Below are 72089 nucleotides of genomic sequence, written 5' to 3' on the forward strand. Positions count from 1 at the left end.
TAACTTTCATTTCTTTTTATCCTAATAGTTGGTAATAATAACATTCAAGGATTAGCAAATTGTATTACATTGTTAAATGAACTGTGTAAGTACACTATCTTGAATAAGACTAGAAATATACGTACAGCATTTTCTAACAATCTCAATATATATAATTTGTATACAATATATAAAAATCCAATCCAATGTAAAGTATTTAAAACTAGTAATTGTCTTTTAAAAGTAGATTCAATAATCTTTTTATCTATATCTTCTCTTTTCAGAGTAGATTCAATAATCTACCCTCTATTCTATCATTTCTATATATCTTTTTTCAAAAAAGAAACTTAAATCTAATTTCCATCACTTAGCACTTTTCCTAACGATTAACAACAACAACCTGTAACCAACCCTCATAAACAATGAAAATTATCCCAGACCCAAAATCCGCTGAAAGACCAAAAACTACTCATCCCACACTACCTCTATGGAAATGTGGGCATCATATTCTTAAAATTGCTTCCTGCTGATTGTGGGTGAAGGCATCATTATTCTGAAAAGAAAAATTTTGGGTTAATTGTCAAGTTCTAGGAAAGGTAGCTATACCACTTATTGTCCAGTATCTGCATAATCCAAAAATTCAGGGCTTATCTCAAGTCCTTGTTCAAGTAGTTTGTGAAACTGGATCATCTCAGCTAGCCATCCCGAAATTGTTCTGAGCAGTTTGTAGTCCAAAGTTGATCTGTGGTTGATGTTTGTCACCTTAGTGATATTACTATTGTCCACGTGGAATAATTGTTGTGGGGCCCCATCATCTTTCTGGAGACTTCAAATTTGCTATTAGTCCTGGTTGTGATTCCCTGCAGAAAACTGATAGAGACTCAAACACGAAAATATGTATAGGTAGCTAATTGAAGCCTTTTTTCTTGAATTAGTTATTACTCTATATGACTATTAATATCATAACAAAAGTTTAATATATATATATATTAACATTAAGAAAAGATTAGAGAATCAAAATAGAATCAAAGAATTGATATTATTGGCAATAGAATAGTCCCTTAATATTTTTGTTTTCATCTGTCCCATACTAGAAGATGGCTCTTTCTTCTGGAATGATACAGAGATTTTGCATTTTCATTTTAACAACATGCTTGGGGTTAAAGAAGGAGAGAACCATTCTCCAACTCCAAAGCCAGCTTTAATTTTTAATTGAACTGGGACTACAAAAAGACAATTTGTGTTGTGCTTTAGAGAAGAGTAGAAACAAACACTTAGGAAGACTTATGAAATTTTATAGATAGGCCAATTTACTCCATTTCTTGGGACATATTTTCTAGATGACTTGTCCTTTTTCTTCAGATGTCTCATTTGAATAGTGTTCTTCAGATACTTTAGCCTTCATTCTCCTGAAAGACAAAAACAAAAACCTTTACCCAAGACTATCTCTGGGGAGGGTCCCTTTTGGCAAGTTATATCTGATGAAATGAAAATCATTTAATAGGGGTATAAGTTAATTTAAATTGGATGGTCATGCTGCTTGATTAACTATCACCTCTTCTAATTAAGAGGTCTCTCTTGTTCAAACCGAACCTTTATCAATTTTGATGGTTTTCAGAGCTTATTTTCTCCTGTAGAAACAAAGCAAAACCTCGTCCCCAATGTAACACATATCCTGGTTTCCATTCTGAGGTCAGCACATCTTTAAAGTATATAGGCTGGTTTAAATCTGTAGTTTTTTTCTTTTATCCAGTGTCTCTCCATTTTGTCTCTCCATTGGAAAATGTTGTTCCATTTTCATTAGCATAGAGAAAATTCAAAGTTAATAGAGCATTATGTAATCTATTGCTGGGGGTTTATGTTACCCCTTTCTGTTTATTAGCATATCCTTTAGAGTTCTGTTTGATCTTTCTATAACTGCTTGGCCTATAGGATTATGTGGTATACCTGTAATATGCTTTATATTGTAATAAGCAAAAAACTGTTTCATTTTACCAGAGACATATGCAGGAGCATTGTCAGTTTCAATTTTTGCAGGTATACACATGATGGCCCTAACTTCTAGCAAATGCGTGATTACAAAATCAGTTTTTTCAGAACTCAAAGCACTTGCCCATTGAAATTCTGAATACATATCAGTGGTATGGTGTTCGTATTTCATTTTTCCAAATTCTGCAAAGTGAAACATATCCATCTGCCAGATTTCATTCCTCTGAGTAACCTTTGGGTTAATTCCTGCTGATACCGGAGTCTAATTGTAAAAGGAACAAGTAGGACATTTCCTTGGCTTGTTGCCAGTTATGGGAAAATCCTGTTTTAAAACTCTATTCTTGACATGACTTTTTATGAAATTCTGAGGCTTCCAGCACAATTCCCAGAAATAATTTACCAATCTCATCATTACCTTTTGCTAGGGGGCCTGGCAGATCCATATGGGATCAGATGCTATATATAAGGGATGATTTCTATTCCTGATTATAACTTGGAACTGAATAAATAGTGAAGTTAATTCTGACTCATCAGGGGTAAATTCTTCAGGCTTAATATGTAATACCTCTCTTTCAGCAGACTGAGAGTCAGTAACTATGTTGAGAGGTTCTGAAAAATCCATTAATACCAACAGAACAGCATACAATTCTGACTTTTTAACTGAATTATAAGGACTTTGAACCACTTTACTTAAATTTTCTGATTTGTAACCTGCCTTTCCTTGTTTGTTTGCATCTGTATAAAATGTACAAGCTCCAGATATTGGTGTTTCCCATACAATGCGAGGCAGAGTATAATCAGCTCTCTTTATAAGTTGAATTCTATTGCTTTTGGGATATTTGCTGTTATTCTCTCCCAAAAAATTATAGCAAGCTCTTTATCAAGGTTCACTTTCTGCTCATAGTTTTTCAATGTCATTGTTCTTTAAAGGTTCTACATATTCTGCTGCGTCTATTCCTGCTATTTGACAAAGTCTCAATTTTCCTTTTAAAATCAAATCAGAGACCATTTCCACATAAGTTTTTAATTTTTTACTCTGTTTATTTGGGAAAAATATCCATTCCAATATAATATCTTCCATTTGCATTAAAATTCTTGTAGGTGAATGCCTTGAGAGTCAAGTAACCAAAGGGCAATCAAGCTTTGGATCAACATGACACATATGTCCTTCCTGTACTTTCTTTTCTACTAAGGCCAATTCTTTCTCAGCTTCAGGTGATAATTTTCTTGTACTTGTCCTTGTCACCTTCTAACATTTTGAACAAATTACTCAGTATAATACTAAATAATTATTAGAATATCCTCTTTGTATCTTTTTAGGAGCAATTTGTAATCCCCAGCAAGGCAAAATTTTCTTTTCTTCTTCAAACATTCTTTCTAAAGAATCTGCATTGAGTCAGCTAGTAAAATATTATCCATATACTGATAAATTATAGATTTAGGAAATTTTTTTTTACTTATCACTTCCAATGGCTATTGTACAAAATATTGGCATACGGTTGAGCTATTCAACATTCCCTGTGGGAAAACCCTCATTGATATCTATTAACTGGTTGAGAATTATTTTAGGTAGGCATCATGAAGGCAAATCATTCTCTGTCTTTTTCTTTAAGGGTATTGAAAAGAAACAGTCTTTTAAATTGATAACTATAAGAAGCCATCCTTTTAGTAACAGAGTAGGCAAAGGAATTCCAGATTGTAGAGAGCCCATTGGCTGAACTACTTTGTTAATTGCTTTTAGTTCTGTTACCATTCTCTATTTACCATATTTCTTATTAATACCAAATATAGAAGAATTCCAAAGACTGGTTGATTCTTCAATATGCTGAGCAACTACCTGCTCATGTACCAACTCTTCTGAAGCCTGGAGTTTCTCTGTTGTTAAAGGCCATTGCAGAACCCATACAGGCTTGTCTGGTAACAATTTCAAAGATAGAGCTGTTGGTGTCTTTGAAAGATCATCAGTTGTTGTGCCCTGTTCTTCTACAATCTGGATGGCTGGTGACCACTCATTAGAATGATAACTTCTAATAATTCTCTGAGAAACGTGTTAATTTATTATTTGTTTCTGAGGTCAGAGGAATGTTAATCTGAGTATTCCACTGTTGTAATAGATCATGGCCCCATTAGTTCATAGCTATGTTAGCCACATATGGCTTTAATTTTCTTCTCTGTCCTTCTGCACCTATACATTCAAGCCATCTTGACTCTGTTTCACTTGAGATAATGTTCCAATCCCTAACAGCTGAACATTTACCTCCTGAAGAGGCCAATTTGGATGTCAAAATTCTGGTGCAATTATTGTCAATCTGCACCGGTGTCTAATAAACCTTCCAAGAGAAAGTTATTTATTCCTATTTTTAATTTTGATCTTTGCTCATTTATAGAAGTTTGCCAAAAAATTTCTTTATGGCTTCTCCTGAATTTTCTATTCTCTCTACCTCAGCTGTTCTGTCACCCCAAGCAGCCTGGTTTATTCCAATAGGCATTTAGTTATTTAATTGCTCTGAGTAGGGGTTTCTTCTATGATGGCAGGAAAGGTCCAAACTGGATTTGTTGTGGGAGCCTGCATCAGGCCCCTCTGGGAGTTTCCTGAGGACAGAGACAAAGGATTACCTTCTCTGTCCCTTGTTGATCTACATTCCTTGGTCTTTGTTTATTTTACTCCACTTTCTGCATAGTCCAGAAGGCAGGGGCATTCTGTTGCTGTTGTTCCTGGAATAAACATTCTTTCTAGGAATGCCCTGTTTGCATTCCCTTTTCAAATGACCTTGCTTTCCACACTCAAAACATCTGACATTCCTCAAACCTTTTGAAATAGTGTCTCCTATCCATATATCCTCATGGCCATGAGACTCAACATTAATAGTGTCCCTGATTCTGTTCTCAAAGTGTGCAGATCTTGCCTTTAATGGCCTGATTATTCTTTGGCATGCTGCATTCACGTTCTCAAAAGCCAAAGATTCAAACATTATCTGTCTAGCTTCTGAATCCAGTACCATTCTATTTACTGCTAAAGACAGTCTTTGTAAGAAATCTGTGAAGATTTCTAATAGGTCCTGTATAACTTTTGTGAATGACTCAATTGTCTTTCTTGCTTTTTTAATTCTGTCCTATGCATTCATGGCTGCCTTGTGACATAGAATTAAGATTTGGTTATCACAAAAACCTTTACTTTGTATTCCAGCATATTGACCTTCTCCAAGAAGCTGATACTGGGAAATTTCCAAACCTCTAGTTCTATTGATTTTCTATTGTCTTAGCCTTTTCTCTAAACCACATTTGCCACTGCAATTGTGCTCCAGGTTCCAGGACAGCCATTACTAATTCTTTCTAGTCTTGAGGAATAATTCTATTACAAGTTGACCCGAAGTTTAACATTTGCTTTACAAATGGAGAATGTGTGCCATAGGATACTAGAGCTTCCTTAAATCTCCTCAAATCTAACATTTCACCTGGAGTCCAATTAGTTTGTACATGCCCTTAATCAGGTAGTTGCTGTATGGTTACCAGATACATTGTTTGAAAACAGGCTATCTCTCTGTGACCTCATAATCCAATCCTGAAATAATTTAACCCTTAAATTCTTCCATTTGAGTCTGAATTTCTCTATAATTCAGTTTAACAGGTTTTTCTAAAGCATTTAAAATCTTGGTACTTAAATTGACCATCTTTTTAATAGTAAAACAAGGATAATTAAACAAATAATATACATAATTGATGTTAAATACATCCCAACAACACTAATACTCTCATGTAATTGTTCCATTTTCACACTGTCTAATGTTTTTTCAAACAAAGACCATTTTAAAGATATTTCCCATTTTGTTAATGTGGAAAAATTTTTCTCTTTTAAGGAGTTTCTCCCTTAAGATATCTGATATCTTAATTGACTTACAGTAGAAGTTCAAGGGAATTTCAAAAAAACCTGCCTAGCATAGTTGCAGTCTGAGATGGGAATTCAGAGAGAGAGAGAGAGAGAAAGAGTTAGAGAGAGGGATGGAGAGAGAGAAAGAGAAAGAGAAAGAGAGAGAGAGAGAGAGAGAGAGAGAGAGAGAGAGAGAGAGAGAGAGAGAAGCTCCTACTACCTACCAGGAAAACAGAAAAAAGCTAAAAGCTAAAATCCAGCCACATGCTCCATCTTGAGCTGTTTTGGGCCTTTTAAGCTCCAGCCCCTTTAAGCTCCAGCCATATGAGTTGGAAATCTGCAAGTTGATCCAGCTATGCGCAGCTGTGGATATCGCTCTGTATGCTGTGAATGTGTTGCTCTGATTGGTTAATAAATAAGGTGCTGATTGGCCAGTAGCCAGGCAAGAAGTATAGGCGGGACAAAGAGAGAGGAGAATGCTGGGAACAGGAAGGCTGAGGCAGGAGTCACCAGTGAAACACAGAGGAAGCAAGATGTGAAAGCAGAACTGAGAAAAGGTACCAAGCCACGTGGCTAGACATAAATAAGAATTTTGGGTTAATTTAAGTGTAGATTTAGCTAGCAAGAAGCCGGAGCCATTAGGCCAACAGTTTTAATTAATATAAGTGTCTGTGTGTTTATTTGGGTCTGAGTGGCTGCAGGCCCAGGCAGGACTGGAGAAAACTCCACTACAGTCAAGTGCAGCTCTGGCTGCATGGAGTTTGACTGCTTGTAACTTCAGCTGGGCCTCTGGGGCCTGTAAACTCTGGCCGGGCTGGGTGCTGTAACCCCTGGCCTGAAAGGCCACAAATGTTTTTTTTTTTAAATGAATTCTTGCCACCTAGGCACCAAATGTAGATGAATCTCTAAATAGTCTTACTAAATAAGAAACACAGAGCCAAATACAGGGGTGAGAGCCAAAGAGATCAGAGAAATAACAAATAGCCATTTCTAGCCTTAGGTTACCACTATGCAGTAACTTCCACAGAAAGAGACTTTTCCTGTCTAACCTTGCTTTTATTGCCTTCCTGTTCTGCCTTCTCATTGGCTCTAAGCCCAGCCACATCACTTTCTCATCACTGCCTGTCTATACAGACCTCCAGGTCTCTAGGTTGGTACTAGAAATAAAAGCATGTTTCATCATGATTGGCTATGTCCTTGAACACCTATAGACTCTGTCTGCCATGTGATTGGATTAAGGGCATGTGCTACCACTGCCTGACTTCTGTTTATGGCAGACTATTTGACCTCTGATCTCCAGGCAAACTTTATTTATTAACATACAAATAATATCACATTTCAGCACAAACAAAATATCACCACACTGCCCCAACTCTAACAATGGGGAGTTTCCCTTTTGGCAAGTTATATCTGATCAAATGAAAAACATTTGTTAGTCATACAAGTTAGTTTAGATTGAATGTCACACTATTTGAGGAAATATCACCTCTTCTAATCAAGGGGTCTCTCATGTTCAAGTATAGTCTTTATCAATTTTGATGGTATCTATAGCTCTATTTCTCCTGTACAAAGTCATATTTTAAACTTTGGTCATTGATCATTTATAGAAGTTTGTGAAAATATTTGCGTTATGGTTTCTCCTGAATTTTTTGTTTTATCTTCTAAAGTTGTTCTATCATTCAGTGCAGTATGATTTTCTACAATAGGCATTAGGCCCATTAATTGCTGTGGGGAAGAGGTTTCCCCATGGTGACAGGGAATAATGAATCAAACTTGACATGGGGGCCTGCAAGAGACTCTCCCAAGGGGTTTCCTGATGGTAAAGGGTTACCTTGTCTGTCCCTTGTTGATCTTCATTGCAATGTCAGCCTTTGCAGCACCTTCTGCATAGTCCAGAAGACAAGAACCTTCTTTTTGGATTAAAAGAAATATTTTTCTAGGAAGGCCCTGTCTACATTCCATTTCTATATGACCTTGTTTGGCACAATTAAAATATCAGTCATCTTTATTTTTCTTCAATCCTTTGGAAACCAGCTGTCCTGTTCAAGCATCATCACGATTGTAAGATTCAAGATTGACTGTAATTTGGATCCAATCCTCTATGGGTGCTGATCTTGCCTTTCAAAGCCTAATTAACCTTGTGCATTTTGAAATAGCATTGTCAAAAGCCAAAGAAAGAATTATTTTTTATCTAGCTTCTGAATTTTGTATCATTCTATTTACAGCTGACATCAATCTTTGTAAAAGATCAGTCAAGCTTTCTTTTGGGCCTTGTGTAAATGAGTCAGTTCTCTTTCTGACTTCTTCAATTCTGTCCCAAGCATTCAAAACTGCTATAGGGCAAAGAGTCAGGATATGGTCATCATATAGAGACTGTCTTTATACATTAGCATAATCTTCCTCTGCAAGAAGGTGACTTTGGGAGATTTCTACACCTCTAACTTCATTATTCAATGATCCTAGCCTCATCTTTCTACCAGGTCATTCACTGTAATAGAGGACCACATTCCAATACTGTTGTAATCAAGTCTCTCCAGTGTTGTGGAACAATTCCATTAATAGTCGACCACGAATTTAACAGCTGCTTTACAAAGGTGAATACATACCATATGAGCCTATCACTTCCTTAAATCTCCTCAAATCTAACATTTCCACAGGAATCCAGTCAGCTCTTATATAGCCTTGGGAATACCTGTCATTTGGGAGTTGTTCCTGTAAGATGATGGGATAAATTAAGGTTGGTTGTTTTATAACCTTAGATTGTTCCTCTCTAATTTTATAATGTGATGGTGAGGTGCGTCCACTGCCTAACTTCTATGTTAAATATAGTGGCTGACTTTTTCCTCTGATCCCTAGGGCAAGCTTTATTTGTTAGAGCACAAATAAAATATCACCACATATGCAGGTGGTACTATAAGTAGCTAGTGTTACTGTGATAGTTGTAGTAATTACTTTTGTAGCTATTCAGTTTGATGATACTTAGGAGAGTTGAAAATATTCATAGATAGATTTAGAAGCTATCATATAAACACAAACGAGGCTGAGAACTAGAAGACTGCCACCATCTTGCAGGAGCAAGAGCCTGCCCACATTGGATGGGATAATGCTGTAAAGTTTACTGGTGTCTTCACCAGTAGAGAAGCCTGGAGCCCACTTGAAAGGTGGGGCCCAAAGGGTCATCACCTCTGCCTCTTCTGCTGATGCCTTCATGTTTGTGATGGATGTGGGTTATGGGAAGTATGACAATTCACTCAAGATTGTCAGCAATGATTCCTGCAGCACCACCTGCTTAGTCCCTCTAACCAACATCATCCATGACAATTTTGGCATTGGGGAAGGACTCATGATGACAGTCCCTGACATCACTGCTAGCCACAAAACTCTGGATGATCCTTCTGGGAAGCTGTGGTGTAATGGCCCAGAACATTATCCTGCATCACTGGTACTGCCAAGGCTGTGGACAAGGTCATCCCAGAGCTCAATCAGAAGCTCACTTGCATGCCACTTTGTCTTCCTATCCACAATGTGTCTGACATGGCTCTGACATGTCACCTGAAGAGAGCTGCCAAGTATATGATGACATCGAGAAGATGGTGATGCAGGCATCCAAGGACCCACTAAGGACATCCCAGGCTGCACAGGGAACCAGGGTGTCTCCTGCAACTTTAACAGTGATACTGACTCTTCTGTCTATGGTGCTGGGACTGGCAGTGCTCTCAATGTCAACTTTGTGAAGTTCATTTCTTGGTATGATAATGAATACAGCTACAGCAGCAGGGCAGTGGACCTCATGGCCTGCATGCTCTCCAAGGAGCAAGAAGCTATGGACCACCCACCCCAGCAAGATCTCAAAAGAGCAAGAGAGGTCCTGGACTAGGAAGGAGTCCCTGATCCAACACAGTCCCCAACACTGAGCATCTCCCTTGTTTTCCATCCCAGAACTACAGAAGAAAGAGGGGGGCTTAGGGATCCCTACTTTCTTGAATACCATCAATAAAGTTCACTACACCCACAAAAAGTTTAGTGTTTGCTATTATATTGTAAAAATTATGGTCAGTTGAATAAGCCTAATTATCTAGGAATAAGAAAATGAATACATAAATTTGATATTCATTCACTAAAACACATAGAGTAATTAAACAATGAACTATACCTACATATATCATTAGGAATAAAAATATAAATATATAAATAAAAATATAAATATAAATATAGCATCAGACAATATCACAGATCATTACAGATAATGAAATATAAACTTGTCACTTCCTTCTTAATACATTTTATTTAAAATAATTTTTAATTGAAATATATTTGATTACTTACTATTACTAAATTAAACATATTTCATATTTCCCCCCAAGTCCTTCCAGATCCTCTCTTGCTCCCTGTCCACCCTCATGTTCTTTCTCCAAAAACAAACAAAAACAGAAACAAGAACAAAAACCTCCGAAACCAAGAAAACAGAAGTTTAAATTCAGTGTGGCCGTGAAGGGTATTGATTAGATCAATGATTAATTTGTTACTTAATAATAAATCCTCTGAATGCAAATTCATAATGCTTGGTATTCCTACTTATGATGGGAGTTCAATCAGGGAAAAGCACTTACTTAGAGGGATGATGACTGTAGATGAATTTCTAAATGGTCTTATTAAATAAAAAACACAGAGAAACATATAGGGGTGAAAGCCTTAGAGAGCTAAGGAAAGCCACCAGCCAACCTCACCTCACCAACTCTACAGCTTCCAAATGCAAGTCACTTCCTGTCTACCCACACCTATATACCCTGATGTTCTGACATTTGATTTGCTCTCTCTGTCCAGCTACATCACTTCTTCTTCATTCCCAGCTCTGTCACTTCTTGTCTGTCTGTACAGAACTCCAGACATCCATAGTTAACAAGTGTTGGAATTTAGGTGTGTGCCACCACACCTTGATATGTTTCCAGTGTGACTTTGAACTCACAGAGATCCAGACAGATTCCTGCCTGCCAAGTGAAAAGTTAAAGGCATGTACTACCATTGCCTGACTTCTTTGTTTACTTAATGGCTGTTCCTATTCCTCTGATCTCCAGGCAAATTTATTTTTTAAAGCACAATAAAACATCTCCATATTTCCCCTTTTTCTAATAAAAACAGCCGGGCGGTGGTGGCGCACGCCTTTAATCCCAGCACTCGGGAGGCAGAGCCAGGCGGATCTCTGTGAGTTCGAGGCCAGCCTGGGCTACCAAGTGAGTCCCAGGAAAGGCGCAAAGCTACACAGAGAAACCCTGTCTCAAAAAACAAAAAAAAAAAAACAAAAAAAAAAAAACAAAAAAAAACAAACAAAAAAACAAACAAAAAAAAACCAGTTATAACTAATATAATAAAAAGTAGCCGGGCGGTGGTGGTGCACGCCTTTAATCCCAGCACTCGGGAGGGAGAGCCAGGCGGATCTCTGTGAGTTCGAGGCCAGCCTGGGCTACCAAGTGAGTTCCAGGAAAGGCGCAAAGCTACACAGAGAAACCCTGTCTCGAAAAACCAAAAAAAATAAAAAATAAAAAAAATAAAAACTATATACAATAAGTAGAATAACTGTATACAATATATACAAGATAAACACATCAATAATGTCTAGTCTATTTGCATTTGACAAATTCAGAGAAAATATTCCATTTTATCCTATTTTGCTGAGTCCAAAAATGTACCTAATTCACTTTCTATCCTATCTTGTATTACCAACAGAAAACTAACTTATGATGTCTTTCAAACTTATACACTTAACACCTTTTAATGAGTTTTGTTTCTGAAATTTCTGAACAAGGAAAATTATTAGTACAACTATTTAATCTTCAACTCCCTCAGACACCCTAGAAGGAAATAATATTACCTAGTAAAACAGGATGTTCAAACAAGTGTCTTCAAAAAACAAATGTGAGTTTTGACAAAAACAGCTAGATTCCTTGACAGTCACCCGAGGTTTCTCTGCATGTTGAGGCATCATCTTCGGCCTACAGGCTTAGTGTATCTCACAGACTCATTTGTGAAGTAGGATGTATGCAAGGCCTACAACTCATCCTCACATTTGGTGCAAGTATTCCATGTGTCTGATAACTTGAATTCTGCCAGTGTCCTGTCATGATTCAGGATTTTAAACTCTGGAAATTGCTGATGTTTTTGGAATTTGGCTTCCTCCTCTGATCTCCAGGCAAGCTTTATTTATTAAAGCACAAATCAAATATCACCACAGATGACCTCCTTCCTTTGCTGAGCAATCATCTCAGATGACCCTCCTATTGTCATGCTGTGTACCTAAGTACTTACTGCTGCTCAACAAAGCTGTCTTTCATCTTTATTTTTTGTCTTACTAACAAACATCAATTATGGTAAATGAAGAAACAATTCTGAATATACTCAGGACTGTCCACCAAAGAGATTTAGGAATATCAAGAATTTCTCCATCATTTGGTCTGTGCCTGTTCTAATGTCTTCTGTTGCATTTGCATTTTTATTTTCTACATCACCCAAATCATCCAACACTATACCTGCATGTATACATTCAGTCCTAAAAAAAGAGAATACCAAGGCTTAACACAAACTAAACATGAAGCTGTGAAATTGTTCCCATCTTGAATTTATGATACTCTGAGCATCAGATGTTTCTGTGTTCTTAAGTATGTAATCTATTATATTAAAAGGAAAAACTGTGAATGGTTCTTTTTATTTCTCTTCATTTATTACTTTTACTAAGCTTTCAAGCACAATGATGAAGAAAAGGGGGATGGGGGAGGTGCTTGTTTTATTCATAAATTCAAGCGGTGATGTCATTCAGTAACCTGCTGGCTGTAATATATCACCTTTACTGTCTTAAGGTATCATGTTCCTGTTCCAAATTTCTTCAGAGTTTTCATCTTGAGAAGACATTCGATATTACCAATTTTTTTTTCCTTTTTTATGACTATGAGACATGTCTGCCCCTGGAAGCACCAAACTACATCAGAGAAGATATGGGCATTGAATTATTGAATTTCAACCTCCACATGGAATTAAATTTCACTGTGGCAAAGGTTAACCACTGGGCAAGAAAGTACCCTCCCATCGACTGCTGAGAGTATGCTGTCCAAAATGGACAAGCAGGACACAAAACAAAGTACTGCAGATCCTTGCCAAGACAACTGTGGTTGCACTTTGCTTTTTCAACAGGCATCCTCTGAGGCCAGGGAAATATGGCATCATTGCTGAAGTGGCCTTTGCAATCCAGAAACAGTGCCCCTTGCTTTGAAGGCAGCTGAACAGACAGTGGGCCGATGGCTCTTGGTGTGCAGTGAACAGTAGCTGAGACAGTTATTCTTGGAGGAGTAAATAAACTGATTCAGTCTGGCCTCTCTATGGTAGATTGGCATTTAATAAAGGAGATGAAGCCACTCACAAACAGAGAAGAATGGGAAGCTGAATTCCAAAAGCACCAGCAATTTCCAGAATTTAAAATCCTGAATCATGACATGATACTGGTGGAATTCAAGTTTATCTGGTACATGGAATATTCACGCTAAATGTGGAGTCGAGCTGTAGGCCTTGCATACATCCTGCTTGAAAATTGACTCTGTTAGATTTGCTAAGCCTCTCCCCAATGTTGTAGAGGCTGTTTCTGTCATAACTGACATTTTTGGAAGTCACTTTTTGCATTTCCTGTTTCACTAGATAATATTTTTTCCTTGTTGGGACTCTGAGGGAGTTGAAGATTAGATAGTTATATTTTTCCTTGTTAAAATATTCCAGAAAAGAAACTCACTAAGAGGTGTAAAGTGTATAAATCTGAAAGACATCATAAGAAACATTTCTGTTGGTAATACAAGATAGGATAGAAAGTGAATTAGGTACAGTTTGGATTCACCAAAATAGGATAGAATGGAATATTTTCACTGAATTTGTCAAATGTAAATTTACTAGTCATTGTGGTATAGATGTATTCATTGTCCATATATATTGTATATAGTTGTTATACTTATTGTATTTAGTTTTTTTATATTAGTTATAACTTTTTTATTTTAGACAAAAAAGGGGAATTTGGTGATGGATTGTGTCCCCCAAAATACTATGTCCCCCAACAAAATTTACCTGAGGATCAGAGGAAAAAGCCAGCCACAATAGTAAACATAGAAATCAGGCAATGGTAGCACATGCCTTTCATCTTATCATTCAGGAGGCAGGGATCTGTCTGGATCTCTGTGAGTTCAAAGCCACACTGGGAACAGAGCCAAGCATGGTGACACACCTTTAATCTCAGCACTAGCCATAGAGGTCTGGAGGTCTGTACAGACAGACAGGAAGTGACTGAGCTGGGCAGGGAGAGAGCAAATGATATAACAGAACAGAAAGGCATATAGGTATGAGTATACAGGAGTAGGTCTCTTTGGAGACTGAGGTATCAGTGAGGTTAAGTTAGCTTGTGGCTTTTCCTAATCCTCTGATCTCTCAGGTTTTCACACCTACATCTGTCTCCAGGTTTTTATTAAATAAGACCTTTTAAGATTTGTCTACAATCAGGACAGAAATTTAAGCAGGAACTAAAAGACAAATATCATGCTTCTCAAACACAAGAGAAGACTGAGGTCTCTGGAAGAAAACTGAAACCTTACTTCAGTCGTACAATTTCCTGGGACCTGGGGAACTAAAGATTGGAAGGGGACTGATGTCAACTGCACCTCCATGTTCCAGGCTGGAGTGAGAGGGGATAATTTTAGAGTTGTTGTGATGGACTGTGGCAGTTTCAATGTGAAGTGTCCCAGAGGATCTGCATTTGAACACTTGGTCCCAGCCAGAGGGGCAGATGGGAATCCTCTATCACTTTCAGCAGGTGGAGCCTTGCTCACAGAAGTGGGTCACTGCTGGGGAGGCCTCTCTTCTTACTCACTCTCTGCTTCCAAACTATCAATTCAGTGGACCAGCTAGCCTCAGACTGCTGCTACCCTGTCTCCCCTGTCATGGTGGGATAGAGCCCTTCAAAATCTAAGCCAAAATAAACCAACTTGATTTTTCCCTGCTCTGCCATGGAGTATCTTTCTGTACATTGTGAATATATGTTGCACTGATTGGGTGCTAAATAAAGCTGCATTGGCCTATGGCAGAGCAGGATGGAGGCAGATAAAGCCATGGAACATATGGCGATACATAGATTGATGGTTATGGGTTGAGTTAAGTTAAGTTAGCATAAGAGACATCTAGCAAAAGCCTGATTCATAGTCCAAGTAATTTGCAATTAATATTAAGCCTCTCAGTGATTATTTTATAAGTGGTTCGAGGAGCTCAGGGCCGAGTAGGACACAAGAAAACTTTCAGCTACATTTTGGCGCCAAACATAATAGCAAGAATTTCCACCTGAAAACCTGAGAAAACTTATAAAAAGGATTCTAAAATGGAGCCAAGAACAGCTTCCTAATTCATGTCACTCTGGGTAGGCTGCAGTACAGAGACATGTCCCATGACCATAGCGGGCTTCAGCAGCAACATTGAGGATTCCTGGTATCTCTGATGGGCTGAGACATGATACAAAGAGGCTTCTCCCATCCACTGCCTGCTGGCTTAGGAGCACAACTGCAGGCTTAAAATCACAGGTATACTACTTAATACTGCTTCCCAGAATTGGGGAGATAAGCATGACTCTTTGGAACCTGGGCCATGTTAAAAAACCTGATGGGGTGGGGCTAGTAGTCAGTGGTGCTACAGCTTTAGTCCTAGCCAAACTGCAGTTTAAATCGATGGTCAAAAAATGGATACAGATTCACAATAAGACAGATCCAGATGGAATAAAGCTCTGAACAGTGTACATTGTGTATAGTAAGGTACATAGGCTTAAGAGAGAGAAGAGAAAGGATATTTTCACAAAAAATAAGTCTTAAAAATAATACATAAAAGTATAATAAGCCATGCAAAGTTGGAAATTAAACAGAGAGTCTGGATTATGGTGTCTTTGTAATTTTTAACTGGAGAGAGATATTAGATTGTATTTAACTCAGGCTGCTGAGTTAAACCAATATATATATATATATTAAGGTATCTTTACTTCAAAATTTATGTCTAAGGATATGTTGCTTTGGAAAAGAGTTTTTTCTGCTCTTTCCACAGAAGAATATAAGCTGTAGATTCCTTCGAGGTTAATATGGTTCCATCAAGAAAAACTCCCTGAGAGGTCTCCAGATAATCCAACATCCAGAACAGCCTCAAGGCAAATGTCTCAGAGAATACAGCCTCACAGACTACTCTAGTCAGGACTTGACCATAATCCTAAAATTTTCTTTGTGTCCCAATAAGTCTACCAGCACCCCCAAACAGCAAGAAGTAGCCTAGAAAACTATACTCACAATACCAAAAATGGATTATGGATATTTATCTTTGTTTGAGAGTTTGGTTACAAATTGTTATTGGTCATAGTCAATCTCTTTATGAAACAAGAAAGGGGTTTATGATATAAAAATGATGGGGTAAAGGGGTAGATTATTAAATCTGCTTTAATCCAAATAAACAACTGTTAATCTTACATATTTTACATCAGTATGGATTTTAGTTTATTGATACAAATTTAAAGGTAACTTTGTTATACTGCATGTATATTTCTACTCGTTTAGGGTATTATGTTTATGCAGCTCATTTAATAATGAAATATATAATTAAGAAATAAGAATTAACAGTCATCTATAATTGCAAACTTATGGTCATGTTAGGTATGTTTTCAAGGACATACAGAGATATATTTCAGATAGGCAATCTTTAAACACTTCAACGACTTTCAGAATGTGGCATTTAAAATGTTTTAAGGACTTAGACTTTTCTCGACAATGAGACAAGTCTGTTCTTAGCATCACCAATTACTTCAAAGAGGATGATGGGCATCGAAGAAACTCCATATGGAGTTTGTTTTCTTTATGGCGAAAGCTAGCCATGTAGACAAAGAAAGTGCCCTTGCCTCAACTGCTGACACTATGCTGTACAAAGTGGATAAGCAGGACACAAAAGAAAGTGACTGTAGAACATTGCTAAGACAGGGTGGGATAGTCCTTCAAAATCCCACTTCACAGGTAAGTCTGGCAGATAAACTAGGCCTTTAGGCTGAAGATGGATGCCCAAACATTGCAGAGGAACTCTGGGTCACTGTTCAGGCTTCCTTATATCCCTGTTATTATGTAACATTACATACTTCTGGAGTCTGTGATGGAGATGAAGACTAGATAGTTATAGTTTAATTCTCCTTGGTTATAATACAAGATAAATTAGATATAAAAATTTAGACTTACAAAAATAGGATAGATGGTAGAATATTTTCTAATTTTGCCAAATATAAATAGACTAAACATTGTAACTGTAATTCTTGCTTGATACCATTTTTGTTATATGTAACTTTACTATGTTAAAGCTAAAACGTTCCTTTTTGATTAGATAGTAAAGAGATGTCTTTCTGTACTTTGTGAATATGTTTTGCTCTGATTGGTTGATAAATAAAGTTGCATTGTCGATGGCAGGGCAGGATGGAGCCAGGCAGGAAAATCCAAGAGAGATAGTGAAAGGAGACAGGAGAGTAAAGAGAGATGCTAAACTGCCACTCAAAGAGCAATGGGACACATGTAAAGGCACGGAACATGTGGCAATATACAGAATAAGAGAAATAGGTTAATTTAAGATGAAAGAGCTAGCTAGCAAGAAGCCTGCCATAGGCCATATATAATATGAGCCTCAGGGTGATTATTTTATAAGCAGCTGTGAGACCTTATGGCCGGCAGGACACAGAAAAATTTGTAGCTACGACGGTCTGTGACTCAAGTGTGTGATATCTTCATCAATAGAGTTTTAGCATCAAGTTCTAGAGAGCAATCAAGGGCATTGGCAATAACCTGTAGTGTTTGGGGGTTGGGAGCCTATAGAACCCCACTGATCAAAAACTTAAAAAATTGTAACCTGTAAGAAGAACTGGGCATCATATTTGACAGCCTATATTGTCTAGGGAAATACTGTGTCCTCCATTGCAGAGCAACTCCATTTATAAATGTGTATGTGTGTGTGCATTTATTTATTTATTATAAATATATATTTATTTTTATAAATATTTATATATTTTATATTTACATACACAACAGGAAATGGGACATTGACAGTTTTTGATGGTGTTTTCTCCTTCAGAAGGGACATTTTTAACTCCATTCATTTACCTGAATTTTTCATATCTTTATGGATGAATAATATACCATGTGTATATGAACAACTTTTTCATCCTTCTTTCATCAAGTGATTTATATCTAGGCTTCTACTATTTCCTAGCAATTGTGAAGAGACCAGCAATAGACATCAATGAGCAACTCTCTCTGAAGTAGGATACAGAGTTTTGAGTAGGCCTAAGACTGGTATATCTCTATTTCTGTGTCTGCATTTATGTATACTGCAAAATTTAAAACATGGATGAGATTCTGCTTCATGAGTTACAAAACTTATTCTTCAGATAAAAATTAACTACAAATTTTTATGTTTGTGATATAGAGGGTGGATTAAGTTAACATGTTATAAGACAGCTCAGATTTTAATTCTGTGTATCACTTGCACCTGGTTTTATTTTGTATTAATACATCATTGTGATAGTTTATAGTGCATGTTTTCACATTCTAACCAAGTTTCATACCAGTAGAAGAAATATGCTTTACAATAACTCAAGGTTCATAGTGAATTTTTCTTTTAGCATCCTGTTGCATGTGTAAGAGTATAATTCCTACCATGTTTAGAAATTATAGAGTTGGCCATGGAAGAAGAAATGCAAGTGAGAACCTGTAACACTTTCTATATTTTATTTATCTTTATCAAAGGACTACTAGAAGAAAACATGACAAATTTTTAAATAATGCTTAATTGTAATAGAATAAATGAATGCTTGTATTTTCTTTTTGGGGTTCTAGCAAACCACTTCCTCTACCACTCAAATAATATATTCATAGTGATGGTGACATACATGTAGGTACTCAATCCCACACACTGACTTTTCAGTTGCTCTGTAACATTTTAATATAAATTAATTGTATCATGAATCTTAAAACGTCTTGTTAATTAAAACAAACCTAGAGCCAGGTATTGAGGTGAACACTGAATGATCAGAGAAACAGAACATGCTACAGCTTCCTCACTTTGTCAATTCCTCAGCTGATCCTGTCCTCAGACTGGAAGCCTCTGAGTCCTCATCCAGAATGAATCTCAGATGAACTGCTGCTGAAAGCCTAGAAGCTTACCCAGCTCTAGTTCCTGGTTTTCACACCTTATTTAACTTTCTGCTTTCTGCCATTACTTCCTGGAATTAAACGCATGAGTCACCATGCCTGGCTGTTTCCAGTGTGGCTTTGAAGTCACAGAGATCCACGAGGATCTCTGCCTCCACAAGGCCAGGATTAAAGATGTGAGTGCAACCATTTTCTGGCCTCTATGCCTGTCTAGTGGCTGTTCTGTTCTCTGACTCCAGATAAATTTATTAGAGCACATGATATATTGGGGACCACAATGTCACCACAATTAATTATAGAGTAAAACAAAGTTGTAAAGTAATGGATAATGTATTGGTATACCCTCTACATACCCTGTAGTCATGTGAACCCCCACATTGATATAATACATTAACAGAAAGGGTAGTTGATGCTGGTGAAACTGAGACTGCATTATTTTGAACATCACATGTGTTACTGGGTTCTGGACAGGGCCAAGGCTAGATGTTAGAGCATATGCAGAGGAAAGATCCTGTCTCCATACAGGAAGCAATGAGACCAAGTAAGGCCAGCCATGCTCCTTTTATGAAAACTCTCAAATATCACTATAGGTCACATGTGAACCCAGGACCAAGTCCCCTAAGGAACAGCCTTTAGAATTCACCCCTAAAAAGCCACACAGACCCTTCTAAAGCTATCATCCTTGCTGAACAAGTGTCCACTACATGGTCGACATAGTTAAGCCACATCCAAAGCACAACATTCTTCCCATGGCCTCCAATGTACTTGTCCCTCTTGTCTTCCAAATGAAATAGCATTTAAAAAAACTGGAAATGAACCAAAGGTGCCTGTGATTAGAATAATATAAAGTTAATTCATAGAAAAAATACTTAAAAATTCAGAGCATTTATACTCTAAGAACATAAAGATTAACAAATTTATGAAGTAGGTAATATGAACTGGTACACATGCTGAAATATACGTTTCATGAGACAGGTGGGCCAACACATTTCTTTTTACTGATGAAATAAAATAAAAATAACATTTCTGGTCAGAGGTGCCAGTGTTAATCCCAAAGATGGGAGAAGAAAGACCACTGACCCAAATCATTATGGCCAAAATAATTAAAGAAAGCCATTCATTAAAGCAAGAATTTGATTCATGTACATGAGCTGCTGCCCCCTAAGATGGGGCTTAAGAATTCAGCATTGGATGTGTGGAAGGCAGGCTTTTATACACCTCATGGGTAGGGGGTTTCCAAATAGGGGGAATAGGCAGGATTACAGGATCAGAACATAGCATGTGATCAAAACAATGTAATCAGAATAGGTAGTCATAACAAGATAAACATAGGTTGTCATGTGACTTTTTGAAACAAAGTTTCAAGATGGTTATTAACTACTTTTTGAAACAAAGACATGATTGTCACTCCTGGAACAGGCAGTACAGAACCATTTCTACTTATGGTTTCAGATGAGACATAATCCAGTTTGAAAAGCAGAGGTTTAATCATAAACACGACTGAACCTAGTTTGTCTTTACTATCAGTTGACCTTGAAGATTAAGACAGAGGCAGGCTGGTTCACTAGTAATAAAAGTGTGAAGATGGATGAGAATTGGAACTTAGGATACCTGTAGAGGATTCAGAAGGACTGTCAGCTTGAATGTGGCTGAAAAAAAAAACACACTGAGTGCATCACTGCTGTGGAAAAAGTACCAAGAGTAACACAGCATCACCATGAAGAACACTGCAAGTCTGCATGGTCTGCTTATGCTTCAGTTATACAGTCACAAACCTCATCATACACTTTTGATGTTGCTAGCTGTGATGGGGATTGTCCCTTAATGGAGAGAACAAAAATATTTACAGGTAGGTAGATCAGTTAGGATAGGATGGTAAAGGCTGATATTTAAGGCATGATATGATTATTATTCAGTTACACACTCACACAATTCAAGGTGATACTACTTGATGTTGCAACATATTATGGGAGTTGGTCCATAAAAGAGCGAAGAGTAATTAATTATTTGGACACAGGTGGACCTAAAAGGATTGGATGGGAGAGGCTGATAAGAGAGAGGCAACGGGGCAGATGCCAAGAAACATCTTAGTGGGAATATGGACTCAAATGTTTTCAGTGTGTAACTTGTCCCCCATATACATACTGGAAGTCACAAGGTCTGCTCAACATTTTTATAAGCCTCACCCATGTCTAAAACATTTACTCAGCTCCTAACAGCGAATCCCAACTTCAGAACAAGTAAGCAGAATCTAGAACCAGTCTGTGAAAGGGCCTTCTTCAGCCTTGGTCAGCTCTCCACCTCTAGACCTGAAAAATGGAAGAAAGGTAAGGATATATTCCAAGAATGTTCAGAGAGTTACTATCTTGGGGTTTTCTCTATATCCGTATGGTTTTGTGGCTACCACAAAACGCAGCAGGTAGAGTCCAGGGCTTCCTCCTGGGAAGGAATGAGAGAGAGGCTTCCTTTTGAGGCAGAGAGATGAACTGCCTTAAACAGACTTTTCTTACTTTCTCCAAAATAATTCATATTCATGTCTGTTACTTCTTTAAGGAGAAAGGTAATATAAATATCTTGTTTCCCAGGGCAAAACCCTGTACAACAGGCTCATTGTTTGTTTCTTCTCAAAGTTGATCTGTAAAGTTTGTATGTTGCATTTAATAAGAAACATGGCTAGGCCCCGGGTGGATCTCTGGGAGTCCAATTAGCGAGAATTCGGAGGGTTTATATGATCGAGAATTGTTGAGACCAAGATTGGATAAAGCACAGGGACAAATAGCCAAACGAATGGAAACACATGAACTATGAACCAATGGCTGAGGGGTCACCAACTGGATCAGGCCCTCTTAATGGGTGAGACAGTTGATTGGCTTGATCTGTTTGGGAGGCATCCAGGCAGTGGGACGAGGTCCTGTGCTCATTGCATGAGTTGGCTGTTTGAAACCTGGGGCCTATGCAGGATCTCTTGGCTCGGCCTACGAGGAGGGATCTGGACCTACCTGGACTGAGTCTACCTGGTTGATCTCGGTCCGCGGGCAAGGCTTTGCCCTGGAGGAGATGGGAATGGGTGGCGCGCTGGGGGTAAGGTGAGGGGGGCGGAAGGGGGGAGATCAAGGGAATTCGTGGCTGATATGTAGAACTGAATTGTATTGCAAAATAAATAAAAAAAAGAAACAGATGGTTAGAATTTGAATAACTGAAGAATACCACAGGAAATGTGGTATTCTTTATTTAAAAAGACCACAGGTCTTTTTGACAGAGGAGATAAACGGAGAATAATGATAAAGCAAGAGGGTGAAGGAAGATGTCCACTCCTTAGATCCAATAATCAGCAGAAGGAATTGGTACTGTAGTATGAGAGAGGGCATGAGGGAGGTGGGAAGAGAGGTCATAGTTATAGGTCTGTAGTAAGAGGGGATAACTAAATTCAGAGAGAAGCACTGTGATCAATACACAGCTGACCAGGAGAAGGATAGAAAATACAATTCTCAAGTGTTTTGCATTTTGCTCTCTTGTACCCTTGAAATGTCACCAATTGCTTCAAATAAAAAGAAATTTAGAGAAAAAGACAGATCTTAGGGGTGAGATAAGGCACTTCTGTGACACGTCAAGGAGCAGAGAGAAAGATGGAAGGAAAAACTTCCTCCCTTGAAAATCTTCGACCATGAGGTTTCTAGATTTAACTGTCATCAGATCATTTCTCTCATAGGCTTCAAAGAGGTGGGGGACTCACCCATTTTGACTAAAAATAACAAGATTAGGCTGAAATTTATGCAGGGAAATATACTTCTTATTTGCTATAGCATGAAAGTGGCTACTCAAATACAGATTTATAGAAAAATACCTTTCTAAGAAAGTTGTGGCAGCATGACCCTCAGATAACAACATGGCCCCAGGTGTTGGCTCAGATGCCAGGAATCTGCATGCCCTCATGGTGAAAGGATCCATGGACATCTACAGAGACTCAGAATGCAGTAGTACCACAGAACCAGACATGATTCCCAGTAGCAGCCCTGGCCCAGACATCAGCATGGCACCAGATAACAGAATGTGCCTCTTTGGTCTGTATGGCCCCAGATGTAACATGTCCCTTGAGCACCAATATGGTCCCATGTGGCTGATCAGACCTCGGCAACCATACAGTACAGTCCTCAGTTGCAACAGGAGCCACAGACATTGAATGCTGTAGGTCCAGGGACCCAGGCATGTCTGCTACCTGCTGGCCCAGACATCACCATGGCAACAGATAACAGAATATGCCACTTTGGTCTGTATGGCCCCAGATGTGGCATGGACCTTGGGAAACAACATAGTCACAGGTTGGTTGGTCAGAACACAGAAACCACACAGTCCTTGATTGCAATAGTAGCCACAGACATTGGCCCAGATCCTGATTGTTATAGGGCCTTGGACCCAGACATGGCCCTCTGCAGCATCTCAGGCCTGGATGACACTATGGCCCAGGATGGCTGCACAGGCCACATAGATCAGTGTGGCTCTGGTGGTGGCACAACTCCTGGACACTCAGATGGCCACTGATGGCAGCCCAGACATTGGACAACTCCATGGCTCCTTTTAGCAATGGGTCCATGGATGACTACACAGCCTCTGGTTGTGGTAGAACCGTGGACCCAGACATGGCCCCTGGCAGTATTCTAGCCCAGATTCTACCATGCCTCTTATTGGCAAGAAGGACTCCCATATCAGCCTACTCTTTACCACATTAACCTGTTCCATGCCACCTCATTCCATAGCATATAGACCATTCCTCTCCCCTTCTCTCCCATTTCTCGACAACACTCTTGCTTGTCATAATGGGACCCACCAGGCTGGCCTATGGGTGGCTTGCATACACCTGAGCTAGAAAGCATCAGATGGGTCATGGAAATCTTCCTGCCAGTCCACGTCTTGTGGACCAAGTATGGCATGTGGGTGGCTTCCACAAACCTGAGCCAAACATCATCAATTGGGCTGTGGAGTATTGACCACTTATAATTCTGTTCTATTGTGAACTAATATTATACAATACAATGCAATTCCCTTTATGCTCATTAAGACTGCTTTATGACTTAAAAATTAAAAATTCTGGAGGTTGCTAAAAAGGATATGCATTCCATAGCTCTTTGGTGAACTGTTTTAGATTATGTTTTAGTTAAGATTTTATTGCTGTGTAGAGACTCCATGACCATGGCAATTCTTATATAGGAAAATATTGAATTGGGCTGGCCAAAGAACTGAACGACCTATTCCACAGATATTTGTTCACCAGTGTTCATTGACACCTTCTTCAAAAAAACTGGGAAATGGAAATAACCCAAATGATTTACACTGGACGAATGGATAATGAAAATGTGCTACATATACACAATGGAATACTAAGCAGCATTTTATGTAAATAAAAGTCTAAACTTAGAAAATATTACATGGAATGAGGTAACATTTTTCTATGAAATAATATTTCATTCTTAAATGCCACTGCATTTGGTAATTTAAAGTATAATTAAGAAAAGGTGATATGCACAGATTAAACAAATGCGTAATTCAATAAATTTGCTTGGATAAATATAACTACTTGACTCAAAACCCAATCAAGACACAAAATACTTCCTTGCCTCTCTGAGTTCCCTCTGTTCCTGTAGCCATAACTCTGACTTGGAGAAAAGTACTTTCCATATTTGCAATTTAATGTAAAATTGAGAGTGTGAACTAAGAGTATATCATCATGTTCAGTGATACTTGATGAAAATGGTTGTTAAGTTTCCTTTTCCTCCATATAGCAAAAACTGCTTTAGGAAAAACTCCTGAATGTAATGCTTTATTACCACATAGTGATCTTGGGTTGGAAATTATTTCTATTTCATCTTATGATTTTGTTACTTCATATTTTTTACACATTTATTCAATGGCTATTACCACAAAGGTTTAGTAACCACCATTATATCATGCAGTCTGCCTGTACATATTGACACTTTAATATACATTCCATATGTAAATGAGGTTATTCAATAGTTTTCTCCTTATGTTGATCTTACTTCCAGTTGAGTTAAATGGTGACTCCATTTAAATTAAAAGTCCACTAATATATGTATCTATTTGAGGAAGTAGTGGGTTTCCTTATAACTTTTCATAAGTCTTATATTGTTATACTTAACCTTCTCCAATTGCATCCTCTATACTGCCCTCTTAATGAGCTTGGGCTTCTGACATACTGTTAGAAATGTAAGCATCTTGTGACTCTTGAAAATGAACTACATAAGTTTTACATTACGAAATGTGCATGACACTTTGGAATAGAGGGCAGAAAGCTAAGGTCTGAGTACCAAAAAATCTTCATATGCTTATGCTTTAAATGTTTATTTTCCAACTAGTAGTACTATTTTGAAATTATACAAAGATTAGTTCCTAACTATTGGTCATAACTCCACCCATATTGTAGCCAAGGATAAGAACTCCTCACTTTTGACAGTTGAGGTGAGGAATGACATGCTGTATGTGATTGTCACAATTTCATAATCCATTTATCTGTTGTTGGATGCCTAAGTCTCCCATGTACTGAATCCTGTAACTAATGTTCCAATAAACATACAACACTTTCTTTTTATTGGTGGTAGAGAGGCCTTTGTCAATTATTTTATTTTAATCTGATACATCTATATTTCATAGTCAACATCTGGAAACAATCTGACTTTAGGGTGTTTTGTTCTCTTTTTCTGAAATTCAGTACTAAAGTCACTCTGTTTCAGTTAGTATGTGACATGAAGAGAAGACAGATTATTGTGGCTCATGGTTTGAGTGTGTGATACATGATTTAATGGCTCTGTGAATCTATGTAAAATGTAATGGAGGTGGAAATATGTAAAAGGGAAGAAAGCTTACATGATGGAAGACAGAAAACAAATGTGACAGGAAAAGGCCAAAAATATATATTAAAGGAAACTTTTCAGACTTTATCACTGAGAGAATTCATGCAGGTACTAAAAAAAACTAGGGAGGGATACAGCTTGCTGGCTTCCCCACTTGGCATTCCAGAAGTGGATGCTTAGATAACATTTTTCTTGAAATTTTTGAGATAGGGTTTCTCTGTGTAGTTTTGGTGCCTGTCTTGGATCTCACTCTGTAGACCAGTCTGGCTTTGAACTCAGAGATCTGTCTGGCTCTGTCACCCAAGTGCTAGATAACTTTCTTATAGTGCTCCAGACTACTAGCCAAGGGAATGGCAATGCCCTAAGTAGGCTGAATCCTCCTACCTTAATTAACAATTAAGACAATCCCTCAGAAATATCTCTATAAGATAAACTGATGAACTATTCAATTGGGAATTCTCTCAGGATCCTATTCTGTGTCAATATGTGAATTTGATAACTAGGACATTCCATTTGTCAACTTGCCACACAATCATTTCACTTAAAGCCATAATTTTTCTATTCCTTTTCCCTGAGCTCTCATTTTAACATTACCAGATAAAATACAGTCAAAATTTCAAAGTCCCATACTTTTGAAATTTTTAAGCAATTAAATATGCAATAACTCTTTAATAGTCAAAAGTCTCTTAACTCTAAGTCTTGAAAATAAAAACCAGACAATATATGTCTTGTTCGAAAATGATAGAAGTGAAGAATAGAAAATAAATGAAAAATCTAGCAGTGTAAATGGAAATCATGCAGATCATATTCAGCATCTAGGACTCACTCATTCTTTAGTTGTCTAGGTCCAAAAATTTATGCTGGCCATTTGACAGCTCTGCTATATATAGTAAACACACTTTGTTTTGTAGGTTCTGCCATTTAGCAAACACAGTTTGTCACATAGGCTCAGGCTGTTGCCTTTGTCCTTGAAAACCACCCCAAAGTACTGTCATTTCTGATAATCAAGGAAGCATAATAGAAGAGGTTTGTCTTAGGTAGGATTTCTATTTTTGTAAATATATGACACAACTACGGCAACTCTTATAAAGAAAACATTTAATAGGGGCTGTCTTACACTTTAGAGGTTTAGTCTATTATTATCATGTAAGGTGACATGCAGGGAGACATGGTGCTGGGGAGGGAGCTGAGAGCTCTACATATTGATCTGCAGGCAACAGAAAGTTAAATGTGTGTCCAAATCTGGGCATAGCTTGAACATGTAAGACCTCAAAGCCCACTTCCACAATTACACACATCATGCACCAAGGTAATACCTACTCCAACAAGGCCACACCTCCTAATATTGCCACTCTCTATAGACCAAGCATTCAAACACAGGAGTCTATGAGGGCCATCCTTTCAAAACACTAAATATGGGGCAGAAAGAACATAATATTAGAAAGTCTGCTGTGAAACAATCTTTCCTAGAAATGGTTGCAAAAACAAGACCAAAACAATGGCAACATCAGTGCACATGCTAATGCAGAGGGAGAAATATCAGAGTTTCACCCCCAGACAAAGAACCATAGGCAGCTAATGACTTCTGGGAGGAGGGGAGTTACATTCCCCAGGGTTAAGCAAAGAGTGGTCAGTGCTTGTTTAGTTGTGGATTCTGTTGCTTTGAAGAGCCAGCATGACCACAGCAACTTTTACAAAGAAAAACTTTTAACTGGGAATTACTTACCGTTCGAAGGTATAGTCCATTGTCATCATGGGAGGAAGCTTGGCCACATGCAGGCAGACATGGTGCTAGAGAAAGAGTTGAGAGATCTACATCTGGATTGTCAGGCATCAGGAAGAGAGAAAACACTGGGCCGGGCTTCAGCTTATGAAACCTCAAAAACCTCAAATTCTTAACCCAGTAACACACTTTTTTCAACAAAACCACATTTATTCCAACAAGGCCACACCTCCTAATAGTGCCACTCCCTGTGAGTCTATAGAGACCATTTTCTTTCAAACCACCACATTATACTCCCTGGCCCCTGTAGACTTGTAGCCATATCATAATGCAGAAATGCATTCATTCAGTCTAACTTCAAAGGTCTCATAGTCTATCAGTTTGAAACAGGTTTAAAAGTCTAAAGTTCATCTCTTCTGAAACTCATTCAATCTATTAAATGCCAGGAGCAGACATTCTCATTACCATAAAAAGAAACTTATGTAGTCAAAACATCTTAAATACTATAATTTTTAGATATCTAAAGTATTTAAAGACTACCTGTCTATCTAAACTGTATCTCTGACCTTAAAAACATACCTAACATGAGAACAAGTTTGATTGATAGGTGACTCACTAGTAAGCTGCATTTCTTTATTATCCTAAATACTTTTTAATAATAACTTTCAATGACTAGGAATTTACATTACATTGTTAAAGGAGCTGTATAGATATAATACCTAGAACAAGAGTAGAAACATTTGTACAGTATGTGATAACTACAATAACTTTAAATTCATATCAATATACAAAAATATCTTAAACAAGAGTAGAAACATATATACAGTTTTAAAAAGTAATCTTAAATTTGTATCAATATACAAAAATCCTTACCAATGTAAAGAATTTAAGATTTGTAGCTGATGACTCCCCATGGGAGACCTCGATTTGGGGGATGTGGGGTTTTGGGTGACTTGGGAAAGAGGGCTGGGGGGTGAGAGGTGTGGGGGGTTGTGGATAGTATGTGGAGTGAGTAGAAAATTTCTTAATAAAGAAAAATGAAAAAAAGACTAGTAGCTACTTTTTAGTTTAAAAGTATAAATCTCTAAATCCACTTTTTCTTTTTAGAGTGAGATCCCTGAATCTAATCTCCTTTGTTCAGCTTCTTTCCTGACCACTACCAACAACAATAGGTAACAACCCCACCCAAACAATGACAAATATTCATAACCCACTGAATGACCAAAAACTGTCCACCCCACCTCTTGGGAATGTGGGTATGATGCTCTCTAACTTACTTCATGCTGTCTGGGGATGATACCATCTTTAGGGGATCCTGAAAAAATGAGATAGTAACAAGTCCTGGGAGAGGAAGCTGTGTCACTTGCTGTCCAGTCTCTGTAAAGGGAAAGTGAAGAGATTATCTCAGTTCCTGGATAGAGTAGTCTGTGAGGCTGGACTATCTCAGCTAGCCACTTTGAAATTGTGCTGAGCAATTTGTAGTCCAAAGCATATGTTTTGGTGGTGTTTGTCAGCTTAGTGGTGTTACCACAGTCCAGGTGGAATCGTCGTTCTGGGGCCCCATCCTCCTCTTGGACACTTCCAAGGTCACTGTTAGGCATGGTTATGGGTCACTGTAGAAAACTTGAACATTTCAAAAGTCATATGCAGCAGATCTCAAAGAGAGTAAAGGACAATAATTTGTTATGTACATCTAGAGTACAAAAACTTAGTTCCTAGATACCTGATAGAGACTCAAACCTAAAATCTTGTACAGGAAGCTATATGAAGACTTTTTCTAGAATTAGGACATTATATGCCTATTAACATCATAACAAAAAGTTTAAAATAGATACATATAAATTTTATAAATATTAAGGTACTATTTATACCTTAAGAAACGCTTTAAAGAGAGTTTTAAAATAAAAGCAGAGGATCATGAGATTAATAGCAATAGGACAGTCCTTAATTTTGGTTTTCCTTCTGTCACATATCAGGTAGCTCTTCTGACATAAGACACAAATTTGGATTTTTATTTTAACAAGCATGCTTTGGTTTAGAGAGGGAGAGAGCCATGCTCCAACTCCAAAGCCAGTTTTAATTTTTAACTTAACTGGGATTATAAAAGACCATTTGATTCATGTGTTTGTAGAGAACAGTAGAAACAAATATTTGGGATGATTTATGAAATTTTATCCTATTGTAAATGGAATAAACCAATAGGCCAATTTACTCTTTTTCTTGGGACATTTTCTCTAGATGATTCAACATTTTGCTTCAGATGTCTGATTTGTCCAGTGGTCTTCATATTGCTTAGATGGATGCCTTTATTTTCCTGGAAACACAAAAACAAAACCCTGCCCTGTAGACAAATTTCTAAATAGTCTTATTAAATAAGAAACACACAACCAAATACGGGGGTAATAGCCAAAGAGATCAGAGAAATAGCAAAGAGCCACAACTAGCCTTAGCTTACCACCATGCAGTAACTTCCACAGAGAAAGAATTTCATGTCTAACCTATGCTTTTATTGCCTTCCTGTTCTGCCTTCTCATTGGCTCTAAGCTCAGCCATATCACTTTCTCATCACTACCTATCTATACAGACCTCCAGGTCTCTATGGTTGGTACTGGAAATAAAGACGTGTGTCACCATGATTGGCTGTGTCCTTGACCACCCAGAGACTCTGCCTGCCATTTGATCAGATTAAGGACATGTGCTATCACCACCTGATTTCTATTTATGGCTGATTATTTGACCTCTGATCTCCAGGCAAACTTTATTAACAAACAAATAAAATCACATTTCACCACATTTCCACTTTTTATTCTAATAAAAAGAAAATAGTCATAACTAATATAAGAAAAATTATATACAAAAAGTACAATAACTATGTATAATATATACTACTAATAAATAACTCAACAATATCTAGTACATTTGCATTTGACAAATTCAGAGAAAATATTCCATGATCTATCCTATTTTGGTAAGTAATGTACCTGAATCATTTTCTATCCTAACTTATATTACTAACAGGTTACTATCTTATAATGTATTTCAAATTTATACACTTACACCTCTTTAGTGAGTTTCTTTTTTGAAATTCTTATATTTTTGGTTGTGAGCCTAGCCTTTAACGGCTGAGCCATCTCTCCAGCCCTCTTTTTTGAAATTCTTAACAAGGAAAACTATAACTATAACTATCTAATTTTCAACTCCCTGAGAGACCCAGGAAGGAAATAATATTACCTAATAAAACAGGAAGTGCAAACAAGCAACTTCCAAAAAAGTGTGAGTTACAAAAACAGTCAGCTGCCTGGACAGCTACCTGAGGTTTCTCCACATTGTTGGGGCATCATCTTTAGCCTATAGACTTAGCGTATCTGACAGACTGGTTTGTGAAGTAGGATGTACACAAGGCCTACAGTTCAATCTCACATTAGAGGCCAGTAGTCCATGTACCAGATAAACCTGAAATCCACCAATGTCCTGTCATGATTCAGGATTTTAAATTCTGGAAATCGTTGGTGTTTTTTAATTCAGCTGTCCATTCTTCTTGGCTTGTGGGTGGCTTCATCTTGGCATCCCATTCTTCTCAGCTTGTGGGTAGCTTCACCTCTTTTATTAAATGCCAGTCTACCATTGAGAAGTTAGACTCCATCATCCTAGTTACTCTTTCAAGAATAACTGTTTCAGCTGCTGTTCCACTGCACATCAGAAGCCATCAGCCCACTGCCTGTTCAGCTGCCTTCATAGAAAGGGGCATTGTACCTTTTCCAGATGGAAAAGACCACTTCAGAGATGGTGCCATGTTATCCTGGCCTCAGAGGCCTCCTGTTGCTAAATCCACAACCACATTTCTCTTGGCAAGAATGAGCAGTCTGATCCCCCATGGGAAACCTCGATTTGGGGGATGTGAGGATGCGGGGTAGCTTGAGAAAGAGGGCTAGGTTGGAAGGAGGGAGAAGGGGGGGTCTGTGGATAGCATGTGGTAAGTAGAAAATTTCTTAATAAAGAAAAATGAAAAAAACAAGACAAAAGAAAAAAGAGAAAAAAAGAATCAGCAGCCCTCTGTTTCATGTCCTGTCTGTCCATTTTGTCTTGTTTGTCAACAGCCAATGTGAGGGCATTTTGTTGACCAGTGGCTAACTTTTGCCATAATGAAAGTTAACACCATATGCAGTTTCTTCAATGACCATATCTTCTCTAAAATAGACTGGTGCTGCCAGGAGCCGACATGTGTCATAGTCATAAAAAAGAAAAAAAATCCAAGTTATTAAAACATTTTAAATACCATATTCTGTAGATCTCTGAAGGGTTTGAAGATGACCTGTCTATCTAATATTTCTCTGCTCGACCTTGAAAACATACCTAATATGACTAAAATTTCGATTGTAATGTCTAACTACTAACTTTCATTTCTTTATATCCTAATAGTTGGTAATAATAACATTCAAGGAGACGGGCCAGTTGCGCAATGGATAACGCGTCTGACTACGGATCAGAATAACATTCAAGGACTAGCAAATTGCATTACATTGTTAAATGAACTGTGTAAGTACACTATCTTGTATAAGATTAGAAATATACAAACAGCATTTTCTAACCATCGCAATCTGAATATATATAATTTGTATACAATATATAAAAATCCAATCCAATAGAAAGTATTTAAAACTAGTAATGGTCTTTTACAAGTAGATTCAATAATCTGTCTTTGTATCTATATCATATCTTTATCTTCTCTTTACTTTCAGAGTAGATTCAATAATCTACCATCTATTTTATAATTTCTTTTTTTTTATTTTGCAATACAATTCAGTTCTACATATCAGCCATGGATTCCCTTGTTCTCCCCCCTCCCGTCACCCTCACCTTCCCCCCAGTACGCCCCCCCCCCATTCCCATCTCCTCCAGGGCAAAGCCTTCCCCACAGACTGAGTTCAACCTGGTAGACTCAGTCCAGGTAGGTCCAGTCCCCTCCTCCCAGGCCGAGCCAAGCAATCCTGCATAGGCCCCAGGTTTCAAACAGCCAACTCATGCAATGAGCACAGGACCTGGTCCCACTGCCGGGATGCCTCCCAAACAGATCAAGCCAATCAACTGTCTCACCCATTCAGAGGGCCTGATCCAGTGGGGACCCCTCAGCCATTGGTTCATAGTTCATGTGTTTCCATTCATTTGGCTCTTTGTCCCTGTGCTTTATCCAACCTTGGTCTCAACAATTCTCGCTCATATAAACCCTCCTCATTCTCGCTAATTGGACTCGCATAGATCCACCCAGGGCCTAGTCATGGATCTCTGCATCCAGATCCCTCAGTAGTTGGATGAGGTTTCTAGCACGACAATTAGGGTGTTTGGCCATCCCATCACCAGAGTAGGTCAGTTCGGGCTGTCTCTCGACCATTGCCAGCAGTCTGTTGTGTGGGTATCTTTGTGGATTTCTGTGGGCCTCTCTAGCACTTTGCTTCTTCCTATTCTCATGTGGTCTTCATTTACCATGGTCTTCTATTCCTTGTTCTCCCTCTCTGTTGTTGATCCAGCTGGGATCTCCCGATCCCCCAAGCTCTCTTTCCCTCGACCCTTGCCTTTCACTACCCCCACTCATGTTCAGGCTGTTCATGTAGATTCCATTCCATTTCTCTGTCATTGGACGATCCCCGTGTCTTTCTGGGGTCCTGTTTTCCAGGTAGCCTCCCTGGTGATGTGAGTAGCAGACAAGTCATCCTTGTTCCACATCTAGTATCCTGCTATGAGTGAGTACATATCATGTTTGTCTTTCTGAGTCTGGGTTACCTCACTCAGGATGATTTTTTCTAGATCCATCCATTTGTCTGCAAACCTCATGATGTTATTGTTTTTCTCTGCTGAGTATAATTTCTATATATCTTTTTTAAAACAAGAACCTTAAATCTAATTTTCTTTGCTTAGCCCTTTTCCTAATGATTAATAACAACAAATTGTAACCAACCCTCCTAAACAATAAAAATTATCCCAGACTCGATATCCACTGAAATACCAAAAACTACTCACCCCAAACCATCTTTTTGGGAATGTGGGCATCGAGTTCTTAAAATTTCTTCCTGCTGGTTGTGGGTGAAGACATCTTTATTCTGAAAAGAAAAAATTTGGGTTAATTGTTGAGTTCTAGGAAAGGTAGCTATATCACTTGTTGTCCAGTATCTGTATAATCCCAAAGTTCAGGGCTTATCTCAAGTCCTTGTTAAAGTAGTCTGTGAAACTGGATCATCTCTGCTAGCCATCTCGAAATTGTTCTGAGCAGTTTGTAGTCCAAAGCTGATCTGTAGGTGACATTTGTCAGCTTATTGATATTACTATTGTCCACATGGAATCATTGTTGTGGGGCCCCATCATCTTTCTGGAGACTTCAATTTCACTGTTAGACCTGGTAATGATTCCCTGCAGAAAACTGATAGAGACTCAAACACAAAAACATGTATAGGCAGCTAATTGAAGCCTTTTTTCTAGAATAAGTTATTACTCTATATGACCATTAATATCATAACAAAAGTTTAAAATATATATATATATGTATATATATATATTGATGTTAAGAAAAATTAAAGAATCAAAATAGAATTAAAGAATTGAGATTGTTAGCAATAGAATAATATTTTTGTTTCCTCCTGTCTCATACCAGCTTTGATCCAGCATGGGGCTCTATTAGACTAACTTCATTCAGATTTCATTTAGGCTTCTTCCATGTATTCACATAGTTGGCCATTTATTGTTAATAATGATTATTTATTCATTTTGTATGGATTTTCCACTCTTTCCTCATTCACTTACCTACAAAGAACATTTTGTATACTTCTAGATGTGGCAAAGAGTCAGTATTGCAAGCTTTTGTTTATATTGCTTGAGAGGTGCTACTGATTGATTCTGTGGCCTTAAATGTGCTAGGTAAGTGCTCTGTCATGAGCTTCAGCTCAGATGCTTTTGTAAAAATATATATGATGTGTAAGTTTATATTAATTTTATGAATTGTAAATAACATTGCTATTGTGTTTTCTGATAAGCCTCTTTTTGTACTTTTAGGAAATTTTGCCTGGCTTTATAAGTTCCTGAGTAGTATATTTTTTATATCATCCACAGTATATGGGCATTCCTGCTTCTCCTCCTTTGCAGAAGTTGGTGCCATTAGTGTTTTTGTATTCTAGTGGATGGGTGTTTGTGTATTTTATATTATAGTCTAATATATATTCTATATTCTAGCATCTCATTGTGTTCCTGTTTAATTTTAACTTTTAATGGATATCATTAATAATTTCCCATACATGTTTTACATCTGTATAACTTCTTTTTAAAAAGATTAATTGAAATTTTGGAGGGTTGTGTAAGTGAGTGAATGCACCTGCAACGCAGAGAAGAGGGCATTAGATTACCCTCAAGATTGAGTTACAGGTTGTTTGTGCATTGCTTTACACACTTAGAAATGAACCAAGGTCTTTGCAAGAGCAATAGACACTTTGAACACTGAGCTATCTCTCCAACACGACATTTGAGACCATACCCCAATATACTGAGGACCATCCTCTAAGCTTTACCTGTTAAAACTCAAACAAAGTTTTTTAAAGCCCACCACCCTGAAGAGAAAACATCTATCATATGAGCCCTGAAGGAGAGAGTTCATTGACATTCAAATCGTGGTATTCTACCTACAACCCCCTAAATATGATGCCCTTGTTCTTTTTTAACTGAAATCACATTTTAAAAATATTATAAGAAGCATAAAATAATTGTAGCTTAAGTACAAAGAGGGAAATTATAGAAAATCAGATTGAATACATGATGTGAGAATTTACAATATAAAAACATAAAGAGCCGAATTCATGAAAGAGAGTGATGAACAAGAATGTGTTCCATGTGTGTCATTTTTCCTTTCCTCAGTAAAATCTTAAGATCCATTTCATATTGACAGGATAACAAAAAAATAAGTTTGCATTCAAAGATATTAATGATAAAAATAATTAGATGGTGAGGTTACAATGTGGTGGTATCTGGAGAATATAATTTTGAGATTCTATTTCTTTTAGTTTTAATGTTTAAATGAAAAGTGTGTATTGCAGATACTATTTCACTCTCATCAGCTTAACAAAAATTAAATGGAAAATATTCATCAACACAGACATAAGAAGATAATGGGATCTCAAAATATAAGTGTAACAGGAATCGTAAAATGTCTTATAATAAAAATCCTGGAGCCAGATATTGGGATGAAAGCTGAGAGTTCAAAAAAATAGAATAAGCCACAGCCACAAGTTCCTACTGCTAGGCTATCTTCAGCCCAAGAGAGAGTTTCTTCCTGTCTACTCATGCCTATATACCATTCTGAGTCCTGCCACCTTACTTCTTCTCTTCACCCAGCAACATTACTAGCTCTTTCTGATCAGCTCTGTCACTACCTGACTGTATAGACCCTGCAGATCTCTATGGTTAATTATTTCTGGAACTAAAGGTATGTGCCACCACAGCTGGCTCTGTTCTCAGTGTGGCTTTGAACTCACAGAGATTCATCAGAATCTCTGCCTCCCGAATGCTAGGATTAAAGGCATGTGCTACCACTGCCTAACTTCCATGTTAAATATAGTGGCTGACTTTTTCCTCTGATCTGTAGAACAAGCTTTATTTGTTAGAGAACAAATAAAATATCACCACATATGCAGGTGGTACTATAAGTAGCTAGTGTTACTGTGATAGTTGTAGTAATTACTTTTGTAGCTATTCAGTTTGATGATACTTAGGAGAGTTGAAAATATTCATATATAGCTTTAGAAACTATCATATATACACAGTTGAGACTGAGAACTGGAAGCTTGTCACCAATGGGAAGGCTGTCACCATCTTCCAGGAGCAAGAGCCTGCCCCCATTGGATGGGATGATGCTGATAGAGAGTATGCTGTAAAGTTTACTGGTGTCTTCACCAGTCGAGAGGCCTGGAGTCCACTTGAAAGGTGGGGACCAAAGAGTCATCATCTCTGCCCCTTCTGTTGATGCCTTCATGTTTGTGATGGATGTGGGTTATGGGAAGTATGACAATTCACTCAAGATTGTCAGCAATGATTCCTGCAGCACCAACTGCTTAGTACCTCTGACCACATCATCCATGAAAATTTTGGCATTGGGGAAGGACTCATCATGACAGTCCATGACATCACTGCCACCCAGAAAACTCTGATTAGTCCTTCTGGGAAGCTGTGGTGTGATGGCCCAGAACATCATCCCTACATCCACTGGTGCTGACAAAGATGTGAGAAAGGTCATCCCAGAGCTCAATCAGAAGCTGACCTGCATGCCATTTTGTTTTCCTATCCACAATCTGTCTGACATGGCTCTGACATGTGACCTGAAGAATGCTGCCAAGTATATGATGACATGGAGAAGATGGTGATGCAGGCATTCAAGGCCTCATTAAGGACATACCAGGTTACACTGATAAACAGGTTGTCTCCTACAACTTTAACAGTGATACCTACTCTTCAATATATGTTACTGGGGCTGATAGTGCTCTCAGTGTCAACTTTGTAAAGGTCATTTCTTGGTATGATAATGAATACAGCTATAGCAGCAGGGCAGTGGACCTCATGGCCTACATTGTCTCCAAGGAGGAAGAAGACCTAGACCACCTACCCCAGCAAGAACACAAGAGCCGGAGAGGTCCTGGACTAGGAAGGAGTCCCTGTACCAACTCAACCCACAACACTGATCATCTGCCTCACAGTTTCTATCCCAGAACCCCAGAAAAAAAGGGAGGGTCTTAGGGATTCCTACTCTCTTGAATATCATCAATAAAGTTCACTAAACCCACAAAAAGTTTAGTGTTTGTTATTATATTGTAAATAATTATGGACAGTTGAATAAGCCTAATTATCTAGGAGTAAGAAAATGGATACCTAAATTTGATGTTCATTCAATAAAACACAAAGAGCAATTCAACAATGAACTATACCTACATATATCATTAGGAATAAAAATATAAATATATTGTTGAGCATCAAAGAATATTACAGAACATTACAGATAATGAAAAATAAACTTGTCACTTCCTTAATACTTTTTATTTAAAACAATTTTTAATTTAAATATATTTGATTATTTATTATTATTAAATTAAATATATTTCATATCTTCCCCCAAGTCCTTCCAGATAATCTCTTGCTCCCTATCCATTCTTACATTCTTTCTACAAAAACAAACAAAACCAAAATCAATAACAAAACCCTCTGAAACCAAGAAAACAGAAGTTTAACTTCAGTGTGGCCATGAAGAGTAGTGATTAGATCAATGATTAATTTGTCGCTTAATAATAAAGCCTCAGAATGCAAATTCATAATGCTTGGTGTTCCTACCTATGATGGGAATGCAATCAGGGAAAAGCACTTACTTAGAGGGATGATGACTGTAGATGAATTTCTAAATGATCTTACTAAATAATAAACATAGAGCCAGATATATGGGTGAAAGCCTTAGAGAGATCATGGAAATAGGGAGAGACACCAGCCAACCTCATCTCAACACCTCTAGAGCTTCCAAATGCAAGTTACTTCCTGTCTACACATGCCTCTATATATGCTGATACTCTGACATCTGATTTGCTCTCTCTGTCCAGCTACATCACTTCCTCTTCCTGCCCAGCTCTGTCACTGCCTGTCTGTCTGTACAGACCACCAGACATTCATGCTTAACTAGTGTTGGAATTTATGCATGTGTCACCACACCTCGATCTGTTTCCAGTGTGGCCTTGAACTCACAGAGATCCAGACAGATTCCTGCCTGCCAAGTGATAGGTTAAAGGTGTGTACTACCATTGCCTGACTTCTTTGTTTACTTATAATGGCTGTTCTTATTTCCTCTGATCTCCAGGCAAATTTATTTTTTAAAGCACAAAAAAACCCACCAGATTTCCCCTTTTTCTAATGAAAAAAATAAAAAACAGTTATAACTAATATAAGAAAAACTATATACAATAAGTACAATAATGGTACACAATATATACGAGATATATACATCAATAATGTCTGGTCTATTTGCATTTGACAAATTCAGAAAAAACATTCCATTATCTGTCCTATTTTGGTGAGTCCAAAGATGTACCTAATTCACTTTCTATCCTATCTTGTATTACTAACAGGAAACTATCTTATGATGTCTTTCAAACTTATACACTTAACACCTCTTAATGAGTTTCTTTTCTGAAATTTTTTAACAAGGAAAACTATAATTACAACTATTTAATCAACTCCCTCAGCCACCCGAGAAGGAAATAATATTACCTAGTAAAACGGGATGTGCAAACAAGTGACTTCAAAAAACAAATGTGAGTTTTGACAAAAACAGCTAGATTCCTTGACAGTCACCCGAGGTTTCTCTGCATGCTGGGGCATCATCTTCAACCTATAAGCTTAGCATATCTCACAGACTCATTTGTGAAGTTGGATATATGCAAGGCCTACAACTCATCCTCACACTTGCTGCAAGTATTCCATGTGTCCGATAACTTGAATTCTGCCAGTGTCCTGTCATGATTCAGGAACTTAAATTCTGGAAATTGCTGGTGTTTTTGGAATTTGGCTTCCTCCTCTGATCTCCAGGCAAGCTTTATTTATTAAAGCACAAATAAAATATCACCACATTTCAACACAAATAAAATATCACCACAGATGACCTCCTTCCTCTGCTGAGCAATCATCTCAAATGAACCAGCAATCATCTCAAATGAACCTCCTATTGTCATGCTGTGTACCTAAGTGCTTCCTGCTGCTCAACAAAGCTGTCTTTGGTCTTTATTTCAATGTCCTGCCAACAAACATCAATTATTGTGCATGAACAAATAATTCTGAATATACTCAAAACTGTCTACCAAAGAGATTTATGAATACTAAAAATTTCTCCATCGTTTGGTCTGTGCCTGTTCTAATTTCTCCTGTTGCATTTGAATTTTTATTTTCTACATCACCCAAATATCCAACACTATAGCTGCATGTATATACTCACTCCTAAAAAGAGAATACCAAGGCCTAACACAAACTGTGTTTGAAGCTGTAAAATTGTTCCCATCTTGAATTTCTGATGCTCTGTGAGATGTTTCTGCTTTTTAAGTACATAATTCTATTATATTAAATAGAGAAACTGTAAATGGTTCATTTTCTTTCTCCTGATTTATTACTTTTACTAATGTTTCAAGCACAATGATGAAGAAAAGAGGGATGGAGGATGTGCTTGTCTTATTCATAAATTCAAGAGGTGATGTCATTTAGTAAACCGCTGGCTGTAATGTATCACCTTTACTAACTTAGGGTATCATGTTCCTGTTCCAAATTTCTTCAGAGTTTTTATCCTGAGAAGACATTCAATTTTGCCTTTTTTTTCTTTTTTTATTACTATAAGACATGTCTGCCCCTGGCAGCACCAAACTATATCAGAGAAGATATGGGCACTGAAGAACCTCCACATGGAGTTAACTTTCACTGCAGCAAAAGTTAACCACTGGGCAAGAAAGTGCCCTCCCATTGACTGCAAGTGGACAAGCAGGACACAAAACAAAGGATGCCAAGACAAGTGTGGTTGCAATTTCTTTTGGCAACAGCTGTCATCTGAGGCCAGGGAAATATGGCAGCATCGCTGAAGTGGCCTTTGCAATCCAGAAAAGGTACAGCGCCCCTTCTTTTGGAGGCAGCTGAACACACAGTGGGTCGATGGCTCCTGGTGTGCAGTGGAACAGTAGCTGGAACAGTTATTCTTGGAGGAGTAAATAAACTGATGGAGTCTGGCCTCTACATAGTAGACTGGCATTTAATAAAGGAGATGAAGCCACCCACAAACCCAGAAGAATGGGAAGCCTAATTCCAAAAGCATCAGCAGTTTCCAGAATTTAAGATACTGAATCATGACATGACACTGGTGGAATTCAAGTTTACCTGGTACATGGAATATTCACACTAAATGTGGGGTCAAGCTGTAGGCCTTGCATACATCCTGCTTCACAAATGAGTCTGTTAGATATGCTAAGCCTGTAGACTGAAGATGATGCCGTAATGTTGCAGAGAAACCTCAGGTGACTGTCCAGGCAGCTGGCTGTTTCTGTCATAATTCACATTTTTTGGAAGTCACTTATTTGCACTTCCTGTTATACTAGGTAATATTATTCCCTTCTCAGGACTCTGAGGGAGTTGAAGATTAGATAGTTACTTTTTCCTTGTTAAAATATTCCAGAAAAGAAACTCACAAAGACTTGTAAAGTGTAAAAATTTGAAAGACATCATTCGATAGTTTTCTGTTGGTAATACAAGATAGGATAGAAAGTGAATTAGGTATATTTTTGATTCACCAAAAGGGGATAAAATGGAATATTTTCATGGAATTTGTCAAATGTAAATGGCCTAGACATTGTTGATGTATTTATTATTAGTATATATTGTATATAATTGTACTTACTGTATATAGTTTTTCTTATATTAGTTATAACTCTTATTTTAGACAAAAAAGGGGAAATTTGGTGATGGATTGTGTCCCCCAAAATAATATGTCCCCCAATAAAATTTACCTGAGGATCAGAGGAAAAAGCCAGCCATTATAATAAACATAGAAGTCAGGAATGGTAGCACACACTTTTCATCTTATCATTCAGGAAGCAGGGATCTGTCTGGATCTCTGTGAGTTCAAAGCCACACTGAGAACAGAGCCAAGCATGGTGACACACACCTTTAATCTCAGCACTAACCATAGAGGTCTGGAGGTCTGTACAGACAGACAGGAAGTGACAGAGTTGGCAGGGAGAGAGCAAATAATATAGCAGAACAGAAAGGCATATAGGTATGGGTATATAGGAAGTAAGTCTCTTTGGAGTCTGAGGTGTCAGTGAGGTGAGGTTAGCTTGAGGCTTTTTCTATTCCTCTGGTCTCTCAGGTTTTCACCCCTACATCTGGCTCCAGGTTTTTATTAAATAAGACCTTTTAAGATTTGTCTACAGTCAGGACAGAAATTTAAGCAGGAACTAGAAGACAAATATCATGCTTCTCAAACAAAAGAGATGAATGAGGTCTCTGGAAGAAAACTGAAAATTTAATTCAGTCATACAATTTCCTGAGACCAGGGAAACTGAAGATTGGAAGGGGACTGATGTAAAGTGCACCTCCATATTCCTTGTTGGAGTGAGAGTGGATACTTTTAGAGTTGTTCTGATGGACTGTGGCAGTTTCAATGTGAAGTGTCACAGAGGATCTGCATTTGAACACTTGGTCCCAGCTGGAGTGGCAGATGGGAAGGGTATAGCACATTCAGCAGGTAGAGCCTCCTGGCAGAAGTGGGTCACTGCTGGGGAGGCCTCTCTTCTTGTTCACTCTCTGCTTCCAAACTGTCAGTTCAATGTGACCAGCTAGCCTGAAACTCCTGCTGCCATGTCTCCCCCACCCATGGCTTTCCCATGGTGGGAAAGAGCCCTTCATACTCTAAGCCAGAATAAACCACCTTGATTTCTCCCTGCTCTGCCATGGATTATCTTTCTGTACACTGTGAATACGTGTTGCACTAATTAGGTGATAAATAAAGCTGCATTGGCCTATGGCAGGGCAGGATAGAACCAGATGGGAAAATCTAAGAATATATGGAGAGAAGAAAGGAGAGTAAGGAGAGATACCAAACTGCTGTCCAAGGAGCAACATGTAATGGGAGGCAGGGAAAGCCATGGAACACATGGCGATACATAGTTTAGTAGTTATGGGTTGAATTAAGTTATTAGAGCCAACTAGCAAGAAGTCTGATTCATAGGCCATATAATTTGCTTCTGAGTGATTATTTTATAAGTGGCTCCAGGAGCTCAGGGCTCAGCGGGATACAGGAAAACTTTCAGCTACATTTTGGCACCAAACGTGATAGCAAGAGTTTCCACCTGAAAACCCAAGAAAGCTTATAAAAGGGATTCTAAAATGGAGCCAAAAGCAGCTTCCTAATTCATGTCACTCAGGGTGGGCTGCAGTACAGAGACACATCCCCTGGCCATAGCAGGCTTCAGCAGCAACATTGAGGAATCCTGGTATCTCTGATGGGCTGAGCCATGATACAAAGAGGCTTCTCCCATCCACTGCCTGCTGGCTTGGGAGCACAGCCACAGGCTTAAAAACAAAGGTATACTACTTAATACTGCTTGTCAGAATTGTGGAGATAAGCATGACTCTTTGGTACCTGTGCCATGTTAAAAAAAAACCTAGTGGGGTGGGGCTGACAGCCAGTGCTACTACAGCTTCAGCCACCATGTAGTTTAAATCAATTGTCAATAAATGATTACAGGTTCACAATAAGACAGATCCAATTCTCATGTGGTCTTCATTTATCATGGTCTCTTATTCCTTGTTCTCCCTCTCTGTTCTTGATCCAGCTGGGATCTCCAGCTCCCCTAAGATCTCTTTCTCTCGACCCTTGCCCTTCATTAACCCCACTCACGTCCAGGTTGTTCATGTAGATCTCATCAATTTCTTGTCACTGGGTGATCCCTGTGTCTTTCTTGGGGTCCTGTTTTCTAGGTAGCCTCCCTGGATTTGCGAGTAGCAGTCTAGTCATCTTTGTTTTACATCTAGTATCCTCCTATGAGTGAGTACATACCATGTTTGTCTTTCTGAGTCTGGGTTACCTCACTCAGGATGATTTTTTCTAGATCCATCCATTTGCCTCCAAACCTCATGATGTGCTAGAGTGGTCCCCAGAAATCCACAACGGTACCTCCACAATAGACTACTGTCAATGGTCAAGAGACAGCCCGAAATGACCTACTCTGGTGATAGGACTGCCAAACACCCTAATTATCGTGCTAGAAACCTCATCCAATGACTGAGGGAACCAGATGCAGAGATCCACAGCCAGGCCTCAGGTGGAGCTCTAGGAGTCCAATTGACGAGAAAGAAGAGGGTTTGTATGAGCGAGAATTGTTGAGACCAAGGTTGGAAAAAGCACAGGGACAAATAGCCAAATGAATGGAAACACATGACCTATCAACCAATAGCTGAGGAAGCCCCCAACTGGATCAGACCCTCTGGATAAGTGAGACAGTTGGTTAGCTTGATCTGTTTGGGAGGCATCCAGGCAGTGGGACCGAGACCTGTCCTCAGTTCATTGTTGGCTGTTTGGAACCTGGGGCTTATACAGAGACACTTTGCTCAGCCTGGGAGGAGGGGACTGGACCTGCCTGGACTGAGTCTACCAAGTTGAACTCAATCCTCAGGGGAGTCTTTGCCCTGGAGGAGATGGGAATGGGGGGGTGCCCTGGGGGGGATGTGGGAGGGGGAGAACAAGCGAATTCATTGCTGATATGTAAAATTAAATTAAATTATAAAATAAAATTTTAAAAAAAGACAGATCCAGATGGAATAAAATTCTAAAGAGTTTACATTGTGTATAATAAGTTATGTAGGCTTAAGAGAGAGAAGAGAAATAATATAGTCACAAAAATAAAAGTCTTAAAAATAATATATAAAAACTATAATAAGCCATGTAAAGATGGAAATTACACAGAGTCTAGATTATGTTGTCTTTGGGATTCTTTAACTGGAGAGAGATATTTGATTGTATTTAACTCAGGCTGATGAGTTAAATATATATATTAAAGGTATCTTTTCTTCAAAATTTATGTCTAAGGATATGTTGCTTTGGAAAAGAGGTTTTCCTTCTCTTTCCACAGAAGATGAGAAGCTATAGATTCCTTCGAGGTTAATATGGTTCCAGCAAGAAAGACCCCCTGAGGTCTCCAGATGAGCCATCATCCAGAACAGCCTCAAGGCAAATGGCTCAGAGAATACATCCTCACAGATTACTCCAGTCAGGACTTGACCATAATCCTAAAATTTTCTTTGTGTCCCTGTAAGTTTAACAGGACCCCCAATCAGCAAGAAGTAACATAGAAAACTACACCCACAATACCAAAAATGGATTATGAATATTTATCTTTGTTTAGGGGGTTGGTTACAAATTGTTATTGGTCATAGTCAATCTCTTTCTAAAAGAAGAAAGGGGGTTATATTATAAAAATGATGGGGAAAGGGGATAGATTATTAAATCTACTTTAATCCAAAAATAAAAAACTGTTAATCTTACATATTTTCCATCAGTATGGATTTTAGTTTATTGATACAAATTTTGTTATACTGTATGTATATTTCTACTCTTGTTTAGGGTATTATGTTTATGTAGGTCATTTAATAATGAAATCTGTAATTAAGAAATACCAATTAATAGTCATCTATAATCGCAAAACCTATGGTCACGTTAGGTATGTTTTCAAGGTCATACAGAGATATATTTCAGATAGGCAATCTTCAAACACTTCAAAGACCTATAGAATGTGGCATTTAAAATGTTTAAAGGACTTAGACTTTTCTTGACAGTGAGACACATCTGCTCCTAGCATCACCAATTACTTCAAAGAGGATGATGGACATTGAAGAAACTCCATATGGAGTTTGTTTTCCTTATGGCAAAAGCTAGCCATGTAGACAAAGAAAGTGCCCTTGCCTCAACTGCTGACACTATGCGGTACAAATTGGACAAGCAGGACACAAAAGAAAGAACTTTGCCAAGACAAGGTTGGACAGTCCTTCAAAAATCTTGCTTCACAGATAAGTCTGTCAGATATGCTAGGCCTTTAGGCTGAAGATGGATGCCCCAACATTGCAGAGGAAATCTGGTTGACTGTTTAAGCAGTATGATGTCCCTGTTATTAGGTAACATTACATCTTTCTGGAGTCTTTGATGGAGTTGAAAACTAGATAGTTATAGTTATATTTCTCCTTGCTTATTATAAAAGATAAATTACATATAAAACTTCAGACTTACAAAAATAGGTTAAATGGTAGACTGTTTTCTAATTTTGCCAAATATAAATAGACTAGACATTGTAACTGTAATACTTGCTTGATAACTGTTTTGTTATATGTAACTTTACTATGTCAAAGTTAAAACCTTCCTTTTTGATTAGACAGAAAAGAGCTGTCTCTCTGTACTTTATGAGTATGTGTTGCTCTGATTGGTTGATAAATAAAGCTACATTGTCTATGGCAGGCCAAGATGGAGCCAGGCAGGAAAATCCAAGAGAGATAGTGAAAGGAAAAAGGAGAGTAAGGGAGATGCCAAACCACTGTCCAAGGAGCAATAGGACACATGTAAAGGCACAGATGTGGCAATATGCAGATTAATAGAAATGAGTTAATTTAAGATGAAAGAGCTAGCTAAGAAGAAGCCTGCCATAGGCCATACAGTTGGTAATTAATATAGGCCTCGGGGTGATTATTTTATAAGCAGCTGTGGGACCTTAGAGCAGGGCAGGACACAGAAAAATTTCAAGCTATGATGGTCTGTGACTCAAGTATGTGATGTCTTCATCAATAGGGTCTCAGCATCAAGATCTAGAGAGTGAATAAGGGCATTGACAATAACCTGTAGTGTTTGGGGCTTGGGAGATTATAGAACCCCACTGATTAACAACTTAAAAAAGGGTAACCTATACCTAGCACTGGGCATTATATTTGACAGCGTATATTGTCTAGGGAGATACTGTTTCTTCCATTGCAGAGCAACTCCATTTATAAATGTGTATGTGTGTGTGTGTGTGTGTATTTTATTTATTAGAAATATATATTTATTTTATAAATATTTATATTTTTATAAATAAATATATATATATATATGCAAGGATGTGACTATGGTAGTGTGTTTCCATGTGCCTTTTTGAAAGGTGTTTAATGTTAGGTACCCTTCCCAGTTCCCCTGTCTCTACCCCACCCTCCCATCGTCTATCCAATTCCAACTTTCTGTCCCATTATTCTCCTTCCCACTTCATAACACCTGCTCTTGAATTCTCCTGCCCCATACCTGCACAGCCCCTTACCAGTTTTCTGCATTATATAGATACTCAAATTTAAAGAAATGTATCTAAAGGATCAAATGTGTTATCTACATACACAACAGGAAATGTGACATTGACATTTTTTGATGGGGATTTCTGCTTTGGAAGGGTCGTTTTCAACTCCATTCATTTACCTGAAATTTTTATATCTTTATTAACAACATTTTCATCATTCATTCATCAAGAGATTGATATCTAGGCTTCTACTATTTCCTGGAAATTGTGAAGAGAACAACAATAGATATCAATGAGCAACTCTCTCTGAAGTAGGATACAGAGTTTCGAGTATGCCTAAGACTGGTATATCTCTATTTCTGTGTTTGTATTTATGTATACAGCAAAATTTAAAACATGGATGAGCTTCCACTTCACATGAGTTACAAAATTTATTCTTCAGGTAAAAATTAACTACAAATTTTTATATATGTGATGTAGAGGGTAGATTAAGGTAACATGTTATAAGATATCTCAGATTTTAATTCTGTGTGTCACTTTCACCTGGTTATTGTTTAGCATTAATACATCATTGTGTTAGTTTATGATGCAAGTTTTCTCATTCTAGCCAAGTTTCTTACAAGTAGAAGAAATATGCTTTACACTAACTCAAGGTTAATAATGAATTTTACTTTAAGCATCCTGATGCATGTGTAAGAGAATAATTCCTACCAAGTTTAGAAATTATAGAGTGGGTCATGGAAGAAGAAATGCAAGTGAGAACCTATAACTCTTTCTAAATTTTATTTATCTTCTTCAAAGGACTAGGAGAAGAAAACATGAAGTCATGTGAACCCCCACACTGATATAATACATTAACAGAAAGTGTACTTGATGTTGGTGAAACAAAATTACCTATACTGTAGATCCCACTGAGACTGCATCGTTTTGAACATCTCATGTGTTACTGGGTTCTGGACAGGACCAAGGCTAGATATTGGAGCATGTGCAGAGGAAAGATCCTGTCTCCATACAAGAAACAATGAAACCCAAGTAAGTTCAGGCATACTCCTTTTATGAAAACTCTCAAACACCATGATAGGTCACATGTGAACCCAGGACCAAGTCCCCTAAGGACCAGCCTTTAGGATTCACCCCTTGAAAGTCCCACAGACCCTTCTAAAGCTATCATCCTTGCTGAACAAGTGTCCACTACATGGTGGACATAGTTAAGCCACATCCAATGAACAACATTCTTCCCATGGCCTCCAATGTACTTGTCCCTCTTGTCTTCCAAATTAAATAATATTTTTAAAAAAACTAAGAATGAACCAAAGGTGCCTGTGATTAGAAGAATATAAAGTTTATTCATAGAAGAAAATACTTAAAAATTCCAAGCATTTACACTCTAAGAACTTAAAGATTAACAAATTTATGAAATAGGTTATATGAACTGGTACACATGCTGAAATCTGCATTTCACGAGACATGTGGACCAACACAATTCTTTTTCCTGATGAAATAAAATAAAAGTAAAATTTCTGTTCATAGGTGCTAGTGTTAATCCCAAAGATGGGAGAAGACCACTGACCCAAATAATTGTGGCCAAAATAATTAAAGAAAGCAATTCATTAAAGCAAGGATTTTGATTCATGTACAAGAGCTGCTGCCCCCTAAGATGGGGCTTAAGAATTCAGCATTGGATGTGAGGAAGGCAAGTTTTTATACATCTCATGTGTAGGGGGTTTCCAAATGGGGGAATAGGCAGGATTACAGGATCAGAACAGAGCATGTGGTCAAAACAAGGTAATCACAACAGGTAGTCATAACAAGGTAATCATAGGTGGTCACGTGACCTTTTGAAACAGAGTTCCAAGATGGTTATTAACAAGTTTTTGAAACAAAGACACAATTACCATTCCTGGAACAGGCAGTACAGAACCATTTCTACTTATGGTTTCGGATGAGACATAATCCAATCTTTGAAAAGCAGAGGTTTAATCATAAACAGAACTGAACCTAGTTTGTCTTTATCAGTTGACTTTGAAGATTAAGACAGAGGCAAGCTGGTTCACTAGTAATAAAAATGTGAATATGGATGAGAATTGGAACTTAGGATACCTGCAGAGGATTCAGAGGACTGTCAGCTTGATTGTCCCTGAGAAGAAAACCACACTGAGAGCATCACTGCTGTGGAAAAAGTATCAAGAGTGACACACCGTCACCATGCAGAACCCTGCAAGTCTCCATGGTCTACTTTTGCTTCAGTTATACAGTCAAAAAACTCATCATTTATTTTTGATGTTGCTAGTTGTGGTGGGGATTGGCCCTTAATGGAGAGAACAAAAATATTTACAGGTAGGTAGATCAGTTAGGATGGGACGGTAGAGGCTGATATTTGAGGCATGATATGATTATGATTCAGTAATGCACTCACACAACACAAGCTGATGCTACTTGATGTTACAACCTATTATGGGAGTTGGTCCATAATAGAGGGAAGAGTAATTATTTGGACACAGGTAGACATAAAGGGATTGGATAGGAGAGGTTGATAAGATAGTGGAAATGGGGCAGATGCTAAGAAACATCTTAGTGGGCATCTGGACTCAAAGATTTCCAGTGTGTAACTTGTTCCCAGTATAAATACTGGAAGTCACAAGGTCTGCTCATCATTTTTATAAGACTCACCTAGGTCAGAAACATTTACCCAGCTCCCAAAGGCAAATTCCAATTCCAAACAAGGAAGCAGATTCTAGAACCAATCTGTGAAAGGGCCTTCTTCAGCTCTTCATCTCTAGACCTGAAAATGGAAGTAAGGTAAGGATATATTCCAAGAATGTTCAGAGAGTTACTGTCTTGGAGTTTTCTTTATATCAATATTCCTGTGTTACTACCACAAAATGCAGTATGTAGGGTCCAGAGCTTCCTCCTGGGAAGGCTTAAGACAGAAGCTTACTTTTGAAGCAAGGATATGGCCTGTCTTAAAGCGACTTTTCTTACTTCCCGAAATCATATTCATGTCTGTTGTTTCTTAAAAGAGGAAGGTTATATGAATATTTTGTTTCCCAGTGCAAAACCTGGTGCAACAGGTTCATTGTTTGATGTTTCTCAAAGCTGATCTCTAATGCTTGTATGTTGCATTCAAGAAAAAACTGATGGTTAGAATTTGAATAACCAATGAATGCTACAGGAAGTGTTTATTTACAAAGACCACAGGTCTTAGGGACAGTGGAAAAACAGAGAATAATGATAAAGCAAGAGAGTGAAGGAAGTTGTCCACTGCTTAGCTCTAATAATCACCAGAAGGAATTGGTACTGGAGAAGGAGAGAGGGCGTGAGGGAGGGGGAACAGAGGTCTTAGTTACAGGTCAGTAGTAGGAGTGGAAAACTAGATGCACGGAGAAGCACTGCTGTTGTCAACACACAGCTGACCAAGAGAAGGATAGAAAATACAAGTCTCAAGCATCTTGCCTTTTACACTCTTATGTCCTTGGAAATGTCACCATCTGCCTCAAACAAAAGAAAGTTAGAGAAAAGGACAGCTCTTAGGGGTGAGACAAGGCACTTCTCTGAGATGTCATGGAGCAGCAAGGTAAATGGAAGGAAAAACTTTGTCACTTGCAAGTCTTCTTCCACCATGAGGCTTTTGTCATCAGTGAAAACTCTCCATCTTCTACCATCTTCTAGAAACATCTATGGAGAAGGCTCCTGTGATGTTAGGTTTTTCTTTCTCATTTACTGCACTCCACTTAGCAGTCCTCCATTAGACATGCCTGTTTCAGGTCCCTCTCTGCAGCAGCACTCAGACCTCACCTCTCCTTCCTTCTTCCTCCTTCCTCTGCTGTGTGTCATGTCAGAACCACATCCATCCACAGACTGTGCACCTAAGTGTGTCCTGCTGCTCTACTAAGCTGTGTTGGGCCTTTACTTCAATGTCTTGCCCATGAACAGTGTCAGTGATTTGTCTGTGCTTGAATAATTGTGAATACGCTCAGGGCTCAAGACAAAAAGAGTTAGGAAAGCTGAAAATTTCTTTATCACTTTGTCAGGGCTGGTCAATGACCATTGTTGCATTTGTCTTTTTTACTTATACATGATTCAGCATCTGATGTTGTAAACATTTCCATGTGTGCATTCATTCATGAGTAAACAAAGGCAAGGTCTCACACAATCTGAGATGGGGATATAAATACATCCCATCTTCACTGTCTGATACACTGAGGCATTTCTAGGATATATGGTTTGTAAATAAAGATAAAGAGAATTTTTACCTCTTAAATTTTAAATTTGTATGCTTTTCTTTCTCTTGACTTATTACTTTTATGAAAATTTCAAGCACAATGTTGAATATAACAAGACTAGTGGCCGTACATGTTTCATATTTATTAAACAATTTTGTGTTTGCCCAATTCAGAGAGCCTTTGGCTATCTCTGTGCTGCATTGCTTTCACCATGTTAGGCTCCCCTATTTCTTTTCCAAGTTTCTTGACAGATCATCACTCTGGGTGTCATTTAATTTTGTCACTTCATTTGCTACATATTTTGAAATGATCAATTTTCCTTCATATTTATGCTCATTACATTAATTAATTAATTTATTTAGCCATGTTTAACCACCCTTGCATTTTGGAATAAAATTGACTAAATCATTGTGAATACTATTGATATTTTATTGTCATTTTTTTCTGTATTATACATAAAACAATTCATTGTGATCATATTCACCCACTGTCACCCTCTCTAAGCAATGATCAAATCTGTTGACATTCTTCTTCCTCCCAACCAGTCTATTTTCTACTTTCATATCATTTTTTAAAATTTATTTACTTATTATGTATAGAATTCTGCCTGCATGTATGCTTGCACGCCAGAAGAGGACAACAGATCTTATTATAGATGGATGTTAGCCACCATGTGGCTGCTAGGAATTGAACTGAGGACCTCTGGAAGAGCAGCCATTGCTCCTAACCACTGAGCCAACTATCTAGCCCTCATGTCACTTTTTTATGATCCACTGACTGTTCAATCTTTGTAAAATTGTATGTTATTTTATTGTTTCTTTTGTTGACCATTTATTTTATGTTTAACATAATTTATTGATTGTATCTTCAGGAATTTCACATTATACACCCTAATTTACTCACATATCTTTGGGTCGGCTGCTTACCTAGGACCAGTCTGACTATTTTAAGCTGTTCATACCCTAAGATTGTTCCATGGATAAAAACCTTGTGCTCCTATGGGGTGATCAAGGCTCCAAGAATGAATGATATGATCTTGGTGAACACAACTGAGTTTGGTGGGTGATTTTCTTCAAAGCTCTTATGTGACATTAGTTTGTAAGGTCTTCTGGATGCTTTCCCTAAGCTAGGAGCTCTGCTTGACATTATCAGATGATTTCTCCTTTATGAAGGCCTCTGTCTAGAATAAGAAGTTATCCAGAAGGATCCTGTGATGCAAAGCTTTCTATGTGAGTACTGTTCAGGCTAAGCTACTGCAAGCACAGGAACAGCCCTCGTTCTGCACCCTTGGCCAATGAGGGAAAGAAAAGCTTTCTTCTCTTCAATTGTCTCTGTGGCTTCAGGGGTGAGAAAAAGAAGCCTATTAAGGATGTCTGTATGGAGAAGTGGAATGGAAAGAAAGCTCTGAATGAAGCTACCTGCCCAGCTATGCTGTTCTCTGTTCCAGACTGTTTGCATCCATGTATAGATCTCAAAGCACTTCTCAGGGGTTGGGACACTATTCCCAAATGGAGGTACTCTCTAGTTTCCTCTGCAGCACAGCCCACACTTTTCATGCCAGAGACCTGTGCCTTTGCATGTAGGTACAAGTCACAACCAGAACAATATTTACTCAAAATTTTCAACTACCCTTGATCTTATGGTTCATTTGCTCATTTGTTATAGTTTGTAACTCTCCCCTGTAACCCCACAGAGAACAGGAAACTGATGATATAATCACAAACAGAAAAGTGCTTGATGTCCTCCAAGGCTTCGATGCCTTCTAGTTTTCAAATTTTAAAATGAAGACTCAGCCTTTCTAGCATAAGAAGTGTGACTGTTCGCACACAGGTCTTCATAAGAAGTTCCATTCCCTTCATGACTTTCACTCATGATTCCATTTTCCCCATTTGGTAGATCCCTTACACTGACTGAGGGCAGCTATGGCTTGTGCCAGGATCTCCCATATTCCTACACCGGAGAAGGAACCTCTGCCCTGGAACAGAAAGAAAGTTTCAGAATTCTGTCTCTTCCTGATACAGCATAAGATGCTTAGCAACTGTACTGGGACCACCAACTACCCCAGCATCACTAAAGGCATTGGTCTGCAGATAGACTGAATAGTACAAACTGTATTTAAGAGAAGTTTCTAGTACTCTGAGGGTTTGATACATTACTTAATCTTTGCAAGCCTGTTTTCCCCTCCTTATGAATCTGTGCCAGACATTCCCACATAGGCAGGTGGTCTTGACAGAAAGTTTCATGTGTTCATATCTCAATTTACTTTGAAGGAACACCAGTGGAACATTCTCAAGCATGGGTCCATCCATCCCAGCCTGGAGCACTGACAACACAACAATGAATGGAAGTTATTACACTGAAAACTCACTCTGTGTCACCATGGACAAAATCTTGAGTATTTTTACTGTCATCATTTGCATGGTTGGGCTGACAGGAAATGCCATAGTGCTGTGGCTTCAGGCCTTCCACATGCAACCGAATGAATTCTCTCTCTATATCCTCTACCTTGTTGGGGCTGACTTCTTCTACCTTGAAAAGTCCTTATCATCCTAAGCAATGAGAAGAATGAAAACTAAAACAACTTTTCATTTCATGGCACCTAGGCAGAATACTTAAAATGCTTATGAGATTCATAGATAAAAGACTGAACCTAGAAAATATTATCTTGAGTAAGGTAACATTTTCTGTAAAATAAATTTTCATTCTTAAATGCTGCTACATTTGACAATTTAAAGTATAATTAAGAAAACGTAATATGCGCATGTTAAAGAAATGCATAGTTCAATAAATTTGCTTGGATAAATATAACTACTTTACTCAAAACCAAATCAAGACAAAAAATACTTCCTTGCCTCTGTGAGTTCCCTCTGTTCCTCCAGTCATAACTCTGTCTTGGAGGTCAGTACTGCCCATATTTGCAATTTAATGTAAATTTGAGGGTGCAAAATAAGAGTATATCATCATGTTGTGTGATACGTGATAAAATAGTTGTTAAAAGTGAACACACTAACATATAGATGTATTTACACCCAAATACATACATATATATATATATATATATATATGTACATATGTAAATTTCCTTTCTGTCAATATAGTAAGAGCTGCTTTATGAGAAAGTTCTAAATGCAATGCATTATTAACACATAGAGATCCTGTGTTGTAAATTATTTTTTTCATCTTATATATTTGTTACTTCATATTTTTACGTGTTTTTCCATTTTCTGTTACCACAAAAGTTTAGTAACCACCATCATATTATGCAGTCTGTCTGTATGTATTGACACTTTACAATAAATTACACATGTAAATGAGGTTTTAGAACAGTTTTCTCCTTATGTTGATCTTACTTCCACTTGAGTTAAATGGTAACTCCATTTAAATTAAAACTCCATTAATATATGTATCTATTTTAGGAAGTAGTGGGTTTCAAAACAGTTTTCATAAGGCCTATAGTGTCATACTTAACCTTTCCCAAATTCCATCCTCTACCTTGCCTTCCTATTGAACTTGGGCTTTGAAACAGTGTTGGAAATGTAAGTATTTTGTGATGCTTGAAGATGGACTATCTGAGTTTTACATTATGAAATGTGCGTGACACTTCGGGATGCAGTGCGGAATGTCAAAAGTCTTCATAGACTTCTGCTTTAAGTATTTATTATTATTATTATTATTATTATTATTATTATTATTATTATCCAGCTAGTGGTTGATTATACAAACTTTAGTGCATAACTATTGGGCAGAACTCCACCCATATTTTATCCAAGGAAAAGAACTCTGCACTTTTGACAGTTGAGGAATAATGTGCTGTGTATCTGTCTCAATTTTACAATCCATTTATCTGTTGTATCATGGCTAGGTCTCCCATGTACTGAATCCTATAACTAATGCCCCCAAAAACATACACATACAACACTTTCTTTTACTAGCGAAAGATAGGCCTTTGTCAATTATTTTATTTTAATCTCATATGTCTTTATTTCATAGTGGGCTTCTGGCCACAATATGAATTAAGTGTGTTTTTTATTTCATTATACTTAAATTCAGTTCTCCAAGTCGCTCTGTTTCAATTATCATGTGATATGAAGAGAGGATAGAATATTGTGTCTGATGGGTTGAGTGCTTGATAAATAGCTTAATGGCTCTACAACTCTATATATAATATAATGGAGGTGGGGATGTATGGAAAGGGGGAAAGCTCACATAAAGACAGAAAACAAAATGTGGCAGGAAAAGACAAGAAATATGTATTGAAGGACACTTTTTCAGAGTCTATCACTTGAAAGAATTCATGGCAGAAACTCAAGTAAGAACTAAAATACTATGGGGTGGACACTGCTTGCTGACTTCCTCACTTGGCATCTCTGAGGCAATTGTTTAGATAACTTTCTTATAGAGCTCCAGACCACTAGCAGAGAGAATGTCAAAACCAAAAGTAGGCTGAGTCACCCTACATCAATTAACAATTAAGATAATCCCTCAGAGATATCTTCATAAGATAAACTAGGAAAGATTTTCAATTAGGACTTCTAAAGGGATCCTATTTGTATCAATATGCCAGTTTGATAACTAGGACATTCCATTTGTCAACTTACAACACAAACACTTCATTTAAAGCAATAATTTTTCTATTCCTTGTCCCTGAGCTCTCATTTTAACATCACCACATAAAATACAATCAAAATTTCAAAGTCCCATAATCTTGAAGTTTTTAAGCAATTAAAAATGGAGGGGGGAGAAAAAGGGAATCCGTGGCTGATATGTAGAACTGAATTGTATTGCAAAATAAAAAAAAAAGAAAAAAAATTCAAGAACTTTTCTAAATCAAAAGTTCCTTAACTTGAAGCTCTTACAAAATAAAGAACAAACAATATGTGTCTTGCTCCAAAATGAAAGAAGTAAAGAATAGCAAAATAAATTAAAAAATCTAGCAGTGTAAATGCAAATAATGTAGCTCCATATTCAGCATCTGGAATTCACTCAATGTATAGTTGTCTAGCTCCAAAAAAATTGTGCAGGCCCATTCTCCAGCTCTGCCATTTACAACAAACACAGTTTGTTTTGTATTCTCTATCAATTACAGCAAACACAGTTTGTCACATAGACTCAGGCTTTCTGCCCTCCACACCTGCCTTTGTCCTTGAAACCATCTGATGCCTGGCACTGTCATTTCTGATATGCTAGGGAGCATGATGGAAGAGAAGTGCCTTAGTTAAGGTTTCTAGTTGCTGTGAAGAGTTACTATGACCATGGCAACTCTTATAAAGGAAAACATTTAATTGGAGCTACCTTACAGTTCAGAGGTTTAGTCTATTATCATCATGTTGGAGAACATGCTGGGAAACATGTTGCTGGGGAAGGAGTGGAGAGCTCTACATCTTGACCCACAGGCAAAAGGAAGTGAACTGTGTGTCCCACATTGAGCATAACTTGAGCACATAAGTCCTCAAAGCCCACCTCCACAGTGACACACTTCCTCCACCATGGCCACACTTACTGTAACAAGGCTATACCTCCTAACACTGCAACTCTCTATAGGCCAAGCATTCAAACACACAAGTCTGTGAGGGCCATACCTATTCGAACCACCAAAAGAGGGGTCAAAAACAACCACAGTATTAGGAAGTCTGCTGTGAAGCTGTCTTTCCAAGAAAAACAATACCAGAACAATGACAATATTAGTGGATATGATAACACAGAAGGTAAAAATTTCAAAGTTCCACCCCTAGACAAAGAAAGACAGACAACTAATAAGTTCTGGCAGGGGCAGAGTTAGCTTCTCACAGGGTTAAGCCCAGAGTGGTCAGCCCTTATTTTAGTTAGAGTTTCTATTGCTCTGAAGAGACAGCATGATCACAGCAACTGTTATAAAGGAAATAATTTAATTGAGGATGGCTTATTGTCATCATGGCAGGAAACATGGCCACATGCTTGCACACTTGGTGATGGAGAAGGAGCTGAGAGTTCTACATCCGGATCAGCTGACAGCAGGAAGAAAGAATAACACTGAACCTGGATTGAGTTTCTGAAATCCCAAACTCTGACCCCAGTAACATACTTCTTCCAACAAGACCACACCTACTCCTACAAGGCCATACCTCCTAATAGTGACCCTCCCTATGAGCCTATAGTGACCATTTTAATTCAAACACCACATTATACCTTTTGGCCCCCATAGACTTGTGGCTATATCAGATACATTCAGTCCAACTTCAAATATCCCTGTAGTCTACCAATCTCAACCTTGTTTAAGAGTCCAAAGTTCAAAGTCTCTTTGGAATCTCATTTAATCTCTCAACTATAACCTCTTGTAAAATCAAAATGAAAAAGCAGATCACATCCTTCCAACATATAATGGCACAAATAAACATTACTCTTCCAAAATGGAGGACAGGGATGGTAGTGATGAAATACTGTACCAAAACAAGACTGAAAACCAGCTGAGAGAACTCCAACCTCTGCATCTCAGTGTCTGATGTCAAAGAGCTCCTGAGAACTCCACCTCCTTTCAGCCAATTTGACAGCAATGCAGTTCTTTCCCTTTGTTTGGGGTCCACTTCCTGTTAGCAGTCAAGGTTGACAATAGAAAGCTTGTTATCAATGGGAAGTTCATCAGCATCTTCCAGGAGCAAGATCCCACCAACATCAAATGGGATGATGCTGGTACCAAGTATGTTGTGAAGTCTACTGGTGTTTTCACCAGTAGAGAGGCCTCAAGCCACTTGAAAATTAGGGACCCAAGGATGATCATCTCTGCCCTTTGTGCTGATTCTCCCATGTTTGTGATGGGTTGGACCATGAGAAGTATGATGATTCATTCAAGATTGTCAGCAATGCTTCTTACACACTCAACTGCTTAGCCCCTCTATCCAAGGTCATCCATGTCAAATTTGACATTGTGGAAGAACTCATAATGACAGCCCATGCCAACACAACCACCCAGAAAACAGTGGACAGCCCTTCTAGAAGCTGTGGTTTGATGGCCCAGAACATCATTCCTATATTCACTGTTGCTGCCAAGGCTGTGGCAAGGTCATCCCAGAGCCCAACCAGAAGCTCACCTGCATGGCCTTCTATGTTCCTATCCAAATCGATCTGACATATCACCTGGGGAAAGCTGCCAAGTATGATATGATGACATCAGGAAGATGGTGAAGTGGGCAACCAAGGGCCCACTAAAGGACATCACAGGCTATCCTGAGAACCAGATTGTTGCCTGCAACTTTGAAAGTGATACCTACTCTTGTTTCTTTGATGTGGGGCTGGCAGTGCTCTCAATGTCAATTTTGTGAGGTTTGTTTCTTGGTATGATAATGAATACTATAGCTACAGCAACAGGGCAGTGGATATCATGGCCTACATGGCCTGCAAGAAGTAAGAAGCCCTGGACCACCTACCCCAGCAAGAACACAAGAGCAAGAAAGGTCCTGGACTGTAAAGGAGTCCCTGTCCCAGCTCAGGCCCCAACACTGAGCATCTCCCTCACAGGTCTCATTCCAGAACACCAGCAGGAAGGGAGGGGCTTAAGGATTCCTATTCTCTTGAATGCTATTAACAAAGCTCACTACACCCAAAAGAATGTGTTTGTTACTATATTGTAAATAATTATGCAAAGTTGAATATGCCTAATTATCCAGGAATAAGAAAATAGATACCTAAATTTGAGGATATTCATTCAACAAAGCACAGAGCGCTATAAAACAATGAACTATATCTATATACCTCATTAGGAATAAAAACATAAATGTACTAATGAGCATGAAAAGGTATTATAGAACAAAAGAGATAATATAATATAAACATGTCACTTCCTTTTTAATATTTTTTATTTAAAACAATTTTTAATTCTCTTTCTTGATTGCATCTTTGTGTGTTTTTGGTATCAGGGTAATGGTAGCCTCATAAAAATAGGTTGGTACTGTTCCTTCTGTTTCTATTATGTGGGATAATTTGAAGAGTACTTGTATTAACTCTTCTTTGAAATTCTGATAGAATTCTGCACTGAAACCATCTGATTCTGGGCTTTTTATGATTGGGAGACATTTAATGACTGTTTCTATTTCCTTGGGTGTTATAGGTCTATTTAAATTATTTTTCTGGTCTTGATTTAATCTTGGTATGTGATACCTATTCAGAAAAATGTTCATTTCTTTTAGATTACCCAATTTTGTGGACTACAGAAATCTAAAAACATTTCTTTTAGATTACACAATTTTGATGTATGACCTGATGATTCTCTGTATTTCCTCATTGATTGCTGTTATGTCTTCCTTTTCATTTCTGAGAGAATTACAGACTATTCCCCCTCAAGAACATTGATGCAAAAGTACTCAATAAAATACTGACAAACTGAATCCAAGAACACATCAAAAAATCTTATCTAACATGATCAAGTAGGCTTCATCCCAGAGATGCAAGAAGGGTTCAACATATGAAAATCTGTCAGTATAATACACCTTATAAACAAACTGAAAGAAAAAAACAACATGATTATCTTATTAGATGATGAAAAAGCCTTTGAAAAATCCAACACAGTTTCATGGTAAAGGTTTTGGAGAACTCACAAATACAAGGAACATACCTAAACATAATAAAGGCAATTTACAGCAAGCAGACAGCGAGCATCAAATTAAATGGAGAGAAACTCAAAGCCATTCCTCTAAGATCAGGAACAGGAAAAGGCTGTACACTCTCCCTGTATGTATTCAATATAGTACTCGAAGTTCTAGCTAGAGCAATAAGACAACAAAAGGAAATAAAGGGAATACAAATTGGAAAGGAAGAAGTCAAACTTTTGCTATTTGCAGATGGTATGATAGTATACAAAAGTGATCCCAAAAATTCTACTAGGGAACTCCTACAGCTGATAAACTCCTTCAGTAATGTGGCAGGATACAAGATTAACTCAAACAAATCAGTAGCCCTCCTGTACACAAATGATAAATGGGCTGAGAAAGAAATCAGAGAAACATCACCCTTTACACAAGCCATAAATAATATAAAATACTTTGGGGTATGTCTAACTAAGCAAGTGAAAATACCTGTATGGCAAGAACTTTAAGTCTCTGAAGAAAGAATTTGGAGAAGATATCAGAAAATAGAAAGATCTACATGCTCATGCATAGGTAGGATCAACATAGTAAAAATGGCAATCTTACCAAAAGCAATCTAGAGATTCAATGCAATCCCCATCAAAATACCAACACAATTTTTCTCAGACCTGAAAAAAATAATACTCAACTTCATATGGAAAACAAAAATCCCAGGATAGCTAAAAACAATTCTGTACAATAAAACCACCACTGGAGGCATCACCATCCCTGAACTTAAATTCTACTATAGAGCTATAGTAATAAAAACAGCTTGGTATTGGCTTAAAAACCAGCATGTGGACCAATGAATTGAACTGAAGATCTTGACATTAAAGCACACACTTATGAACACCTGATTTTTGACAAAGAAGCCAAAACTGTGCAATGGAAAAAAGAAAGCATCTTCAACAAATGGTGCTGGTATAACTGAATATCAACATGTAGAAGATTGCAAATGGATCCATTCTTTTCTCAAGCACAAAAGCTCAAATCCAAGTGGATCAAAGACCTCAATATAAATCCAGCTACACACAACCTGATAGAACAGAAAATAGAAAGTAGTCTTGAAAACATTGGCACAGGGGACCACTTCCTAACTATAACACCAGTAGCGCAGACACTGAGAGCACAATTAATAAATGGGACCTCCTGAAACCGAGAAGCTTCTGTAAGTCAAAGGACATGGTAAATAAGACAAAAGAACAGCCTACAGAATGGGAAAATAATCTTCACCAATTCCACATAACAGATGAATCATCTCCAAAATATATACAGAATTCAAGAAACTAGATAACCATGTACCAAACAATCCAATCAAAAAAGTGGGGTATAGAGCTAAACAGAGAATTCTCAACAAAGTGTCTCAAATGGCCAAATGACATTTAAAAGAATTGCTCAACATCCTTAGAAATCAGGGAAATGCAAATCAAAACAACTCTGAGATACCATCATACACCTGTCAGAATGGCTAAGATCAAAAACACTGAAGACAGCTTATGTTGTAGAGGATGTGGAGCAAGGGAAACACTCCTCCACTGTTGGTGGGAATGCAAACTTGTGCAGTCACTCTGGAAAACAGTATGGCATTTTCTCAGAAAATTGGGAATAAGTCTTCCTCAAGACCCAGTTATACCACTCTTGGGCATATACCCAAGGAATGCTCAATCTTACTACAAGGACACATGCTCAACTATGTTCATATCAGCATTTTTCATAATAGCAAGAACCCGGAAACAACATAGATGCTCCTCAACTGAAGAATGGATAAAGAAAATTCGGCACATATTCATAATGGAGTACTTACTACTCAGCAGTAAAAAAACAATGATATTATGAAATTTGCAGGCAAATGGATGGATCTAGAAAATAGCATCTTGAGTGAGGGAACCCAGACTCAGAAGAACAAACATAGCATGTACTCTCATAAGTGGATACTAAATGGGAGGGAAGGGATGGCCAGACTGCAACCCACAACTCCAGAGAGGCTAGCTAACAGGAAAAGACCCTGGGAGGGACACATGGATGATCCTGTGAAGGAGAAGTGGATGAGATCTACATGAGTGGACTGGGTGTGGTGGGGGGGGGTGGCAGAGGGTGAGTAGTAGGGGATGAGAACATAGGGAAATGGGAGGGTCAAGTTGGAACAGGGACAGAGTGGGAGGGCAAGGAGGAAGATACCATGATAGATGAGGACATCATGGGAATAGGAAGAGGCAGGGTGCTGGGGAGGCTCTCAGGATTCCACAAGGTTGACCCCACCTTGGTCTGCTGGCAATGGTCCAGAGGGTACCTGGACCGGTCTACTCTTGTGACTAGCCTAGCAAGTAACCTAGCTGTCATCATAGAGTCTTTGACCAGTGATAGATGGTGGCAGATACAGAGATCCACATCCAGGCACCAGGCTGAGTTCTGGGAATCCAATTGATGAGAGAGAGGAGAGATATTGCAGGCGAGGGACATTGAGATCATGATGGGAGGATGTGCAGAGATGACGGACCACACTAGTGGAAGCCCATGAACTGTGGACTGGTGGCTGTGGAGCCCCCATGGTTTTGAACTAGGCCCTCTGGACACAGAAGACAGTTGTTTGGCTCAAACTGTTTGGGGGGCACCAAGGCGGGGGACTGGGATCTGTCCCTGGTGCATGGGCAGGCTTCTGGGAATCCAGTGCCTGTAGTGTGACACCTTGCACAGCCTTGGTGCAGTGGGAAGGGGCTTGGACCTGCCTAGGCTCAGTGTGCTGGGCTCTGTTGACTCCCCATGGGAGACCATGATTTGAAGGATGTGGGGATGTGGGGTGGCTTGGGAAAGATGGCTGGGGGTAAGGAGGAGGGGGGTCTGTGGATAGCATGAGGAGTGAGCAGAAAATTTCTTAATAAAGAAAAATAAAATAAAATAAAAAAGAAGAAATCTCAAATTAGTCTAGTGTAGACTCTCTAGTGTAGACATTAGTGATAACGCTAATTAAGATTTATAATGAAAAGGAGCAAGTTGAGCAGGATAAACTAATAAAAGTAAATTTTGAGGAGAAAAGGAGCACCAGGAAGTAGAATGGAGCTGTATTCTATGCTCAACAACATAGATTAAGAAAGGGAATAAAGGGAGTGGTGAGCTTAAGGCAAGATCCTACCAAGCTAAGTTTCCAATGTGTTAATTCAAGACAAACTTGGAGCCAGGTGTGGTGGTGCATAACTATAATGACAGCACTGGGAAACAGACGCTGGTGGATCTCAGAGTTGAAGCCAGACTGGTCTATAGAGCAAGTTTCAGGGCAGCCAAGCTTAAGCAGTGAATGACAGAAAGCTGATGAAGATATAATTGAATTAAGGAACCATTTTCCAGTCCCAGTAAGCAGCGGAACTTGGCAGCTTTGAACGTGTGATTCTGTCTTTAGAGTTAAAAATAAAAGAAACAAGTTATAGAGTGTGCCTAAAGAAAGCCACTGAGGCCAGGTATATGTCAGGGGAACCCCTGAATGGAGGCCTAATAGGTAGGCCATTGTGTGAAAGTGCGAAGTTGAAGCCTGAATTACCTTGGAGACCCCAAGATGTTAGAGATGCCAGAGTCTTGGGATATCTGCTGAGGATAGCTGCTAACAGGGTGTAGAATCAGCCCAAGAAGTGTGTTGCAGTCAACAAAACTGAATAGAGTTGGAAATCTGAACTGCATTTTGACATCAGACATGGAGGTGCAGAGTTTGGAGTTTCCCCAGCTGATTTTCAGTCTTATTTTGGTCCAATATTTCTTCATTCTGTTCCTTTCCTTGTATTTTTTAATGGTAATGTATATAATGTGATATTGTATGCTGGAACCATGTGACCTATTTTTTTATTTTGATTTTACAAGGGACTACATTTAAAAGGCTGCATTAATCTTAGAAGAGACTTTGAACTTTTAAACATTGTTGAAACTGTGATAGACTATGGGGACTTCTGAAGTTGGACTAAATGAATTTTGCATTATGATATTGTTACAAGTTTATGGAGGCCAGGATGTGGAATGTAGTCATTTAAATGTGATTGGCCTCCATAATATCATAGGGAGGGGCACTATTAAAGGTGTGGCTTTGTTGGAGTAGGTATGGCCTTGCTGATGGAAATGAGTCACTGTGGGAAATCTTGGAGGATTCTTATGCTCAGTATACCACTGAATGTGTCAGTTAACTTCCTGCTGCCTGCAAGATGTAGAACCCTCAGTTCCAGTGCTATGTCTTCCTGCATGTTGCCATGCTCTGCTCCCTAATAATAATGGACTGAACATCTGAAATTATAAGTAATCCACCCCAATTAAATGTTTATTTATAAGAATTCCGTGATCATGGTGTCTTTCATAGCAATAAATACCAAACTAAGACACAGCCCAAAGGCTGTCTTTCAAAGGGAGTATAGTTGTCTCTATATGATGGTAGAGCCTTGCTCCAAAAATCCTAAAGATCCATATTTCTTCAAAAAAAAACATGCATGGTCAGGCCTACCACAGCATTACCCCAGGCCCTGGGACCAACTCCTCTCTAGTTAGTGTTTCTATTGATGTGAGGAGACACCATGATTATGGCAACTCCTATAAAGGAAAGCATTTAATTGGGGCTGGTTTACAATTTCATAGGTTTAGTCCATTGTCATCATGGTATGACATGGCAGCATACAGGTAGTCATGGTAATGGAGAAGGAGCAAAGAGTTCTACATCTTGATTCACAAGCAACAGGAGGTAAACTGCCTACTACATTGAGCATAGCTTGAGCAAAAGAGACCTCAAGGTCCACCCCCCACAGTGACACACTTCCTCCAACAAGGCCATACCTACTCCAACAAACCATATCTCCTAATAGTGTCATTCCCTATTGGGGATATTTTCTCTCAAACCAACACACATATGTATAATATCATATCATCTGTGTATAGCAATACTTTGACTTCTTTCCAATTAGCATCCCCTTGATCTCCTTCATTTGTCTTATTACTCTAACTAGAACTTCAAATACTATATTGTATAGATATAAAAAGAATGGACAGCCTTCCCTTCTTCTTGATTTTAGTGGAATTACTTTGAGGTTCTCAACATTTAATATGATTTTGGCACTAGGCTTGTTGTGAATTGCCCTTATTATGTTGCAGTATATTCTTTATATACCTACTCTCTCCAAGATCAATATCTAGAAAGGATGTTGAATTTTGTCAAAGGCTTTTTCTGCTGTAATGGAATGATCATTTTTGTTTATTTCTTTTGTTTTTAGTTTGTTTATTTGGTAGCTTATATTGATTGATTTTCATATGTAAAACCATCCCTCAGTTCTGGTGTGAAGGCTATTTGCTCATGGTGGATGAACTTTTTGATGTGTTCTAGGATTCATTTTTCAAATACTTTATTGAGTAATTTTTCATCTATGTTTTTAAGGGAAACTGGTCTATAATTTTCTTTCTTTGTTGAATCTTTTTGTGGTTTAGGATTTAGGGTGACTGTGACCTCATAAAATGAATTTGGCAATGCTCCCTCTGTTTCTAATGTATGGGATAATTTGAGAATTGTTAGCAATAGCTCTTATTTTAAAGTCTGGTAAAATTCTGTGCTAAAACCATCAATGCAATCCCCATCAAAATTCCAACACAATTCTATACAGATCTCAACTTTTCAATATTTTCTATCAAATGGGGGGAATTCCAGGGTAGCTAAAATAATCCTAAACAATAGAAGAACTTACATGGATGTCACCATCCCTTATATCAAGCTGTAATACAGAGCTCTACTAATAAAAACCTTATGGTATGAACATTAAAAACAGACACATCCATTAATGAAACTGAATCAAAGACACAGATAAAAACCACATACCTATGACACAGGCTCTGGGAGGTTGTAAGCAATCTCGTTTATTAAACAAAGGACTGAGGTATTATGTGTGTACTTTTTGTCAGGCTCTGCTTCCAGCTGCCCTGGTGTTTCCTGGTTGGATCTGGGCTATATGTCAACAGCAGTCATCTTGAGGGTCCAGTTTCAGGGTCCTCTGGGTCAGGACACTACTGTGCATATCAGAGCTCTTTGTTAGCTTAAGGCATGGCCCAGTGCTTTAGGCCTTATCTGCCTCATAAAAGGACACTGAGATTTTATCTTACACCTGTCAGAATGGCTAAGATCAAAACAAAAATGACAGCCCATGCTGGAGTGGAGGTGGAGCAAGAGGAACATTCCTCCCCTGCTGGTGGGAGTGAAAACTAGTACAATCACCATGGAAATCAATATGGCATTTCCTCAGAAAACTGAAAATTGATCCACCTCAAGATCCTGCATACATACGCAAAGGACACTCCATCCTACAACAAAGACACTTGCTCAATTATGTTCATAGAGACTTTATTTATACTAGCCAGGAACTGAAAACAACCTATATGTCCTTCAACTGAAGAATGGATAAAGGAAATGTTTTACCATTACCCAATGGAGTATTACTTAGCTGCTAAAAATATGACATCATGAAATTTGCATGCAAATGGTTGGAACTAGACAAAATCATCCTCAATGAGATAACACAGACAAGAAAGATAAACAAGGTATGTACTCACTTAAAATTGGATATTAACTGTTAAGTAAATGATAATCATGACACAACCCACAGACCCAGAAAGGCTAAGTAACAAGAAAAGCTCTATCAGGGACACATGGATCTCCCTGGGAAGGGGAAATATAATAGATTTTGTGGTTGTACTGGAGACTGTTGGGAATGGGAAGAGTAGAGAGCCTGTTGGAGGGGGTAGGGATGGAGGGAGACAGTATGGGAAGAGGTGACAGGAATTGGAGTGCATTTGGGGGTCAATGCAGAAACTTAGTGCAATACAAACTGCCAGATTATACAAGGGTGACCCTAGAGAGGGCTCCTAGTAATAGAGGTTACAGGGTCTGAACTTGCCATCTCCTGTAATGAGGTCACGTCCGTTGATGGGCCTGGGACACCAACCAGCCACAAAACCTTCAACCTACAATCTATCATCCATGCAAGATGTTTAAGGGCAATGGAGGCACAGAACATGTGAGTATGGACAATCAATAACTGGTCTAGTTTGAGTCCTACACCAGGAAAGCAACCCCATGACTGACACTGTCACAATGACCAGGAACCAGAGGCTGGACAGCCCAGAAACCCAGGATAGAAAAATCAATAAAATGATTCCTAATGGTAATCTGTTACATTCATAAATTGGTGCCTATTCCAATCTGCATTCTTTCTCCAGTAGCTGATGGAAGAAGATGCAGAAATCCACAGCCCAACATTAGGTAAAGAGAGAGCGCAAAGTGGAGATCTCCATCAGGTCCCTTCCCTTGGGAAAACCCATGGAAGAGGGTAATGAAGAACTGTTGGATCCAGAGTGGTTGAGGACCAGGAGAACATGGCCCACAAGAGTCAACTAAGCAGGACTCATGAGGGCTCACAGAGACTGAAGCAGCAATTGAAAACCCTGCATAGGTCTGAGCTAGGTCCTCTGCAATTACGTTACTGCTGTGAGTTTGGTGTTTTTATGGGAATCCTAAAATTTGGAATGGTGGTGTCTCTGACTCTCCTGTCTGCCCTCGGAACCCTTTTCCTCCTAGTGAGTTACCTTTACCATCCCTGATATGAGTTTGTGCCTAGTCTTACCATATCTTGTTATGTCATGTTTGGTTGATATTCCTTGGAGACCTGCTCTTTTCTGAAGGGAAACAGAAGTGGAGTGGATCTGGGGGAGGGAGAGGACTGGGAAGACTGGAGTGAGTGGAAACTGCTGTCGGGATATGTTGTATTAGAAAAAAAAGTTTAAAAAAAAGTATGATAAGAGCAATGGTGAGGACTCAGCTCAGGTGGGTATAAGCCACCTATATCTGAGCAAGGGTCCTCAATACCTGGACTTGTGGGGAGACAGCAGTGTCCAGAAGGTGGATCCCATCATGATGAGCAAGTGTGTGGTGGAGAAATGGGAGAGAAAGCAAAGAGCAATGGTTCAAGTGCTGTGGAAAGAGGTGGAACAGAAGAAATGAGAGAAGGCAGTGAGTGGGAGGCCTTCTTACCACCCAAGGTCATGTCCAGGCCCAGGCTGCTGCCATGGCCCATGTGGCCACAAAAGGCCACAATAGTGCCCAGTGTGTGGTCTGCCATCAGTGGTCACAGAGGTGTCCAAGAGCCATTTTGCTTATGAAGCCATGCTGATCTGCATGGCCATGGTGTCATCCAGGCCCAAGCTGCTATAGAGGGCCATGTCTGGGTCTGCAGCCCAACAGCAGCCAGGATCTGAGTCGATGTCTGTGACTCCTGTTGCAACAGGGATCTGTGTGGTTGTTAGAGGGTCTGACCAGCCACCAGGGACCATGTTGGTGCCCTGGGGCCATGCTGCATCTAGGGCCATACAGACCTAAATGGTACATATTGCTATCTAGTGCCATAGTGACATCTATGGCAGGGCTGCACCTGGGGGCCATATTTGGGTACATAGCCCTACTGTAGCCAGGATCTGGGTTGATTTCCATGGTGCTTGTCAAAATGAGGGCCATTCAGATTCCCAGCATTTGGGCCACCACCTGGAGCTGTGTTGGTATCCAAAGGCCACACTGCCACTGGGGTCATGCCAATCTTGAAAGCCTGTGTTGCCAAATGGGGCCATGGTGACATCCAGATCCAGGTTACTGTCAAGGACCATGTCTAGGTCCATGATCCTACTGCAGTCGGAGTCCATGTTGAAGTCTGTGGCCCACCAGGGGCCACTCGAAGCCCCAAGGCCTGGGCCACCCCTTGTGGCCTTGTTGGAATCTTGAGGCCATGCTGCAGAATGGGACATACACATTTGAGTGGCCTGTGCTACCACCCAGGGCCATAGTGTTTTCCTGGCCCTGGCTGCTGCCAAGGGCCATGTCTGGGTCCATGGCCCTATAGATCAGCTCGACTACCACCCAAGGTGGGGTTGGTCCACCCTAACATCTATCCTATCTAGAACCTGCTGGAGCTGGTGAAGGGACTGCTCTGGTGAAATGATACCCACAGAGATCTCCATGATTTGGGATGGTTGAGGGATGTCTGAGAGGGTTTTGGTGAGGATCCATGGATGAAGGTATACCAGAAACCACAGGCCTTGAACCAGACCAATGACTCATTGCAGTGAACATTTGCAAGTAGAGCTGATTGGACAAAAGGGTATAGTGTGTGACACACTGCAGCTCCCAAAGCCACCAGGACAAATGAAGAGGTGTTGGAGAGGTGGGAAAGATGGAGGAGCAAAGAGATTTGTTTGTTTGTTTGGTTGGTTTGTTGGTTGGTTGTTTTCTTGGGGTATTGGGGTTTTTTTTAATTACTTTTTGTTTTTGTTTGCTTTTTTTGTTTTGGATTTGTTTGATTTTTTTTAAATATTCTTTTTGGGACACTACAGGGATAAGTGTAGGATATGGAGGGGTTGGGAAGTGGGCAGAATTAGGATACATGATGTGAAGGTCCCATAGATTCAATGAAGAAATTATGTTAAATTTAAAAAACAATGGTGAGAATGGAAAAATGCAGTATATTATAGCTGCCTCAGACTTTAAAATATTTTTTTAAAATACATTATAGAGTGCTTTATGTAAATAAAGTTGAAAAAAAAGAGATAGATGTGGCTTTGTTGGAGGAAATGTGTCACTGGTGTTGGGCTTTGAGGTTTCAAAATCCCTTGTCAAGCCCAGACTCTCTCTCTTGTCAAGCAAATCAAAATGCAAGCTCTCAGCTTCTTTCTAATGCTACACATGTGACTGTGCTCCCCACCATGATGATTATGGACTAAACTTCTGAAACTATAAGCAAGCCCCAAATTGAATGCTTTCTTCAGAAGAGTTTTCTTGGTCATAGAGTCTCTTTGCAGCAGCAGATCAGTGACTAAGACACCCAATTTACCTCTTTGTTATGACAAAACACCATGACTAAGACAAGTTATAGAAGAAAGAGGTAAATTGGGTGTCTTAACTTGTCTTAGTCATGGTGTTTTGTCATAACAATTTAAGAGTAACTAAGACAAATATCCTCTCTTCTCAACTGTCCATGGAAATTTCTGCTAATTTGACCACATATTATATATAACACAAAACAAGTGTCAACATATAAAAGAAAACTAAAATAATACACTAATCCTAATCATAAGCCACAAATTAAAGCTAGATATCAACAACAAAAGAAATAGCAAACTTATGGAAACTGAGTACTTACTACTTACTGAAAATTGGGTTAAGACAAAAATCAAAAAGAAAATTAAAACCTTTTTAATTAAAAAAAAAATAAAAAAACAGCACACACAAATCTATGGGACAAAATGTAGGGAATTCTAATCATGACAGTGGGTCATACATCATGCCTGGAAGAAACATTAGAGCTGGTCCTGGTGATGTGAGTGTGGGTGAGCCAGCCTGAGGGCATGAGAGCAGGAGAAATGGCCCTTCTTTTTGTTGCCTGATGCTTTGGGTGAGCTAGCTGGGGCAGTGCTGGAGAGTTCGCCCTGGTTATGCCCATGAGGGAAAGCTGATGAGCTGACCAACCCAGCTACCACTCAGACCTAGGACTGGGTTAGTTAACTCACTCCAACATCCACCATATCTATGAACTGCTGATCATGTGAAGGAGCAGAACCTGCTGATCCAAAGCTACAGGATCTCTGTGACACAAGACAACAATAGGATATCTAGGAGGAGCCCCATTGAGGGCCCAGTATCAATAGGGTAGCAGAAGTTAGAGGCCTGGAGCCAGATCAATGATCCTTTGCAATGATCATTTGCAAGAAAAGATGTATGGATTAAGGGTACACTGCGTGACTCACTGAGTCACACTACAGCTTCCACACTTAGGTTTCTTTTTTGGTTGATTAGTTGCTTTGGATTTTTTGGTTTTTGCTTGTTTCTTGGTAATGCTTTAAAATGGGGGGAGGGTGCTGTGGGAGTAAGGTCGCAAAGACAGAGGCAAGGGGACAGGGAGATGCGTGGGATCAGGATACAAGGTATGAAATCCACAAAGAATCATTAAGAAGGTTTTTTTAAAGATGACTTCATAGCACTAAATGCCTACATAAAAAAAAAAAAACTTAAGCAATCTCATACTTAACAACTATAGACCTGAAAGCTCCAGAAAAACAAGAAGGGGTAATATGCATAAAGGGTAGATGGAACGAAATAATCAAAACCATGTCTGAAATAAAATAGAACCAAACAACAACAAAAGAAAAAACAATACTAATAATCATTGAAAAAGAGTTGGTTCTACGAGAAAATCTGTATGTTTGACAAACACTTACACAAATTAAACACAAGACAGAAAAAAAATTCAGATTAATAAAATTGGAAATGAAAAGAGAGATGTTATAACAGACATCAAGGAAATCCAGAAGATGATAACATTCTTTAAATTCTGCTAAGCCTGGTGACACATGCCTTTAATTCCATAACTCAGGAGTCAGAGGCAAATGAATCTTTTTGAGGTCAAGGCCTGTATTTTGTTGTTTTATTTTTTTTCAAAATATTCTTATTTCTGTAATTGAGATTTTCACACAAATAGTTAGTTTGTTGGATGAGGTTTTTAATTTTTCCTTTTTGTTCTATTTGCCTTTTTTCTTTCAGTAGAGATGTCTATAGCTTTAAGATTGGAGCTAATTCATAGCAGGGTTAAGATGTGGATGTCCTCTCTCTGTTGTTATTTAGTGCTATAACCTCTGCCCCAGATATTCTGTTTATCAGCTACAATATGGTGACTACAGCATCCTGGTCAAGAAGTTTGGAACACACTTCCCATGGAGTGTGGGCTTGTCCTTGTTCTCAAGGCTTGATAGCACAAACAAAAAGCCCTGTCCTAGTACTGGCATGACTAGGGTAAGTCTCACATGGACAGTGGTTAGGGACAGTCTCTGTTGGGGAACTGATTAGGATCACTGGAGTCTCACAGTGGTGAAGGGGGGCAGTGAGCAGGTGGCAGTCTCTGGCAAACAGCCATGGAGTTGCTTGCCTGGAAAGCAGTTCAGTCGATTTTGACAAAACAGAACAACATTTACTTGTCTTTATAATCTCCTGCAGAATAGTGTTGATGCCCTGAAGAGCTTGTATTCTCTCATTTCCTGCCATTGCTCCTGGTAATCACTACCTTATGTCATTGTTGAGTCATGTCTTCCAATACTTTGTTTTATTGCTTTGATCCAGCATGTGGCTCTATTAGACTAACTTCATTCTGTTTTCATTTAGACTTCTTCTGTGTTTTCTCATAGTGGGCCATTTATTATTAATGATGATTAATGATTCATTTTATATGGATATTTCACTCTTTCCTTATTCACATACCTACAAAGAATATTTTGTACACTTCTAGATGTGACAAAGAGAATCAGTATTGCAAGCTTTTGTTTATATTACTTTTGAGGTGATTGTGATTGATTCTGGGTCTTCCACAGGCTAGGTAAGTGCTCTGTCATGAGCTTCAGCTCAGATGCTTCTGTAAAGTTGTATGCAGTGTGGATTTTTTATTAATTTGATGAATTCTAAATTATTTGTCTCTGGTATTTAATAATAAGCCTCTTCTTTGTAATTTTAGGAAATTTTACCTGCCTCTATATGTTCCTAATTACTTTTTTTATTTCACCCACTGCATGTGAGCATTTCTGCTGCTCTTTGTCAGCAGATGTTGGTGGCATCACTCTCTATTATATTCTAGTAGATCAGTGTTTTTATATTCTATATTAAATTCTAATATATATTCTATAGTCTGGCATCTCTTTGTGTTCCTTTCTAATTTTCACTCTTAATTGATATCATGAAT

The 72089-nt window shown here is 38.5% G+C and overlaps 4 pseudogenes; all 4 read left to right on the top strand.

The window, feature by feature from the left end:
• The first annotated feature begins 6191 nt into the window (after positions 1 to 6191).
• Positions 6192 to 9713, top strand: LOC128123990 (glyceraldehyde-3-phosphate dehydrogenase-like; annotated as a pseudogene).
• A 13890-nt stretch (positions 9714 to 23603) lies between these two features.
• LOC128123991 (glyceraldehyde-3-phosphate dehydrogenase-like) lies at positions 23604 to 37416 on the top strand (annotated as a pseudogene).
• An 11156-nt stretch (positions 37417 to 48572) lies between these two features.
• Positions 48573 to 58103, top strand: LOC128123992 (glyceraldehyde-3-phosphate dehydrogenase-like; annotated as a pseudogene).
• Positions 58104 to 63969: 5866 nt separating this feature from the next.
• LOC128123993 (glyceraldehyde-3-phosphate dehydrogenase-like) overlaps positions 63970 to 72089 on the top strand; it is a 10133-nt pseudogene continuing 2013 nt past the window's right edge.

Source organism: Peromyscus californicus, unplaced genomic scaffold, assembly GCF_007827085.1.
Source record: "Peromyscus californicus insignis strain IS unplaced genomic scaffold, ASM782708v3 Scaffold_4__1_contigs__length_199733344, whole genome shotgun sequence".
In the NCBI taxonomy this organism is placed as follows: domain Eukaryota; kingdom Metazoa; phylum Chordata; class Mammalia; order Rodentia; family Cricetidae; genus Peromyscus; species Peromyscus californicus.